The following is a 72089-nucleotide window of genomic DNA, read 5'->3' on the forward strand; positions in this document are numbered from 1 at the left end:
GATGCCAGTTCATTGGATATATTCAAGAGGGAGTTAGATATGGCCCTTATGGTTAAGGGGATCAAGGGGTATGGAGAGAAAGCAGGAAAGGGGTACTGAAGGAATGATCAGCCATGATCTTATTGAATGGTGGTGCAGGCTCAAAGGGCCGAATGGCCTACTCCTGCACCTATTTTCTATGTTTCTATGTTTCAGGTTGTTCCTGGTTTTTGGTGAACTGCATTTTGGTCTGATCCAAATGCCTTCTGCACCTTTGTCCATTCAATAGTTTGACTATAAACACTTTATTCCCCTCCTTGGCCAAGATTGTGCCAGCGACCCATTTAGGACCATGACCGTAATTAAGGACAAACACAGGGTCCTTAACATCAATGTTACATGAAACAGCCGCACGATCGTGGTATATGTTTTGCCAGTGACGCCGGGTTTCCACATGATCATTTAGATCTGGGTGGGACGAGGGAGAGCCAGGTTTTGAGTGCTTTCTTCATTAACAATTCTGCAGGGGGACCCCCAGTGAGCCAGTGGGGTCGCATCCGGCAGCTGAGCAGAACCCGAGATAAGCAGGTCTGCAAGGAACCTTCTGTCACATGTTTCAAACTCTGTTTGATAGTTTGGATTGCCCGTTTCGCTTGACCGTTGGATGCGGGCTAAAATGGGGCAGACCTGACACACTTGATGCCATTGTGGGTCATAAACTCGTTGAATTCCGAGCTGGTGAAACACGGTCCATTGTCACTGACAAGGACGTCGGACAAGCCATGGGTGGTGAACATAGCCCGGAGGCTTTCAATGGTGGCAGTGGATGTGCTGGATGACATGATTATGCATTCAATCCATTTAGAGTAAGCGTCCACTACAATTAAAAACATCTTTCCGAGAAAGGGGCCAGCAAAATCTACGTGGATCCTGGACCACGGTTTGGAGGGCTATGACCACAGACTCAATGGAGCCTCCCTTGGTGCATTGCTCTGTTGTGAACACGTGTTGCACTGGTGTACGCATGACTCTACGTCCGAGTCAATGCCGGGCCACCAAACATGCGACCTGGCTATAGCCTTCATCATGACTATGCCTGGGTGGGTATTGTGTAGGTCGCATATAAACGTTTCCCTGCCTTTTTTTGGCAAAACAACGTGATTACCCCATAAGAGACAATCCGACTGGATGGACATTTCATCTTTGCGTCGGTGAAACGGCTTAATTTCATCTTGCATTTCCCCGGGGAACGGCCGACCAGCTTCCATTGAGGACGCAACTTTTTACAAGTGATAGCACAGGATCCTGGCTGGTCCAGGTCCTGATCTGGCGAGCAGTGACGGGTGACCTCTCGCTCTCAAAAACATCCATGACCAGAAGCAAGTCTGCGGGCTGTGCCATTTCCACCCTGGTAGTGGGCAATGGTAGCCGACTGAGGGCATCAGCACAGTTCTCCGTGCCTGGCCTGTGACGGATAACATAGTCATAGGTGGACAATGTTAGTGCCCATCTTTGGATGTGGGACAAAGCATTGGTGTTTATACCTTTGCTCTCTGAAAACAGCGAAATGACCGGTTTGTGGTCAGTTTCAAACTCAAACCGAAGTCCAAATAGGTATTGGTGCATTTTCTTAACCCCATATACACATGCTAACACCTCTTTCTCGACCATACTGTCGGCTCTTTCAGCCTTAAACAGACCTCTAGACGCGTATGCAATCGGTTGAAGTTTGCCTGATACGCTGGTTTGCTGTAACACACAGCTGACCCCGTACGAAGATGCATCACAAGCTAGCACTAATCATTTACACGGGTCATACAGTACAAGTAACTTATTAGAACAAAGTAGTTTTCTGGCCTTCTCAAAGGCTGTCTCTTGAGATTTACCCCAAACCCAGTCATCACCCTTACGTAGTAACATATGCAACGGTTCCAGCAAAGTGCTTAACCCGGGTAGAAAGCTACCAAAATAGTTGAGGAGTCCCAGGAACGAATGCAGCTCTGTCATATTCTGTGGTCTGGGTGCATTCTTGATGGCCTCTGTCTTTGAGTCCATGGGTCTGATGCCGTTTGCCGCAATCTTTCTCCCCAAAAATTTGACCTCTGGCACCAGGAAAACACATTTGGAGCGTTTCAGCCTGAGTCCCACTCTGTCTAGTCAACTTAGAACCTCTTCCAGGTTGTGCAAGTGTGCGGTGGTGTCACGACCGGTGATCAGGATGTCATCTTGAAACATAACGGTGCACGGAACTGATTTCAGCAAACACTCCATGTTCCTCTGGAAGATGACAGCAGCCGAGCGAATCCCAAAAGGGCATCTATGGTATATAAACAGTGCTTTGTGCGTGTTGATGCATGTCAATCTTTTCGAAGATTCAACCAGCTCCTGTGTCATGTAGGCGGAGGTTAGGTCCAACTTGGTGAATGACTTTCCCCCCTGGCTAATGTTGCGGACAGGTCATCTTCCTTGGGTAGCGGGTACTTGGCTTGTAACAAGACTCGGCTGATCGTTACCTTGTAGTCTCCGCAGATTCTGACCGTGCCATTGCTTTTCAACACCGGAACAATCGGGCTGGCTCACTTGTTGAACTCAGCAGCCGATATGATTCCCTCTCGTTGAAGACTGCCCAGTTCGATCTCGACTTTCTCCCTCAGCATATATGGAACTGCTCGAGCCTTGTGATGAACAAGCCTTTCATCGGGGACGAGATGGATCTGCACCTTGGCGCCTGTGAAGTTGCCGATGCCTGGTTCAAATAGTGACGGAAACTTGCTCAGCACTTGGACGCACGAGGCATCATCCACTGAAGATAGTGCTTTGATGTCGTCCCAGTTCCATCAAATCTTTCCCAGCCAGCTTCTGCCGAATAGCATTGGGCCATCGCCTGGTACAATCTAGAGTGATAAATCATGCACAGCTCCATCGTACGATAACTTAACTGCCGCACTGCCAATGACTGGTATGAGCTCTTTGATGTAGGTGTGCAACTTTGTCTGAATCGGGCTCAGTTTGGGCCTTTGTGCCTTGTTGCCCCACAGTTTCTCAAAAGCCTTCTGGCTCATAATTGACTGACTCGCCCCCATGTCCAACTCCATTGATACTGGAAGACCATTCAATTTGACTTTCAGCATTATAGGAGGGCTCTTGGTGGTGAAGGTGTGTATCCCATACACTTCTTCCTCGGGTTGAGTCGCCTCTCTTGTTTGTTCTGTGTGATCTGCGCCGGATCAATCATCCTCTGCCGACTCTGCCACGTGGTGTGTCGCAGCACTCTCGCACATTCGCTGGAGGTGCCCCATTGTTTCGCAGCCTTTGCACAAGTAGTGCTTGAATCGACATTGATGGGCTCGATGATTACCCCCGTAGCGCCAACATGGTGCTAATGGATTTGCATTCACGCCCGATGGCAGACTCTGAGTCATCCTAGGTCTTGCAGCTGCAGACGTGTAGGCCCTGCCATATGCAGTTCTGTCTGCTAGCGACGTTATTTTATGCACGAAACTTGCCAGTGAGCTTCGATGCTGGGAAGATATCTGTCTGGTATTATCGCTCGTGGATATGAATGCCTGGGCTATCGTGATGGCCTTGCTCAGGTCTAGGGATTCGGAGGACAGCAGCTTGCGAAGAATGACCTCGTGGCCGATGCCAAGCACAAAAAAGTCCCGCAGCATTTCCCCCAAAAATCCAGCAAATTCGCAAATTCCCGCAAGGCGCCTCAGGTCAGCGACATAACTTGTCACGTCCTGGCCCTCGGAGTGGTGGTGCGTGTAGAAGCAATACCTGGCCATTAAGACGCTCTCCTTCGGCTTGAGGTGGTTCCGAACCAGCGTACACAACGCTGTATATGTCTTCTCTGCTGGTTCCTTCGGTGCTAGCAGATTCTTGATGAGGCCATATATTGTGGACCCACACACGGTGAGGAGACTCGCCCTGCGCTTGATCGCTTTATCATCCCCATCCAGCTCATTGGTCACGAAGTACTGGTCAAGACACTCAACAAAGGCTTTCAAATCATCACCCTCTACAAATCTCTCTAAAATACCAACGGCAGCCATGACCGCGTGAAAATTCGTGATCTGTTACTCGTCGCCAATTGTTAAGTATGGAAGAACTCCACAAGACTGAGTACTGTGAGCTAAAACTGATGTGACCTTAGTCTCTTTCATACAACTCCAGAGTGCCTAAGCAGCATGGCTGCCAATCTTTTATACTCCCTTGCACAAGGTGTGCAGGTGACTCTTGGGCCCCCAACAGTTGCACCCTCTGGTGGCAAGTCTTACACAGTTACAACCTTTATTTACATAACAATAAGAACCAGCCCATAGAAAAGAAGGAAAAACGCAAACTCGAGGAGAAGAAACGCCACCAACTTGAGAACAAGAAACAATGCAAACTCTGGAGAATTTCAAGTCCAGTTGAGGCCACTTCCGTTGAGGAGTTCCTGTGCTTCACAAAGAAATTCTTACTTTTACACTCTTGCAAGCCCCCAGTGGAACTCACCCCAGACCTCGTGTGGGTCCCCTTGAGCCCTTCCGGAAGTCCCACACCTTTAATAGAATAAGGAGGGGACCTTCTCTGTTTTGATTGGCTCTCGTGAGCACAGAAGCCTTGTGTGTCCCTGGCAAGGTGCCACAAGCTCCAACTTCGAAGAGTGGATGAGGTGGGGCTGGGACAGCAGTCTTAACATCATCATCAACATAGGCAGTCGCTCGGAATCGAGGAAGACTTGCTTCCGCTCTTAAAATGAGTACTTAAGTGGCTGAACAGTCCAATACGAGACCCACAGTCCCTGTCACAGGTGGGACAGATAGTCGTTGAAGGAAAGGGTGGGTGGGACTGGTTTACCGCACGCTCTTTCTGCTGCCTGATCTCTGCATGCTCTCGGCGACGAGACTCAAGGTGCTTAGCACTTCCTCCACTTAGGGCAGTCTTTGGCCAGGGTCTCCCAGGTGTCAATGGGGATGTTGCACTTTATCAGGGAGGCTTTGAGGGTGTCCTTGTAACGTTTCCTCTACCCACCTTTGGCTCGCTTGCTGTGAAGGAGTTCTGAGTAGAGCGCTTGCTTTGAGAGTCTCGTGTCATGGGATACCTTGTGTATCACCAGGTTGTCCTAGCTATTGCCATCATTATCATTGAAAAAAACCTGTGGGCTACGACAGGCCGATGGGCCGACACATTTTATTGACCTGGTGAGTCCGTCAGCAGCGGTAGTGGGTGGCTTTGCAGAAAAGAAAATTATCTATTTTTAATCAATCTGAAACACAAACTCATCTTGCAATCAACTCGGCTGCCATTCACCCCTTCTGCCTGATACTGAAATTGGATAATTCTCTGCCTGAATGTGTTTCAATGTATCAGGGTTTTAATGCAGCTGTATGGAGGTGTCGTCTTTCCTCAGTGTCAATCAACAAGACAAGAAACATTTCATCTTCTCCTGATTTTTATGACGAGATCGCCATTCAGATGGTTGCTGTGTTGTGATATCTGCAATGCCTCAGTCACTCGTGTCTGAACTCGTGAGTTCTTTACAATCGCTTAAAGGGACATTGCCCCCAAATAAATGAGCTTGCAAGACGACTTATCGGTCTCTTATCTGAAGGGGAGTTCAACAATGCAGTGGAGAATCATAGAAATTTACAGCACGGAAGGAGGCCACTTCGGCCCATCGTGTCCGCGCCGGCCGACAAAGAGCTATCCAGCCTCATCCCACTTTCCAGCTCTTGGTCCGTGGCCCTGTAGGTTACAGCACTTCAAGTGCATATCCAAGTACTTTGTAAATGTGGTGAGGGTTTCTGCCTCTACCACCCTTTCCGGCAGTGAGTTCCAGACCCCCACCACCCTCTCGGTAAAGAAATTTCCCTCAACTCCCCTCTAAATCTTCTACCAATCACTTTAAATTTATGCTCCCTGGTTGTTGACCCCTTTGCTAAGGTAAATAGGTCCTTCCTATCCACTCTATCCAGGCCTCTCTTAATTTTATACACCTCAATTAAGTCTCCCCTCAGCCTCCTCTATTCCAAAGAAAACAAACCCAGCCTATCCAAACTTTCCTCATAGCCCAAATTCTCCAGTCCAGGCAAAATCCTCGAAAATCTCCTCTGTACCCTCTCCAGTGCAATCACATCTTTCCTGTATTATGGTGACCAGAACTGCACGCAGTACTCTAGCTGTGGGCTAAGCAGTATTTTATACAGTTCAAGCATAACATCCCTGCTCTTGTATTCTATTCTTCAGCAAATAAGGGCAAGTATTCCATATGCCTTCTTAACCACCTAATCTACCTGGCCTGCTACCTTCAGGGATCTGTGGACACACACTCCAAGGTCCTTTTCTTCCTCTACACTCCTCAGTATCCTACCAGTTATTGTCTTTTCCCTTGTCTTCTTAGCTCTCCCCAAATACATTACCTCAGACTTCTCAGGATTAAATTGCATTTGCCACTGTTCTGCCCACCTGATCAGATGATTGATATCTTCCTGCATTCTACAGCTTTCTTCTTCATTATCAACTGCACAGCCACTTTTTGTATCACTGTAATATATATAGCTCCAACCAGTATTTGTCAGCATATACATATGATACTGAATAAAGACGATCAGCTGATCACAGTAATGCTGATGCTATGTCTCGGTTGCCTTCCCCATCACAAGTTACACCCGATAGGGAAGAAGTGTTCTATTTTTCATACATTAATGAGCTGCCAGTCACAGCTGAAAGAGATTGGTAGAGCAACCAAATGTGACCCAGTTATGTCAAAGGTGTATGATTACATCACACATGGTTGGCCAAACCAGGTATCAGAGAAAGATTTTAATCCATTCTTCATTCGAAGGAATGAATTGTCCATGGATAAAGATTGTATCATGTGGGGTGCGAGTTGTTATACCAAATAAATTCAGGTCCAAATTATTAGATCTTCATGACCAGCAACTGGGAATGTGCTTGACCAAGAGTTTTGCATGAAGTTACTTATAGTGGCCAGATCTAGCTAAAAATATAGAGTACATTGTTAGACAGTGTACAACATGTCAATCGGTAAGCAACCAACCACCATCAGTACCATTACAGCCATAGAAATGGCCTCCCAGGGTAAGGCAAAGGTTACATATAGATTTTGCTGAGCTAGAAGGGCAGCAATTGTTCATTGTGATTGATAGCCATTTGAAGTTGGTAGAGGTGTTTCCAATGCGGAAAATAACAATAAGTAAAGCATTAGACATTTTGCGAAGATTATTTTCTTCATATGGGCTCCCAGAAGAAATTGTGTCTGATAATGGATCACAATTTTGTTCAGAAGAATTTGCACAGTTCACGAGCAAAAATGGTGTGAAACATATCAAGGTTCCAACGTACCACCCTGCTTCAAATGGTGCAGCAGAGCACACAGTACAAATTGAAAACGTGTCCTCATCAAACAGATATTGGATCCAAATCCAAAGAAATGACAGTTGTCATTGGACCACAAATTGGCTTATTTTCTAATTACGTATCATACTACTCCTCACACAACTACTGGTAGAACACCAGCAGAGTTGTTTCTCAAATGACAGCCATGAACCAGATTCTCGTTGTTAAAACCAAACTTGGCACAGTCCGTAAAAGAGAAACAATTAAGACAGAAAGAGAATCATGATAGAGGTAGACTAAAAGAGAGAAATGTGAAATTAAATCAGAAGATGAGAGTGAAGAACCATCACCATAAATGGTTAAAGTGGTTACCAGGAAGAGTGGTGAAGGTATGTAGTCCTCGCACATATTTGGTCAAGATGTTTGATTATGGAGAGGTTAGGTTTGTTCACATTGACCATATTTTACCTACAAATGTGGAAGGAGTTGAAAGTTGGAATGATTTGGTTATTCCTGACTCATCAGATAGTCTTATTATAAGTACAGTACCAGTAGCAAATCCTACATCAAATGTACTAGAAACAAGTCCAAGAGAAAGTCAGAATTTAAGTCTGAGTCCGAGTCAGGCAGACAAACAGTCTGAAGTTGCAGAGAGTTCAAATGTAAATCAAGGGCATCCCTTGGAGAAAACTTTCCTCAGGATCAGCCTAGAATGAGTCTAAGTTCAACACCATGTTTGGTAGGTTCTGTTCGAGAGTGAAGATATCTTCTTTGAAACAGAAAACAAGTGGTTAAGCTTGATTTGTAAATATGGCAAAATACGTCCATATCCTTTGTTATGTATAGCCATGCAAGTTATGTATGATGATTGTTTGTTATAATTACTTCTTCATTAAGGAGGGAGAAGTGTAATATATATAGCTCCACCCAGTGGACTATTGTGGTAATGCAGCCATTGCTGTTTACAACAATATAGAGGGAACAGGTCATCTGACTGGTTTCTGAAGTTATCAGCCATCTTAGAGCCTGTGTGTTTGTGAAGTCCTACTGAAAATACCACAATCACAAAGCCAATGTTTGTATCTGGTGATGCCATTGCAAAACTAAAAGCAACTGCGGCTAAAATTTGAAATAAAAACAGAAAATGCTGGTAACACTCAGCAGGTCAGGCGGCATCCGTCGAGAGAGAAACAGGGTTAACGTTTCAGGTCTGCGACCCTTTGTCAGAACTGGAAAAACGTTAGAGATGTAGCATATTTTAAGCAAGTGTAGGGGCAGGAAAAGGGAGTAGGGGAGAAAAGAACAAAAGGGAAAGACTGTGATCGGGTGGAAGGCAGAAGAGATTTAATGACAAAAGGGGATGGTTGTACAAAACAAAACGAGATGGTAATGGGAAAAGTAAAGAAAGAAAAGATAAGTCTAGAGGAGGTGTAAATAGGAATGGCTGAATCATCTACAGCTACCATGTGAAAATATGGGGCCAGAGGTTATGGTCTGAAATTGTTGAACTCGATGTTGAGTCCAGAAGGCTCTAAAGTGTCTAAACAAAAGATGAGGTGCTGTTCTTCGAGCTTGCGTTGAGCTTCATTGGAACAGTGCAGGAGGCCAAAGACAGAGAGGTCAGAGTGGGAGTGGAGTGGAGAATTAAAGTGACAGGCGACCGGAAGCTCGGGGTCATAGAATCATAGAATCACAGAAATTTACAGCACGGAAGAAGGCCATTTCAGCCCATTGTTTCAACACCGGCCGACCAAGAGTTATCCAGCCTAATCCCACTTTCCAGCTCTTGGTCCGTATGTTACGGCACTTTAAATGCACATCCAAGTACTTTTTAAATGTGGTGAGGGTTTCTGCCTCTACCACCCTTTCAGGCAGTGAGTTCTAGACCCCCATCATCCTCTGATTGAAGAAATATCCCCTCATATCTCCTCTAAACCTCCCAATTTCTTTAAATCTATGCCCCCTGGTTGTTGACCCCTCTGCCACAGGAAACAGGTCTTTCCTATCCACTCTATCCAGGCCCCTCATAATTTTATACATCTCAATCAAGTCTCCCCTCAGTCTCATCTGTTCTAAAGACAACAGACCCAGCATCTCCAATCTTTCCTCATAGCCAAAATTCTCCAGTGCAGGCAACATTGTTGTAAATCAACTCTGCACCTTTTCCAGTGCACACATCTTTCCTATAATGTGGTGACCAGAACTGCACACAGTACTCCAGCTGCGGCCTAGCCAGTATTTTATACAGTTCAAGCATAGCCTCCTTGCTCTTCTATTCCATGCCTCAAGTAATAAAGGCAAGTATTCAATATGCCTTCTTAACCACCTTATCTACCTGACCTGCTACCTACAGGGATCTGTGGACCTGGACTCCAAGGTTCCTTTGTTCCTCTAAACTTTTCAATGTTGTACCATTTAATGTGTAATCCCTTGCCTTGTTAGACCTCCCCAAATGCATTACCTCACACTTATCCATATTGAATTCCATTTGCCACTGTTCTGCCCACCTGACCAGTACATTGATATCTTCCTGCAGTCCGCAGCTTTCTTCTTCATTATCAACCACGCAGCCTATTTTTGTATCATCTGCAAACTTATTAATCATACCCCCAACATTTAAGTCCAAGTCATTGATATATACCACAAAAAGCAAGGGACCCAGCACTGAGCCCTGCGGAACCCCACTAGATACAATCTTCCAGTCATAAAAACACCCATCAGCCATTACCCTTTGCTTCCTGTCTCTGAACCACTTTGCCTGGAACCCATTGGCTTTTACTTTCATGACCAGTCTGCTATGTGGGACCTTATCAAAAGCTTTGCTAAAATCCATATACACTACATCATATGCACTGCCCTTATCAACCCTCCTGTTGCCTCCTTGAAAAATTCAATCAAGTTAATTAGACACGACCTTCCCTTAATAAATCCATGCTGACTGTCCTTGAATAATCCATGTCTTTCCAAATGAAGATTTATCCTGTCCCTCAGGATTTTTTCAAATAATTTTCCCACCACTGAGGTTAGGCTGACAGGCTTGTAATTACTTGGTCTATCCCTTTCTCCCTTTTAAAACAAATGTACAACATTAGCAGTCCTCTAGTCCTCTGGCACCACAACTGTAGCCAGAGAGGACTGGAAAATGATGGTCAGAGCCTATGCTAGTTCCGCATTTACTTCTCTAAGCCTGGGATACATTTCACCTGGGCCTGGGGATTTATCCACTTTCAAAGCTGTTAAACCACTTAATACTTTCTTTCTCACTATGTTTATCTCATCTAATATTTCACACTCCTCCTCCCTCATTGCAAAGTCTGCATTGCCCTTCTTTTGTGAAAACAGATGCAAAGTATTCATTAAGAATGATAGCCACATCTTCTGCCTCCACACACAGATTTCCTTTATGGTCTCTAATAGACCCTATTCTTTCCCTCGTTAACCTCTTGCTCTTAATGTATTTATAAAAATCTTTGGGTTTTCCCTGATTTTACTTGCCAACATTCTTTCATGCTCTCTCTTTGCTTTCCAGATATCTTTTTTAATTGCTCACCTGCACTTTTTATACACCTCTAGAGTTTCTGCAGTATTGAGTTCTTGGTGTCTGTCATAAGCTTCCCTTTTTTTCTTTAACCTACCCTGTATGTCCCTTAACTTCCAGGGGGCTCTAGATTTGTTAGCCCCACCCTTTCTTTTTAAGGGATCATACTTGCTCTGTACCCTCAGGATCTCCTCCTTGAATGCTCTGACACTGCTCTGACACTGATTTACCATCAAGTCGCTGTTTCCAGTCCACTTTGGCCAAATCCCATCTCAGCTCAGCAAAATTGGCTTTACCCCAATTGAGAACTTTTATTTCTGGTCCACTTTTGTCCTTTTTCATAACTATCCTCAATCTTACTGAATTATGATCACTCTGATGGACTGAACGAAGGTGTTCTGCAAAGCGATCATCCGATCTGTGTTTGGTCTCCCCAATATAGAGGAGACCACATCGTGAGCAGCGAATACAGAATAATAAATTGCAAGAAGCACAAGTGAATCTGATTCATCGCGTAGGAATATTTGGGGCTCTGGATGGTAGGAAGGGAGGGGGTAAAAGGGCAAGTGTTGCATCTCCTGCGCTTGCACGGGAAGGTGCTGTGAGAAGGGGAGGGGGTGCTGGGGGTGACTGCGGAATGTACCAGGCTGTAGCGGAGGGAGCAGTCCCTTCAGAATGCTGAGCGGGGTGGGAAGGGGAAGATGTGATTGGTGGTGGGATCACGCTGGAGGTGATGGAAATGACGGAGGAGGATCTGTTGAACGTGGAGGCTGGTGGGGTGAAAGGTGGGGACAAGGGGAACCTTGTCGTGGTTCTGAGAGGGAGGGGATTGGGTTAGAGCAGAAGTGCGGGAAATGGAACAAGGACCATGTCAACCACGGCAGAGGGGAATCCTCGGTTAAAGAAAAAGCATGACATATCGGGAGCACTAGTATCGAAGGTGGCATCATCAGAGCAGATGCAATGGAAACAGAGAAACTGGGAAATGGAAGAGAGTCCTTACTGGAATCGGGGTGAGCGGAAGTGTATTCCAGGTAGCTGTGGGAGTCAATGGGTTGTAGTGAATGTTTGTCGATAACCTATCCCCAGAAATAGAGAGCGAGAAATCGAGGAAGGGAAGGGAATATTCAGAGATGGACCAGGTGAAGGTGAGGGAAGGGTGCAAATTAGAAGTATAGTGAATGAAATTTTCAAGTTCAGGGCAAGAGCAGAAAAGGCACTGATACAGTCATCAATGTACCAGAAAAAGAGCTGAGGGAGGGGACCCGAGTAGGACCTGTTACATCTCTAACTTTTTCCAGCTGTAATGAAAGGTCATCGACCTGAAATGTTAACTCTGTTTCTCTCTTCGCAGATGCTGCCTGACCCGCTGAGCATTTCCAGCATTTTCTGTTTTTATTTCAGATTACCAGCATCCACAGTGTTTTGCATTTGTGCTGCTAAACTTTTTTCGAATTATGAAAAAGAAATCTGTGATAAAGAAGCCTATCGAGAGATGATTCCAGTGTAAGAGATTGAGGAGGACCAAGGGACATGAGTTTACACCATGTTAGAGGAGGAACAGACTGGATGCTGGGTGGTTCCTCTTTTCCCAGAGAGTTTTGAGGCTCGGGTATACATTGCCCACTGGTGCAGTGTACACTGACTCTCTGCACCGGCTCAACGTGGACCACTTCCCCTATCTCGGGAGCCTCCTATCAACAAGAGCAGGCATTGATAATGAGATCCAACACCGCCTCCAGTGCACCAGTGCAGCCTTCGGCCGCCTGAGGAAAAGAGTGTTTGAAGATCAGTCCCTCAAAACTGTCACCAAGCTCATGGTCTACAGGGCCGTAGTAATACCTGCCCTCCTGTATGGCTCAGAGATGTGGACCATGTACAGTAAATACCTCAAGTCGCTGGAGAAAAGAAATACCACCAGCAATGTCTCCACAAGATCCTGCAAATCCTCTGGGAGGACAGACGCACAAACATTAATGTCGTCGTCTAGGCCAACATCCCCAGCATTGAAGCACTGACCACACTTGATCAGCTTCGCTGGGCAGGCTACATAGTTCGCATGCCAGACACGAGACTCCCAAAGCAAGCGCTCTGCTCAGAACTAGTCCACGGCAAACGAGCCAAAGGCGGGCAGAGGAAACATTACAAGGACACCCTCAAAGCCTCCCTGATAAAGTACAACATCCCCACTGACATCTGGGAGTCCTTGGCCATAGACCACCCTAAGTGGAGGAAGTGCATTCGGGAGGACGCTGAGCTCATCGAGTATCGTCGCTGAGAGCATGCAGAAATCAAGCGCAGGCAGCGGAAGGAGCGTGCGGCAAACCAGGCTCCCTGCCCACCCTTTCCCTCAACGACTATCTGTCCCACCTGTGACAAAAACTGTGCTTCTCGTATTGGATTGTTCAGCCAGCTAAGAACTCATGCTAAGAGTGGAAGCAAGTCTTCCTCGATTCCGAGGGACTGCCTATGATGATGATGATGCACCAGTTCTTCACTGGGGCAGAGATTGCATCATATAGATTGTCAGTGTACTACAGATAATACTTGGTTCGTGTGATCTCCTTCCATCATCTGAGTGGGTCGGGGAGGAATTTTCCGGAGTCATTTTTCCATTATTTTTCTCTAATTCTGCCCTCTTGAGCATCCCTGATTATAATCACTCAACCATTGGTGGTCGTGCTTTCTGTTGCCCAGGCCCCAAGCTCTGGAACTCCCTGCCTAAACCTCTCCGCCTCTCTACCTCTCTTTCCTCCTTCAAGACACTCCTTAAAACAACTTTTTGAGCATTTGATCACCAGCACTAATTTCTACTTCTGTGGTTCGGTGTCAAATCTTAATCTCATAATACTCCTGTGAAGCGTCTTACAAGTTGTTGTTATTGACCCTGTTTATTTTTCTCTCCTAGGAGATTACATGGGTGGTGGGAGTGGGGCGGCGGGGGGGGCGGGGGGTAGGTGTTGGTGGGGGGGGGTTCGGAAAGGTGTGGGGCATGCTTGCTGGACCAGTTGGTCTCTTGCTGCCCGTCAGTTTTGTATGTTCAGAATGTTTCACAAAGACGTGTTTCTGCTGTTGCATGTGGGAGCTGGTTGACCCCATTGAGGTCCACCACGACCACATCTGCAGCAAGTGTCTGCAGCTCAAGGAACTTCGGCTCCGTGTTGATGAGCTGGAGTCCGAGCTACAGACACTGCGGCACATCAGGGAGGGGGAGAGTTACCTGCACGCTGTGTTTAAGGAGGCAGTCACACCAATTAAAGTAATTAATTCAAATTCAATCCGTGGTCGGGGACTACGAGTGAGGCAGGTATGAGGACTCAGGAGGTAGTGATGGAGGAGCCTCAGCCCTTGCTCTTGTCTGACAGGTTCGAGGCTCTTACTCCCTGTGTGGAAGAGAGCAGGGACTGCAAGGAGGATGAGCAAACTGACCACAGCACCGTGGTACAGGGGGCCATTCAAGCGGGGGAAGTAAAAAGAAACATTGTAGTAGTAGGGGACAGTATCATTAGGGGGATAGATACTGTTCTCTGCAGCTGAGAGCGTGAGTCCCGAAGGCTGTGTTGCCTGCCCGGTGCCAGGGTTAAGGACATCGCCTCTGGGCTGGAGAGGAGCTTGGAGTGGGAGAGGGAAGATCCAGTTGCCGTGGTCCATATGTAGTACCAACGATATAGATAGGACAATGATATAGCCACGAGCAAATTTGCATCGGGTAAATAAGATCAGAGACTGGAGATGGAGAAATGGGTTTTGGTTCATGGGACATTGGCACCAGTACTGGGGTAAGAGGGAGCTGTTCCGATCGGATGGGCTCCACTTAGACCATGCGAGGAGTAGTTTCCTGGCAAATCAAATAATTAGGGCTGCCTTTAATCAGGGGGCACTTGATCATTAGTTCACAACAAAATATTTGTAGAGAGGGCTTTAAACTAATTCATGGGGGAGAGGATTCAGCTGAGCGAAAATTTAAAAAGTCAAAGAGCAAGGAGAAGGCAATAGAGCAAGGTATCACTGGGGGAAATGAAAACCAGAGCGTGACAGGAAGGGACAGAATGAATCAGAAAGTGGGGTCAAAGCACGGAAAAATGTTTACAAAACAAATTCAAAAGCTCTTTATCTGAATGCACAGAGCATTCACAAGAACACAAGAGAACACAAGAAATAGGAGCAGAAGGAGGCCATTTCTCCCCTCGAGCCTGCTCCGCCATTTAATAAGATCATGGCTGATCCGATCATGGACTCAGCTCACTTCCCCGCCCGCTTCCCATAACCCCTTATTCCCTTATTGTTTAAGAAACTGTCTATTTCTGTCTTAAATTTATTCAATGTCCCAGCTTCCACAGCTCTCTGAGGCAGCGAATTCCACAGATTCACAACCCTCTGAGAGAAGAAATTTCTCCTCACCTCTGTTTTAAATGGGCGGCCCCTTATTCTAAGATAATGCCCTCTAGTTCTAGTCTCCCCTATCAGTGGAAGCATCCTCTCTGCATCCACCTTGTCAAGCCCTCTCATTATTTTATCTGTTTTGATAAGATCACCTCTCATTCTTCTGAACTCCAATGAGTAGAGGCCCAACCTACTCAACCTGTCTTCAATGCCCTCATCTCCGGAATCAATCTAGTGAACCTTCTCTGAACTGCCTCCAATGCAAGTATATCCTTCCTTAAATACAGATATGAAAACTGTACGCAGTACTCCAGGTGTGGCCTCACCAATACCCTGTACAGTTGTGGTAGGACTTCGCTGCTTTTATACTCTATCCCCCTTACAATAAAGGCCAAGATTCCATTTGCCTTCCTGAATACTTGCTGTACCTGCATACTAACGTATTGTGTTCCTAATAGCCCCAGGGCCCAGCAAACGTGCCCTTTTTAAGTACATATGCAATTCCATTTTGAAAGTTTCTTTTGAATCTGCTTCTTTCACCCTTTCAGGCAGTGCATTCCAGATCACGACAACTCACTGAGTAACAAAATGTCTGCCCATCTCTCCAGGTACAATGTCTCAAATCCGCCACCCTCGAGACCACGACCGTGCCGGTTTTTGGATCTTTCTAGATTTCGGACAAGAGCGTCGGAAGAGCGTACGTATGCTCCTGAGACAGACAAAGTACTAATGACGGGCCGGGTCAGGTCGAGGGTCATTCGGCAAAGCTCAGCACGGTCCGGACTGATCGCACGCCATTTAAAACATAGCAGCAAAGCCAATAACTAGTCCGGACCGCCTGACAATAATTCCGGATTTTATTTTACTGAATATCAAATGGGATTTTCTCAAAAATGTCCGGTTTTCGGACAATTCTGATTTCTGGACAGCCGGATTTCAGACATTGTACCTGTATCTTATCAACAAGCCTCTTATCCACAAGAGCAGACATTGACGATGAGATTCAACACCGCTTCCAGTGCGCCAGTGCAGCCTTCGGCCGCCCGAGGAAAAGGGTGTTTGAAGACCAGGCCCTCAACGGTGCCACCAAGCTCATGGTCTACAGGACTGTAGTAATACCCACCCTCCTGTATGGCTCAGAGACATGGACCATGTACAGTAGACACCTCAAGTCATTGGAGAAATACCACCAACGATGCCTCCGCAAGATCCTACAAATCCCCTGGGAGGATAGACACACCAATGTTAGTGTCCTCAACCAGGCCAACATCACCAGCATTTAAGCACTGACCACATTTGAACAGCTCCGCTGGGCAGGCCACATTGTCCGCATGACAGACATAAGACTCCCAAAGCAAGCGCTCTACTCAGAACTCCTTCACGGCAAACGAGCCAAAGGTGGGCAGAGGAAACGTAACAAGGACACCCTCAAAGCCTCCCTGATAAAGTGCAACATCCCCACTGACACCTGGGAGTCTTTGGCCAAAGACCGCCCTAAGTGGAGGAAGTGCATCCGGGAGGGCATTGAGCACCTCGAGTCTCGTCGCCGAGAGCATGCAGAAATCAAGCTCAGGCAGCGGAAAGAGCGTGCGGCAAACCAGTCCCACCCACCCTTTCCCTCAACGACTATCTGTCCCATCTATGACAGGGACAGGTCTCGTATTGGACTGTTCAGCCACCTAAGGACTCATTTTAAGAGTGGAAACAAGTCTTCCTCGATTCCGAAGGATAGCCTATGATGATGATGATGATGATGATGATGATGATCTTAAACATGTGTCCTCTGATTACTCCCGATCAAAGCCCCTCATAATTTTGAACACCTCTATTAAATCTTCCAATAACCTCTTTGTTCTATTGGGCATAATCCCAGTTTCTCCACATAACTGAGATGTTAATTATGTGTCATTATTAATAAATCTGTTCCATAGTTTGTGGCATAAGCCATGGTTATAAAATGATTATTCTACCACTCAATAGTCCAGGACATCATAGGGGGAAATTTGACATATCCAGTAAGATAAATAAAGTAACAAGGGTTTCTGTTTGAACCCTGGGCGCACTACATAGACCGATATTGGGCTTATGAAGCTATTCTCCAACTTGTTGGGACAGACAGGTTGTTGGGATTGAGAGGCAATTCTGCTCTCCAGCTCATCCACAATTTACATCACTCCACTATTGGTGGCTGTGCCTTCAGCTACCTAGGCCCTAAGCTCTGCAATTCTCTCCCGAAACCTCTCCAATTCTCTACCTATTGCTCCTCCTTTAAGAAGCTCCTCAAACCCTACCTCTTTGACCATCTTTTGTCCGAGTATCTTCTTATGTGGCTCAGTGTTAAATTTTGCATGATACTCCTCCTGTGAAGGAAGGAAGGGAAGGGAAGGGAAGGGAAGGGAGGAAGGAAGGGAGGAAGGAAGGAAAGGAAGGAAGGAAAGAAAGGAAAGAAGGGAAGGAAGGGAAGGAAGGGAAGGAAGGGAGGAAGGGAGGAAGGGAAGGAAGGGAAGGAAGGGAAGAAAGGGAAGGAAGGGAGGAAGGGAAGGAAGGGAAGGAAGGAAGGAAGGAAGGGAAGGAAGGGAAGGAAGGGAAGGAAGGAAGGGAAGGAAGGGAAGGAAGGGAGGAAGGAAGGAAGGAAGGAAGGAAGGGAGGAAGGAAGGAAGGAAGGAAGGAAGGGAGGAAGGAAGGGAAGGAAGGGAGGAAGGGAAGGAAGGGAGGAAGGGAGGAAGGGAAGGAAGGGAAGGAAGGGAAGGAAGGGAAGGAAGGGAGGAAGGAAGGGTAGAGAAGGGAAGGAAGGGAGGAAGGAAGGGAAGAGAAGGGAATGAAGGGAGGAAGGGAAGGAAGGGAAGGAAGGGAGGAAGGAAGGGAAGAGAAGGGAAGGAAGGGAGGAAGGAAGGGAAGAGAAGGGAATGAAGGGATAGAAGGAAGGAAGGGATGGAAAGGGAAGGGAAGGGAAGGAAGGAAGGAAGGAAGAAGGGGAAGGGAAGGGAAGGGGGAAGGAGGAAGGAAGGAATGAAGGAAGGAATGCATTTATATAGCGCCTTTCATGACTTCAGAATGTTGAACGTTTTTTACTTTTAAACGCGCTATATACATACAAGTTGTTGTTGCATAGGAAGATACACATTCAGCCACTGTTTTGAGGCTGGGTTACTAACGTGGAGGAGATCGTCCCCAAGCTAGGTGATGCTAAGTACTTCAAAAGGTAACACTCACAGAGCAACTGTTACGGTGTTGAGAGAGACCCAAACCCCTTGAGCCAGCAGAGATTGGACAACTTCCATTGGCCGGGTTGTCAAAGTGAGAAGTGCTGGGTAAATTCACAATTCCAGTGCAGGCCTTAAGGCAATAGAAAACTGTGTGGATACCAAATTAGGCACACTGGTTTCAGCAATCTAATTCATTCATATCATTCAAAACTGTGCCATGTACAATAAATCATACAAGTTGAAGCTTATAACTTAAGTAACTTTAGAAATTGGAGCCAGGAAATAGCAGATAATCAAGAATCCACAGAAATTGAGCCAATTAACATTAGCATCATCATCATCATCATCATAGGCAGTCCCTCGAAGCGAGGTCGACTTGCTTTCATGCCAAAAAGGGATGAGTTCACAGGTGTTTCAATGAAGGACCTAATATTCCAGATCCAGAACTACATGTTGAAGGGTGGAAGATGCCTGTGGGTGGATTTTTTTAACATGTGGTGGCCGTTGCACATCAGCCACCACACGGGCTTGACAGAGCTAGGTCTAGGTCCAGTGGCAAGGATTACCCAAGACTAACTGGAGACCAGCTCAGCTGCACAGACTGAGCGCGCACACATATCGCAGTGTGTATATTAGCAACTTACATCTGTATAGTGCCTTTAATATAGGTACATAGGAACAGGAGTCACCCAGAATTTGTAACTGGAATACAGTGGGACTGATTTCTGTGACTATGATTACATTTAATTTCGATATATTTGTAATTAATGACATTTGGATGAATTACTCACTTTACTATTAAATTGGTCTTTTCTTCCCTTTGCCCTGTTTACAGGGACCAGACTCACTCACAGTATCAGCTGACAACTCCAGCTCCTCACACAGTAACTCCCACTGACGGTGTGTAACCAGGGGCATAAACCAATTTCCAGGTGACATCACCAAGGAGCCAGCAGCCAATCACTATGTCACAAGGCAGCCCAAGCCCTGCCCACTCGAGGTGTTACAGGCTCGCTCCCTGGGGTGCAATCTCACTGGGCACGAGCACAGGTTGTACACTCAGTCCTGTCCCTGACCCTACTCCCATGTACTGAGACTCCAGCCAGGGAGCACAGCCTCCCAAACATACCCCTTACAAATTCTCCCTCCCATCCACTAAATGTGAGGTCTCACTATTCAATGTCCCAAGACCACCCCTTGCTTTATACACCCTAAAGTCCCCATCCTCTTTAAATCAGGCAGTGTGACTCTTGCCTGCTTTGAAAGTGAGAAGCAGTTTGAAGGAATGATGTTACATAGAAACATAGAAAATAGGTGCAGGAGTAGGCCATTCAGCCCTTCGAGCCTGCACCGCCATTCAATAAGATCATTCCCTCAGTACCCCTTTCCAGCTTTTTCTCCATACCCCTTGATCCCCTTAGCTTTAAGGGCCATATCTAACTCCCTCTTGAATATATCCAATGAACTGGCATCAACAACTCTCTGTGGCAGGGAATTCCACGGTTAACAACTCTCTGAGTGAAGAAGTGATAGAGAATTCAAGCAGGCTGCAAAGTTGGGAGAACACACAGATAGCAGTTAGATTGTGCTACGTGTGAGCTAGCACATTGCATTAGGCCATCAATCAACTTGACATCTCAGGACTTTGGGCTGAGAGCCAACCATGGGTTAACAACACATACTGTTGAACCGATTGAGGCAATAAGGTCAAAGGGGGTGAGCTTACTATTGTAAATTGATCCAGGTTTAAGTACAGCCATTTTTTGCCATGTGCTCCGGTCCAATTAGCCAGAAGTTTGTTTGCTGCTGCTGGAATAAAGTTACTATAACCTACAACCAGATTTCGCATCTCACTGAGAATTAAGAGACCTGACAATTTTGGCGTCATGAACAGGATCGCTGAGGGAAGAAACTGAATTTTGGGCATCGGACCGACATACTGAGGTAAGGACGCTTCTTTATAAAAGTCCTCGGTCAATTGTCTAAATTCACCCTCCCTCTACTCGATTCCGAAAGCCTCCGGTTTGTGAACCCTCTGGTTGGTCGTCAGCTCGAGGTCCCATATAGACGTCTAAATTCGGCGGTGTGTTAGTTAATTAATTACCGACCCACTGACCCGGCTGGAAAGCCTCGAGACCCTGGTAAAGAAATCAGTATTATGGCAGCAGAAAATAAGAGCAAAGAATTGCCTACAACTGTTAAAGGCGGGTGGGCCCCACCTGAGGTTTCGATAGACGAAATTGTCTAACAGTTGAAAGAATACACAGAGTAACAATTTGACTTATCTAAAACCTGTATTAAGATTGAACAAAAGTACGGAACCTCCAAAGGACAATGATCAAAAGGGTCTGGGGAAAAACGACCCGTATGAAAAATAAAGAATGAACCAGATGGTCCCTAGCTGTTATGAGACAGATCCGAAAGCGGAATGAGATTATGATGCTATCTCAACATGATAGGGACAGGACCAGTACAAAGGACCAATTGCAAGCGGTTTGTGAACAACTGAGACAGAAAAGACTTGAACTTGAAAAGTCGGAAGCGGAAGTTAAAGATCTTAAAGGTGAAATTAAAGAATGGAAAAAATCATTAGGTCAAGAGACAGTAATAGGAAAAGGAAAATGTATCGGTCAATTCCCAGGGTACCCATGTTTGGATAAATTAAAAGCGCAAACCCGAAGACACGACCGAGGAATAGATACGGATTCTGAATCCTCCGACGATACAGGGTCGGAGGATGAAGAATTAGGGGTGCGATTTGCCCCGTTTAAAAAAAGACGAGTTGTAGTCAAATCAGAAGAGACTGCGGTTGAGGGCAGAACCAAAAAAACAAAGAAAAAGATGTATGAAAAATACTTAGTTCATGATCCGGCAGACCCAGAGAAAATTAATAAATGGTCCAAGGAGTTGCCCAATCCCAAGAAAGGGGGAGTGAAAATGTGGGACCAATTGGACCGCTCAAGAAATATATATCAACTTCATCCCTGGGACGGAGTGCAAATTTTGATCAAAATGGTACCAAAAACACAAGGAAGAAAATTGTAGACAAGGTAGAAGAAGCTTTGGGGCAGGATGAGCAAGAATTAAACGCAGGATGGGAGGCGATTAAACACTGGCTGCGAGCCTTCAGTCCAGCTAAGACAGACTGGGGAAAAATTGCAGCCTGCCAACAGAAAGGAACAGAGGAGGTCCTAGAGTATGACGAGCGGTTTAGATGCGCGTGGCTAGAACATTCGGGTATGAGTCATACGGATGAGGAAATGGATCAACAAGTGTTTGGACCCTTGAAAGCAACTTTCGTGGCAGGTCTAAAGCCAGAACTGTCCAAAATGCTTAAGGTAGTGTTACCGGACTGGGAAGGTAGAGGAACTACCTTTGCAGAGTTGGTGGATCGATGTAACCAATTAGACAGGGATATGGGAGCTAAAGTCCGAAACCTGCAAGCTATGGGATGGAAATCCCAGGATTCCGATAAACAGTCATTCGGAAAATTACCCGGAAAATGTCATTATTGTGGGAATGAAGGTGACTGGGCCAAGACGTGCAGGGCAAAACAGCAAGGCCATGGCCAGGGAAGAGGACGCGGCCAGGGATACAATTCAGCCAACAAACCAGGCTTGCATTTAAGCGACTGACAATACAACAACAGAAAGAGTTACTCGGGATAGCAAAAAACGATTAGAGCCCGCCCTGGCCACTCTCCTCGCACTAATACAACAAAGGGGAGATGGGCTATATATAACTGAGGGTGGGCGATAAGGATGTGGACTGTCTTTTAGACACAAGGGCGGAATTAACATGCTTACCCCTACAAAATGGAGACTTTTTGCCGTTGGATGGTAGGGCAGTACAGCCTATGGAGTTGGGGGCCATAAAATGGAAATTAAAAAGACAACACCGTATAGGGCTGGTTCCACATGAACTAACTACGCCAGTCTGGATAGGTCCAGTAGATCAACCCCTTTTGGGAATGGACGTTCTAATCCAAGTAGATTCATCATTGCATTTCAAGGATGGTCGGGTGACATGGTCAATTAGAACTTTGAAGAAAGAAGAATTGAAGGAACACCCGATATGGGCTAAAGACAAGAACGATTGTGGCCTACTCCAGATGGAGCCTGCGTCATTTACCGGGACCAAGCCTCCATGCACTAAACAGTATCCCATCAGTCCAACTGCCATCGTGGGAATCTTACCAGTTATACACAAATTGGAGAAACAAGGGGTGCTTATTAAAACGCATAGCTCCTCCAATAGCCCCGTGTGGCCGGTACAGATATCTAGTGAGACTTGGCGTTTGACCGCCGATTATAGGAAAGCTAACCAGTGTATTGATCAAAAAGCTCTTTTGGTCGCAGATCCTTCCACCATTTTTAATGCCCTCAAACCAGAACATAAATATTTCTCGGTTATAGATATGGCCAACGGATTTTGGTCGGTGCCTCTGGCACCGGAGGTTCGACAGTGGTTTGCTTTCACTGTCGAAGGACAACAGTATACTTGGACCCGGTTACCGCAGGGTTTCCACAACAGCCCGACAGTATTCCACATGGCTTTACAAAGCCATTTGCGAGAATTACCTCCCCTGTCATCCACAGTCATCCAATATGTAGACGATATCCTGCTAGCTTCAAACACGGAAGAACAGCATGAACAAGATTTACGAGCTTTGCTGGACCAACTTCGGCTGAAAGGACATAAAGCCAGCATTGACAAAGCACAAATATCCCAAGAAGAGGTTGTATACCTGGAACAAAAGATTTCACAAGGAAAGAGAGAACTTACCCAGGATAGAACTGCAGCCATTCGGGCTGCTAAAAAACCCACCACTATTCAGGAACTAAGGTATTTTTTGGGATTGTGTAACTTTAACAGAAATTGGATTGACTCCTTCACACAGCTTGCTCAGCCATTGAATGATATCTTAAGGGGGAAATGCGCCTCTAAAGAAGCCATCACCCTCACTAAGGAACAGCAAGAGGCCTTCCTGAGTTTGAAAAAAGCTTTGTGTTCGGCAGTGGCTCTGGGAATCCCCGACAGTGGTAAGCCATTTACCCTGTTTGTCCATAAGAAAGAAGGATACATGACAGCTATACTGACACAAGAACATGGGGATCGGCAAAGACCTATTGGCTATTATTTGGCAAAACTGGATGCGGTAGCCCTCGGATGGGGAAGTTGCCAAAGGGCCATGGAAGCTACATGTCGAGCGGTAATGACCACTGGGGTCTAGTCCTCGACCAAAAGCTGATTGTCAAGTGTCCCCACAACGTACACGCTTTGCTGTCTATGAATAGAATGTCTCAGGTGACGGCAGCTAGATGGACCCGCTGGACAGCAGTTTTGGAAGCTCCTAATCTCCATATCGTCCGGACCAGCCCGGTTAATCCCGCAACTATGCTCCCGATGTCAGAATCGAGGGAGCAAGGGGGGGAGAATGTGAGAGCATGACTGCATGGAGATTTTAAAAGAAACACAAGAAGCAGCCTTAGCAGCAGAGGAGCCTCTGCACAACCCAGACCTCATCCTGTTTACAGATGGTTCCTCCTTTGTTGACGATGGTACCAGAAAAGCAGGATGGGCAGTTACAACCTTATATGAGATAGTGGCAAAAGGATGTTTACCCTCAGGAACGTCAGCACAACAGGCCGAGTTACGGGACCTGTCAGAAGCATGTCGAATAGCAGAAGGGCAGACAGCTAATGTCTACACAGATTCGCGTTATACTTTTGGAGTCGCTCACGACTTTGGTCTGTTATGGCGGAAAAGAGGATTCCTCACTGCTGCTGGTACACCTATCCGAAATGGAAAAGAAGTCCGAGACTTACTAGAGGCCATACAATTACCTCAGGAAGTGTCCATCCTGACGTGTAAGGCCCATACCAAGGAAAATACCACAGAAGCTCAGGGAAATGCCCCAGCCGACCAGGCAGCTAAAGATGCCACCTCACTCCCCCAGAAGAACCAACACAGATGTGCAGATTGAAAGCACTCAGGACTCTGACACGAGACCTTCAAACAATGCAAGGCGAGTGTTCCCGAGAGGAAAAATGGACATGGATTGAGACAGGAATTAAGCTATGCGAAGGTGGTGTCTGGAGACAAAGAGTTACTGACAAGCCAGTCGCACCACAAGCGCTTATGTCTTTTTTAGCTCAACAGATCCACTCGTGGGGACACTTGGCCTCACAACAGATGACGGCATGGTTCCAGAAAAGCTGGTGGGGTCGGGGATTTAAAAAACATGCCCAGCTGGTAGTCTGCCAGAAAAATAATTCTGGACCCATCACGGTAATGCCCCAACTGAGGCCCCCTGCTCCTGTTGGACCATTCCAGCATCTGCAGGTTGATTATATATCTCTCACTCCATGCCATGGATACACTAACATTCTTGTCATGGTCGACAGATTCTCTAGATGGGTAGAAGCTGTTCCAACTAAAAGAGCCACAGCCAATCACACTGCAAAGGTCTTGTGTAAGGATTACATTCCCCGATGGGGAGTCCCAAGTAGCATTGACTCAGATCAGGGAACACACTTCACAGATGCTGTCTGCCAAGAAGTCTGTAGGTTACTGAACATTACGTGGGATTTACACTGTCCTTATCACCCACAATCATCAGGACAAGTAGAGCGAATGAATCGAACTCTAAAACAACGGCTTGCCAAATATCACCAAGAAGGGACACCATGGCCCCAGGCACTATCAATAGTGCTATGTAGTATTAGGGCAACCCCGAACAAAATTACAGGTCTAAGCCCATTTAAAATTATAACAGGAAGACCCATGTCGCTGCCAGGAGCTATCGATTTATGGAAAGCTGATGTTCACTTAATGAGTGACACTTTGTTATCATACTGTCAGGACCTAACCAATGCTATTAGTTCTGTTTCCCGACAGGTATCGGCAGCTTGGGGTAATCCACCCAAAGGAGGACACAACATCATCCCGGGAGTCTGAGTTTATGTGAAAAAGTTGCATAAAGAACCTTTGGGTGCCAAGTGGGAGGGACCTTACCAAGTGTTATTGACCATCCAGGCAGCTGTTAAAGTCCAAGGAAAGAAAACCTGGATCCACGCCTCACGCGTTAAATGAACACCTGTAACTGAAGCTGAAATCTGATAAGGATAATTACTTCTTGCCAAAATGTATAAATTTACTGTACTACTGACTGTAGGCATTCTAGGCATTTGCCTACTTCTTACTAGCCGACTCTCTGCACCAAAGGAAATAGTAGAGTACCCAGGGAATTACATGTAAATACCTTTTTATATATGTCATACATTTATGCCAAACAAGGTAACATTTCCAGTTGTTGGGTGTGTGCGCATATTCCTATTCACTCAAAGGGAGGGATTCCCTTGAGGCCAGTTCCCTTGAATATCTCAGAAATGGCTGAGTGGATAATTACTCAAAACAAAACAGGCAATGCATTTCAGGATACGGAAGACTGGGCACGTAAATGGAAGTCAGCAGCTGACTACCTTTGAAGAGGGGTACCAACTGTGCTACAATAATTGCAAACGCCCCCCATTTTTTGTTATCACTAATACAACAGGGGTAGGAAGACCGGGGGAATCGGTCTGTCTGATTAGAAACATGAAGGGAGGCCAAAATATGGGGTATAGTAACTGCTCCTGGAATTATAATGTAATCAAGCCACGGAACCATCCAAACTGGGCCAATGTGGGAGTTCTTAACATAACGGGGATTCTGAATAAAACAGATGGAAAAGCCTGGACAGGCCCCGGAGTGTTGCTGACAAAGAAACAGCTAACATTCATTGCCTATAATGGCACCTACTGGGTGTGTGGCCACAAGGCCTACCTTTGGCCGCCCCAGAATTGGACGGGATCCTGCTATTTAGCCTACATTGTGCCATATATGTATCATATAAAGTCCCTGTCGGAACATCTACACCATCCTAAAAGAGCTATCACAGAAACAGAGATGTTCTTTGCCATTCTGATCCCCGGGTATGCGACTGCCAAACTGGCAATGGAATCAATTAACATGATATCCATTGTGGAACGGGTAGCCAATGATACTTCAGAGGCCCTAGTTAAAATCAATGCAGAAATGGTAGCAATCTGCACAGTAGCCCTACAGAATAGACTGGCCCTTGACTACATCCTGGCGTCCTACTCGGAACTGAGTGTTGCACATATATCCCAGATAGCTCCGAAGAAATTATCCACTTAGCGGAGCATATCCAAAAGGAGGTAGAAAAACTTAAGCAACCCCCATCATTCACTTTGTGGAGCGGGGCCACTGGATGGCTAGGTTCAATAGGAACTTCATTGGTGGAAGGTTTAATTCTATTCATTGTAATTATTTTACTTTTATATTGTTTGTTTATGTTGATTAAATGTCGTTGCAACCGGGTGGCTGTAGTTGTTGTCCCGCAGGTGAGATGCCTTGCAGTTCCCAGCAGACCGTCTGTACATGGCACAGAGGTATGTTATGTTTAAGTGAAGGTTGTTTACTGGTTGAATTAAGATATTGATTTGGATTAAATTGGAATGAGGTTAATTAACCTACTAAAACCAGAATTCCATTGTGGCCATGGTGTAAATTTGTGTGGAAGCTACTAGTCCGGACATGTGGCGAAAATTAACAAATTTTAGAAGGAAACTCTATTAACATGTATGAAATTATTTTGTAAAATGTTTAACCAGTGATACCTGATGTTTTATGATTCAGTTTGTGAAAGAATCAAAGGGGGGATTGATAAAGAATTCAAACAGGCTGCAAAGTTGGGAGAACACCCAGCAGTTGGATTGTGCTACGTGTGAGCTAGCACATTGCATTAGGCCATCAATCAACTTGATATCTCAGGACTTTGGGCTGAGAGCCAACCATGGGTTAACAACACATACTATTGAACCGATTGAGCCAATAAGGTCAAAGGGGGCAAGCTTGCTATTGTAAATTGATCCAGGTATAAGTCCAGCCATTTTTTGCCATGTGCTCCGGTTAAACAAAGACCTGGCAATCAGCCAGAAGCTTGTTTGCTGCTGCTGGAATAAAGTTACTTTAAACCTACAACCGGATTTCTCATCTCATTGAGAATTAAGAGATCTAACAGAAGTTTCTCCTCATCTCAGTCCTAAATGGCCTACCCCTTATCCTAAGCCTATGTCCCCTGGTTCTGGACTTCCCCAACATCAGGAACATTCTTCCCACATCTAACCTGTTCAGTCCCGTCAGAATCTTATACGTTTCTACGAGATCCCCTCTCAACCTTCTAAACTCCAGTGAATAAAAGCCCAGTTGATCCAGTCTCTCCTCATATGACAGTCCAGCCATCCCTGGAATTAGTCTGGTGAACCTTCGCAAGCACTCCCTCATTAGCAAGAATGTCGTTCCTCAGATTATGAGACCAAAACTGAACACAATATTCCAGGTTGGGATGAGGCAAGTACATTATACGCTTTTCTGTATTCTGAAACCATCTATTCCCTGTAACAGGAAGTGGTATCAGAAGCAATAGATGGACAGATCATTAGGGCTTTCAAACATTGGGACCGTCAGAGCAATAAATCGAGGGGGCATCATGGGCAATAATGGGTAAAGCAGCATCCCATCAAACACTCTTAGTTCATATACAGCACGGGTTAGGTACAGAGTAATGCTCACTCTACACTGTCCCATCAAACACTTCCAGGGCAGGTACAGCACGGGTTAGGTACAGAGTAATGCTCCCTCTACACTGTCCCATCAAACACTCCCAGGGCAGGTACAGCATGGGTTAGGTACAGAATAACGCTCACTCTACACTGTTCCATCAAACACCCCAGGGCAGGTACAGCACGGGTTAGATACAGAGTAATGCTCACTGTACTCGGGAAAATGCTAGAATCCATTGTTAAGGAAGTGGTAACAGGGCACTTAGAAAATCATATTGGCCCTGAAATTCCGATGTCCCAGGCCCGTACGATGTTTCTACGGACCCGGGAAGGCATCGGAAAAGCCAGTTTTTAGCGCGCAATGCGCATGCGCTGAAAATCGCCTTTTCCGATCTGTCAAGTTTCTGGCTTGACAGATCTCGCGCATATCGGGAGCGAGGACACTTGCAGGGCAAGATTTCCGTTATTTACGAATATCTTGCCCTGCAAATGTCCTTTAAAATCTTGCGCCTGAAAAATACACAGAAACATTTTTTTTTAAGTTATAAAAACACATTTTATTTTTTTAAATCCTCTCCACTACGGTAAGTTTATATTAAGGCTTAATTAAAAAAACGTCGCGAAAATATTTTTTTTATAAGAACTTTAATTTAAATGAATGTTAAATATGTGGTGTATTTTCTATTTTTTATTGTGTTTTGGTTGTTTGGGTGCGGGGTGGGGGGAGGGTTTTCATTCATAGTAATAGGAATTCTGGACTTACGGAACTCCATTACCATGAATGAGAATCTAAACGTCACCTGATTGGCTGCTGTCTCAGATCCCGGCCTGCGCACGTCCCCACGTGCACGCGCTGCGACACGCAGTCACGGGAGGCCTCAGGCTCGGAAGTTCCAGCGGGCGCAGCAGCAACAGGTAAGTGCGCATTTTTTTCTCTTTTTCTCTGTTTGCCCGTGGGAAGAGCTCAAACGAAATTTCAGGGCCAATATGATTAGGCAGTGTCAACATGGTTTTATGAAAGGAAAATCATGTTTAACAGATTTATTAGAGTTTTTGAGGATGTAACTAGCAGAGTAGATAAAGGGGATGTAGTATATTTGGATTTCCAAAAGGCATTCGATAAGGTGCCACATAAAAGCTCAATGCAAGATAAGGGCTCCTGGGGTTGGGGGTAATTAATTAGCATGGATAGAGGAGTGGTTATCAGACAGAAAACAGAGAGTAGGGATAAACGTGTCATTTTCAGGTTGGTGGACTGTAACTAGTGAGGTGCCGCAAGGATCAGTGCTGGGGCCTCAGCTATTTACAATCTATATCAATGACTTAAATGAAGGGACCATGTCCAATGTATCAAAGCTTACTAATGATACAAAGCTAAGTGGGAAAGTAAGCTGTGAGGAGGACACAAAGAGCTTGAAAAGGGATAGAGACAGGTTAAGGGAGTGGGCAGTAAGGTAGCAGATGGACTATAATGTGGTGAAATGTGAGGTTATTCACTTTGGTAGGAAGAATAGAAAAACAGAGTATTTGTTAAATGATGAGAAACTATAAATTGTTGATGTTCAGAAAGATTTAGGTGTCCTTGTATGGAAAACATAGAGAGGTAGCATGCAGGTACAGCAAGCAATTAGGAAGGCAAATGGCATGTTGGCCTTTATTGCAAGGGGGATAGAGTATAAGAGCAAGGAAGTCTTGCGACAATTGTACAGGGTGTTGGTGAGACCATCCCTGGAGTATTGTGCACAGTTTTGGTCTCCTTATCTGAGGAAAGACATACTTACCTTGGAGGTGGTGCAACGGAGGTTCACTAGATTGATTCCTGGGATGAGAGGGTTGTCCTATGAGGTGAGATTGTGTAGATTGGGTCTATACTCTCTGGAGTTTAGAAAAATGAGAGGTGATCTCAGTGAAACATATAAGATACTGAGAGGGCTTGACAGGGTAGATGCTGTGAGGTTGTTTCCCCTGTCTAGAACTAGGGGGCATAGTCTTAGGATAAGGAGTCAGCCATTAAGACTGAGATGAGGAGGAATTTCTTCACTCAGAGGGTTGTGAATCTTCAGTATTCTCAGCCCCAGAGAGCTGTGGATGCTGAGTCATTGAGTATATTCAAGGCTGAGACCGATACATTTTTGGACTCTCGGGGAATCAAGGGAAATGGGGATCGGGCAGGAAAGTGGTGTTGAGGTAGAAGACCAGCCATGATCTTATTGAATGGCTGTATAGCCTACTCCTGCTCCTAAATCTGACAAAAGATCATTGACCTGAAACATTAACTCTGTCTCTCTCTCCACAGAAGCTGCCTGACCTGTTGAGTATTTTCAGCATTTTCTGTTTTTATTTCAGATTTCAGCATCTGCAATATTTTGCTTTTGTCCTAATTCTTATGTTCATCAAACACTCGCAGGGCAGGTACAGCAGGGGTTAGATACCGTGTAAAGCTCCCTCTACACTGTCCCATCAAACACTCTCAGAGCAGGTACAGCACGGGTTAGATACCATGTAAAGCTCATTCTGCACTATCCTATCAAGCACTCTCAGGTCAGGTAGAGCCTGAGCTTCCATTGCAGCACGTTGCTGTTCCATGGAAGCTGCAATGGGTGCAGTGGAAGCTGTGACCTCAGTCATCAGACACTGCATGATGTTGGACCCCACAGGTGGCTGGATGGAATTGGCCAGCCTCTCCACGCTGGACAGGATGGGTTCCAGGCTCTGGACCAAGCTGGAGGTGGACTCCTCCATCCCCCGAGCCACGACCCATGCTATGAGGCAGGCTGCCCATTGCACCAAGCATTGGGTGTGCCTGACCCATCAGCCTTCTTCTGAAGCTTGGCCCTGGGAGGTCCTCATCTGACCCCTCTACACCAGAACTAGTCTGTGACCTTTCCCCTCGGCAAGGTGGCACCTGTGGTGTCCCTTCCACCCGGCGTGGCAGCTGCCCACTGGTGCCCAGTGCGTAGGACCGTGTCCTACCCCAGCCTCTAAGTGACACGTGGTGCCGTCTCTGAGCTGGTGCCTGTGACAGTGGCCACCATTGACGCAGTGCCACCTTCCTCACTCTCCTCCTCCTCCTCCTCCAGAGATCCGAGGTGGCTCTTCTTGAGTATATTTGCAGATGTGGTTGTGTGTGTCTGATCCCTTGTGTCAAGCTTGTTGGGGCTTTTCACTAGAAAAATTAACATATTTCACAGGGCGGACAACATGTAAGATGATAACATTCAGCCCTGTCTCATCAGCATCTTTCTCGAGCACTCCACTGCCTCTGTTGTCAGACATCCAGTCCTGGATAAGCAGAATTTCCTCCAGTTAAACATTGAGTAGACCAAAGTTATTGTCTTTGGCCCCTGCCGCAAACTTCATTAACGGACAGAAAACAGAGTAGGAATAAATGCCTCTTTTTCAGGTTGGCAACTAGCGGGGTACCACAAGGATCAGTGCTTGAGCCTCAGCTTTTCACAATCCATATCAATAATTTGGATGAGCGGACCAAGTGTAATGTATCCAAGTTTGCTGATGATACCAAGTTTGGTGGGAAAGTAAATGGTGAGGAGAACACAAAGAGCCTGAAGAGAGATATAGACAGTCTGACTGAGTGGGCAAGGACATGGCAAATGGAATAAAATGTGGGTAAGTGTGAATTATCCACTTTGGTAGGACAAACAAAAAAGTAAAATTTTTTTCAATGGTGAGAGATTGGAAAATCTTTGCATTTTGAGGCACCTGGGTGTCCTTGTACACAAATCACTGTAGGTTAACATGCAGGTACAGCAACCTATTAAGAAAGCAAATGGTGTGTTGACTTTTATTACAAGAGCATTTGAGTAAAAGAGTAAAGACATCTTACTGCAATTATATAGGGCCCTGGTGAGACAGTACCTGGAGTATTCTATACAGATTTGGGGCGAGACTTTCCACTTTCAGGCTAAGGACGAAAAAAATGGGCCTTGTTCCAGCGATGCAGGCCCTATCGCCCGTGCTGATTGCCGGCTCAAGGCCCATTTTTTTTTTTGCCATTTTCCACTCGGCCTTACCCCAGCGATGTCAAATGGGCGATGTGATTTCTCGCCAATCTCACGAGCGCCCAAAGAAAACAGAAGTGAATGAAAAAAAAAGCTTCCCGAGCAATGCATTACTGCGCATGTGCAGGTTGATTTTTTTTTAGGTTGATGTTCTTTCCCGCGTTTGGGGAGGTCAGGGGTCATCACACATGCTCAGAAGCTCTGTGAGGGTCGGGTAGAGAGAGAGAGAGAGGAGAAGGTATTTTGTGGTCAGAATAAAGTCATATTAATCAACATGGAGGCATCACTTGACAGGCGTAGGGCCAAGTCTTTCAGCGAGTAGGCCAATGAGGTCCTGGTGAATGTAGTGAGCACCAGGTGGGAGGATCTGACATGGGGTGGGCATGGGAAACCTCCACCCCGTGCACATCGCAGGATTTGGGCAGAGATTGCCGACGTAGTTACGTCGGCATCCAATGAAGCCAGGACACCGGACCAGTGCTGCAAGCGTTGGAACAGCCTATTAGCAGCCGCTAGAGTAAGTTGAAATTTATATTTATGTATTGTTTAATGATGTAAATAGTAACTAGAATCTGCAATTTTATTTGGCTACATGTAAACATAACTAAATTATGAATAAATTTATGCAACCCAGCATAAAGTTAAATGTTGTAGTATGAAATATGCAACGTAATGCTAATTTGTTTTAGAATATTTAAATCTGTCAGTCTTAAATGTCTCAATGTCTTAAATTGCCTGCTCCATTTGCTTATGCCGTGCAATGTTATCGTATCATTTACAGAAGAAGATCTCGATCAATAAGCGGGAGCAGCGCAGGACGGGCGAGGGCTCTGCAATGTTGCAGCCTCTGAATCCCTACGAGGAGCTTGCGGTGGCCTTGGTGGGGCCAGAAAGCCGTTCGGTCACATCCTGTGATGTGGCAGATCCCACCCTTGAGACATGTGAGTAATGAGAAATGTGCATTGTGCAATGTGTGAATCATTAGTAGATACTGAAAATATCGCAGTTACGCATGTAATGTTATGCAATTAAAATGTAATTTGATGTTATGCAATGTTATGCAATTACAATCTAATGTTATGCAATTACAATCTAATGTTATGCAATTATAATATAATCTGATATGTAATGGTGATGTACTATAGATGTTCGAATGAGGTCATGTTAGGTCATGTTAAAGCTTGTGATCACTTGTGCATATGGGGTAAATGAAAGCATTGCAATGTTTTGACTTAGAGAAAAATTGTAATGCAATGAATTGAATAGTTAATCGTTGTTTATCAAATTAAAGGTCAAGTGGTCGTCGAGTCGTTGGAGTCCACTGCCACTGAACCGTCTCCTACATCGCAGGAGGCTGAAGAAGAGGAGGAGCCACTGCAAACTCCTGCTGCTGTATATCACCAGCAGGAGGAGGAGGAGGAGGAGGAGGCGATGGAAGACGAAGAGTTTTTTTTGTGGGGGGGGGGGAACAACCTGCGGCCATCTCGGTTGAGATGGAAGAAGCACCGGGACCAAGCGGTGTGCAGGTGGCGACGCCAAGGCGCGTCATATTGCAAACGCCGACCCCATGGAGGTCCGGTCAGCGTGGTGAGCAATCGCCTGCCTTGGAGGGCCAGACAGAGAGCTTGATTTCCCTGTGAAGTGAGACGGTCGCGATTGGTTGTGACCTTATCCAGGGGTTCGAGGGATTCTCTGCGAACTGGAGCCAGTTTCCAGCATCCTGGAGCGAGTTCTCCCAGAATTTCTCCAACTGGTCTTCTGAGCAGTCACAGACTGCAAGGGAGACCTTGGAGGCTATTCGGCAGCAGACAGCCGCAACCAATGCCCTATGGCATGCGTTACTGGCTGGACATGGCACTGCACCCCAAGGTGTTGTGTCTGCTCGCAGTGACACCCCGAACACGCAAGCGAGTACGGAGGGCACAGTTCCTCCGGACTCGGAAGTAGAGCCTCAGGCTTCCGCTTCCGTTCCGTCACCTCCACCACGGCAGGAAGTCTTGACATCCCACTCTGCACGACGTCTTGGTGTCAGTCTGCGTAGACCAAAACGGGCGGGTGGGGTGCGAACACGGGGTGGGACTGGATCTGGAGGGAAACGTGGCCACAGGTTGGGAGGGGGGAGTGCTTTCAATAGTTCACTTGTTTTAAAATGTTTACTTGCTGTTATCAATTTATTATACTCTTGTTATTATTATTGTTATTGTTATTGCCACTAAATTGGCCACTTGTATTCAATAGTTAAATGTTCACTTGTTCACTTGTTATCATTACTTAACTGTTCACTTTCCATTCTTTCTTAAATGGTCACTTGTTATCATCACTGAAATGCTCACTTGTTATCCTTATTTAAATGGCCACTTGTTCCTTAAAATGTATTTCTTCTTTTAACGTTTTGGGGATTTTGAGGAAGTGTGGGTTGGTGCGGGGGTGAGGTGTTGGAGGGAGGGTGTTGTTCATTAGTTGTTTTTAAAAAATTTTGTTTGTTAATAAAAAAAATATTTTTCTACAACTTTTGTACCTTCTCTCTTAGTTACATAAATTTTACAATGTACAGTTTTTCATGCATAATTGTTTGTTTATTCAGTTTAACCACGCAAATGAAACTTTTGATTAACCGTAACTGTAATTGAACGTTTGAATATCAACAATAATAGTTCATGCGAAGCGTTCATTAATGAGCTGCTGACGCAAAAGCTTAGCGGCCGTGTAACTGCCACTGGCTACTGGTCCTCGGGAAAGGTGAGGTGGTACCAGTGCTAGATCGCCATGCTGATTAAACTCCCCTATGTCCTCGCCCTTGTCCTCTCCCACCTGTTCCTCCTCTTCATCTTCGCTGGCTGCCTCATCTGTCTCATCTCCTTCTGGAGGTGGACCTGCAGCATGATCTGGCATTATTTGTCCTCTCTTTATAGCTAGGTTATGCAGCATGCAACACACAACAATAAACTCTGCTACCTGATCAGGGTGGTACTGGAGGCTGCCTCCCGAATGATCCAGGCATCTGAAGCGCTGCTTTAGGACTCCAATTATCTTTTCAACGATGTTGCGAGTCACTATGTGACTCTCATTATACCGTCTCTGTGCTTCAGTGACAGGATTACGCAGAGGGGTCATGAGCCAACTGGCAAGGCCATATCCTTTATCCCCCAGCATCCAACCGTGACCTTCTGGCTGATTGGCAAACAGGTCAGGGATTGCACTTTCACGTAAGATGTGTGCATCATGGATGCTGCCAGGAAATGTAGCATTTACTGTCATAATTGTTTGATTGTGGTCGACAACAAGCTGCACATTTAGTGAGTGGAACCTCTTTCTGTTACGAAACACCTCTGCGTTCTTTAAGGGTGCTTTCAGGGCAATGTGCGTGCAGTCTATTGCTCCCTGCACCTTGGGGAAGGCTGCTATTCTTGAGAAACCCAAAGCCCTCTCGGTCTGTGCCTCCCTGGTCATTGGGAAGTTTATGAAGTCCATCCTGCGAGTGTAAAGGGCTTCAGTCACCTGTCGAATGCAGCAGTGTGTGGCGTGCTGAGAGATATGACAGATGTCGCCAGCTGAAGCCTGAAAAGATCCCGATGCGTAAAAGGCTAGGGCAGCAGTAACCTTCACCTCAACGGACAGTGCGGTTCTGATGGTGCTGAAAGGCTGCAGATCATCCTTGACGAGTTGACATATCTCATCGATGACCTCCTTCCGGAATCGCAGCCTCCTAAGACAAGCATTTTCAGACAAGTTCAGGTAGGATAGCTTCTCTAAGTACCTTCGTTGGCTATACGGTCTCCTCCTCTGTCTTCATCTCCGTCTATGCGTTACTGTGCCACCTCTTCGACTGATCCTTTCAGTAACCAGTGTGTGAGCAGTTGCAATTAAAGGCAGGGAAAGCATAGGCCCCATCACTATCAATAATTACTTACACTAATTTTAATAATCTCTCTACTCTATACTCTCTAATCACTGTGCTCTGCCCTCTCTGTACCAGTCAGTTTGATAGGCCCCAACAATATCATTAAATAACTTCACTATATAAAAGCTATTTACTAAATTATTCCAATATATGAGATCTATTTAAATATCTATAAAAATGAGATCTATAAATAAGTTGATAATACCTATTTATATTCCCTGTCCAAAATTTCTGAGTACAATTGTTGTCAATTTTACTCTCTGAATAACTCAGAACTAATTCTCCACCCTTCCTCCGAAGTTAAAAATGGCGTCCGTAGTGCCCATTTCCCTCTGTAAGGCCCTGAAAAAGCAACTATTTTTGAGCACTCTTTTGGGCCTTGCATCGGCCCAGCGAAGTGCACGCTAGGTGCCGAAACTTGGGATGGGCCTTGTGTGGGCGATCATTTGGGCGATCATCTCAGCGATCAAAGTGGAAACTTAGGGGCCTGTTTTTCCGGCGATATTTTGGGTCTAGTTTTGGGCGATAGAGGTCTGTTTTGGGCCATAGATGGGCTTTAGATGTGTGATGTGAAGTGGAAAGTCTAGCCCTTGGTCTCCTTACCTAAGGAAGGATATACTTGCCATTGAGGGAGTGCAACGAAGGTTCACCAGTGTAGCAAGTGGTGTGTGGGGTCAGGTTCACCTCTGACCTTCTGAGCGGTTTGAATCGCTCCCACTCCCTGGGTTCTAGATTTTGGATTTATTTTGGGGATGTGATAAAGTGCAAAAGGCAACTGGTTTGGTGCAAAGAACTTCAATTTTATTAAAGACAAAAAAATACAATGTCAAACTTATAATCACTCAAATAAAGAACACTATATCACACATTCAAAGGGGTTACAGTGAATAATTCACCTCCCATCTCTCAATGCCTAACTCTGACTAGGTTAAAACTCCAGGGTAAACAGGGACTCTGCTCACCAACCCTTTACTGTTAGTTGGTGGTGGTTCACGATTTCGGAGTTCGCTGGACTCTTACTGCGCAATCTTCAGTTGGGTGGTGTCCGCTGATGCGGTAGGGTGCGTATTGGACTTATGGGGTGAGTACCCACTTTCTTTCATTAGAAATAGGTTTCAAAGTCTCTTTAGGTAATGTTTTCACCTGTTGGTAGTCAGGACTAGATTGTAGAGTGGAAACTTCCGAATCTTCGGTTTCGTCTTTGAGGAGTTTTGTTTCGAAGTTGGTCGATCACAGTGTTTTCGATGGTACCACACTGGCTGTGGTCAGTTACTGCCGCGATGGTGATGTTCTTCCTTCCTTTCTGACAGCAGGGCAATGTGGCCCCCAGGGTGTCGTTGAGGCTCGAGAGGTTTGTTAAAACTGCTGCGGTGGTCTCTCTCCCTTCTCCCATCTTGATGCGCTATGATGCTGACGATGCTACTACTGTCTTCTGAAGCATACCTTTGTTAAAACAGGGCCCCAGTTATACTTTTGGAGCTGTTCTAATTTTCGTGCCAAATCAGCCCTGATTCTTTGTCATATTTTGACGGGCCCATTAAATGTTAACCTGTCTCGGATGTGTCGATCTTTTAAATCTGTTTCTTGATAGAAAAAAATTAGCTTTGGTATTGGCAATGTCTGTCTAGGCCTGGTTTTTCCATGCGGGCTTGATGTGCCATTGTCATTATGTATATGCGCTGAAATGGGTTTCCTGCTCAGGATGATGGCCCGCTATTTCTGGGTTGATTGTTGCTATGTTAATGTCTCCTGGGGAGAAGGGTTTTCGAGTTTACACAATTCCCCAGACAATTTGTTTTCGCTTCAATACCCCAGACAGCTTCAATACTCAAAACTGGTTTCTTTGAAGGATAGTTCTTTAGTTCTCAGCCCTTTTTCCACGCGGACCCAATATGCCTTGTAAAATCCCAAATTCGATTAAAACTCGTAGTTTCTTCCATGTGCACTTTAGGATTTCAAACTTTCTGGTTGATAGTTCCAAATTAAATTTCCTTTCCAATGAGTCCAAACATTGGGCGGGGGGTTTCCCATGAATTTTGCAACCTTACACCAGACTGATTCCTGGGATGGAAGGATTGTTCTATGAGGAGAGATTGAGTAGACCAGACCTATATTCTCTAGAGTTTAGAAGAATGAGAGGTGATCTCATTGAAACATACAAAATTCTGACAGGGCTTGACAAGGTAGATGCAGGGAGGATACTTCCTCTGGCTGGGAGTCTAGAACCAGGGGTCACAGTCTCAGAATAAGGGGTCGGCCATTTAGCTCTGAGATGAGGAGAAATTTCTTCATTTAGAGGATGGTGAATTTTTGAAGTTCTCTACCACAGAGGGCTGTGGATGCTGAGTATTGAATATATTCAGGACCGAGATCGATAGATTTTTGGATATTAAGGGAATCAAGGGATATGGGGATAGGGCAGGAAAGTGAAGTTGAGGTCAAAGATCAACCATGATCTTATTCAATGGTGAAGCAGGCTGGAGGGGCCGAATGGCCTGCTCCTGCTCGTAATTCTTATGTTCTTATTTTATTTTAGCCAATGACTCCATCCCTCTATCTGGCCACTATCTGAGGTTGACCCGTGACTGTTCACAACCTCGGCACCCTATTTGACCCTGAGCTGAGCTTCCGACCCCATATCCTCTCCATCACCAAGACCCCCTACTTCCACTTCGGTAATATCACCCATCTCTGCCCCTGCCTCAGTTCATCTGCTGCTGAAACCCTCATCCATGACTTTGTTACCTCTAGACTTGACTATTCCAACGCACTCCTGGCAGGCCTCCCATCTTCCACCCTACATAAATTTGAGCTCATCCAAAACTCTGCTGCCCGTATCCTAACTCGCATCAAGTCCCACTCACCCATCACCCCTTGTGCTCACTGACCTACTTTGGCACCCACTCCACCAACACCTCAAATTAAAAAATTCTCATTCCCTTGTCCAAATCTCTACTTGGCCTCGTTCCTCCCTGTCTCTGTAACCTCCTCCAGCCCTGCAACCTTCTGAGATCTCTGCGCTCCTCCAGTTCTGATCTCTTGGACATCCCTCCACAACCTTATCCCCACCATTGGCCGCCGTGCCTTCAGCTACCTGGGCCCTTAGGGAATCCCCTCCCTAAACCACGCTGTCTCTCTCTCCTCCATTAAGACCATCCTTAAAAACTCATCTCTTTGACCAAGCCTTTAGTCACCTGTCCTAGAATATCCTTATTTTGCTCAGTGCCAGTTTCTGTCGTGTTACGCTCCTGTGAAGCGTCTTGGGATGCTTTACTACATGAAAGGCACTATGCAAATGCAAGTTTTTGTTCTCGGATTAGAGGTTGTCAGTATTAACCAATCAGTTGAGAGGTGGCACTGGAACCTTTGAGAACCAATTAGATTAGTTAGAGGGTGGGACCAAAGAGTTGATTGAGTGAATGGGAAGTGTGGGAGGGCAGCACTGGAGGCTGTGAGGACCACATATCACCTTCTCTCACTGTTAATAGAAAATAGGTGCAGGAGTAGGCCATTCGGCCCTTCGAGCCTGAACTTGCATAAGAACTGGGGATAGAAAGGCTTGTAAGATGACCTGAAAACTGATAGTTTATGAGCATCATAGTTAAAGGTTGGGAATCCCCTTTGGAGCTTCTCCCCCAGTCCACTGGCGTAACTTCACGGGCAGTGCGATGGAAACCCCATTTGATAAAATTAAGCTAAGGGAGTGGGAGAGGTCCCAAGGGATGTCAGGCCAATAGCGCTTTTCCCAAAGAATGTGGGGTCTAAATACCAGAGCCCTCAAAAACCGGTGTGGGGATCACGATGCACAATTAACCCACACCCATTGCTTCTGATACAGACGGCACATAGTATTTATGCTACTAATTTAAATGATTATCACCTTGAGGAAGCGCTAAATGCGCTGTTGAGTAGCTGAGTACCTCAGCAGGGGGCCACAAGTCTGAGAGAGGCTAGCACCACTTAAAGCCAGCCTGCACCTCTTAAAGTGGAGTGCATCCTGGCAGGAGCAGGTGCTGGAAGTGGCTGGGGAAGTTAGTCTGACCTGCAAGAACACTTATTAATGGAGCTACAGGGGAGAGATGTGCTTCAAGGTTCTAAGATGCTGCTCGGAAGGCCTTGTTGGAGAAGGAGAACAGGTGGTGAGAGGTCCAGATGGCCCGCCAGATAAATTCAGTTAAGGCAGTGGGACTAGGTAACCATGGCAGTCAATGTCAGAAGTCAAGCCCCGAGGACCTGGAAGTAATGTCACAAAATGTTAACTGATCTCTCACGAGTGGTCAAGGTCAGTGGATTGATCTTCAAATGCCATATCCCACCATCTGCACAACTAGCCTCACACACTGCTCAATGCACCACACCCCCATCACTCACCGAGCAACAATCTCTGTCAAACACCACTCATAACTCACATCCATAGCTTCACCTCAGCCTGACACCCTTACCGCTGCTGCAAGACTCACACTCACATCTCACAGCTTGCACACACTACCAGCTATTCAACCATGGCAGGCACTTCAACCAAACACACTGCACCACACTCACTGACACACTTCACCCAAACACACTGCACCACACTCACTGACACACTTCACCCAAACATACTGCACCACACTCACTGACACACTTAACCCAAACACACTGCACCACACTCACTGACACACTTCACCCAAACATACTGCACCACACTCACTGACACACTTCACCCAAACACACTGCACCACACTCACTGACACACTTCACCCAAACACACTGCACCACACTCACTGACACATCACCCAAACACACTGCATCACACTCACTGACACACTTCACCCAAACACACTGCACCACACTCACTGACACACTTCACCCAAACACACTGCACCACACTCACTGACACACTTCACCCAAACACACTGCACCACATTCACTGACACACTTCACCCAAACACACTGCACCACACTCACTGACACACTTCACCCAAACACACTGCACCACACTCACTGACACACTTCACCCAAACACACTGCACCACACTCACTGACACACTTCACCCAAACACACTGCACCACACTCACTGACACACTTCACCCAAACACACTGCACCACACTCACTGACACACTTCACCCAAACACACTGCACCACACTCACTGACACACTTCACCCAAACACACTGCACCACACTCACTGACACACATCACCCAAACACACTGCACCACACTCACTGACACACTTCACCCAAACACACTGCACCACACTCACTGACACACTTCACCCAAACACACTGCACCACACTCACTGACACACTTCACCCAAACACACTGCACCACACTCACTGACACATCACCCAAACACACTGCATCACACTAACTGACACACTTCACCCAAACACACTGCACCACATTCACTGACACACTGCACCACACTCACTGACACACGTCACCCAAACACACTGCACCACACTCACTGACACACTTCACCCAAACACACTGCACCACACTCACTGACACATCACCCAAACACACTGCACCACACTCACTGACACACTTCACCCAAACACACTGCACCACACTCACTGACACACTTCACCCAAACACACTGCACCACACTCACTGACACACATCACCCAAACACACTGCACCACACTCACTGACACACTCCACCCAAACACACTGCACCACACTCACTGACACACTTCACCCAAACACACTGCACCGCACTCACTGACACACTTCACCCAAACACACTGCACCACACTCACTGACACACATCACCCAAACACACTGCACCACACTCACTGACACACTTCACCCAAACACACTGCACCACACTCACTGACACACTCCACCCAAACACACTGCACCACACTCACTGACACACTTCACCCAAACACACTGCATCACACTCACTGACACACTTCACCCAAACACACTGCACCACACTCACTGACACACTTCACCCAAACACACTGCACCACACTCACTGACACATTTCACCCAAACACACTGCACGACACTCACTGACACACTTCACCCAAACACACTGCATCACACTCACTGACACATTTCACCCAAACACACTGCACCACACTCACTGACACATTTCACCCAAACACACTGCACCACACTCACTGACACAATTCACCCAAACACACTGCACCACACTCACTGACACATTTCACCCTAACACACTGCACCACACTCACTGACACACTTCACCCAAACACACTGCACCACACTAACTGACACACTTCACCCAAACACACTGCATCACACTCACTGACACACATCACCCAAACACACTGCACCACACTTACTGACAAACATCACCCAAACACACTGCACCACACTAACTGACACACATCACCCAAACACACTGCACCACACTCACTGACACACTTCACCGAAACACACTGCATCACACTCACTGACACACTTCACCCAAACACACTGCACCACACTCACTGACACACTTCACCCAAACACACTGCACCACACTCACTGACACACTTCACCCAAACACACTGCACCACACTCACTGACACACTTCAACCAAACACAATGCACCACACTCACTGACACACATCACCCAAACACACTGCACCACACTCACTGACACACTTCACCCAAACACACTGCACCACACTCACTGACACACTTTACCCAAACACACTGCACCACACTCACTGACACACTTCACCCAAACACACTGCACCACACTCACTGACACACATCACCCAAACACACTGCACCACACTCACTGACACACTTCACCCAAACACACTGCACCACATTCACTGACACACTTCACCCAAACACACTGCACCACACTCACTGACACACTTCACCCAAACACACTGCACCACACTCACTGACACACTTCACCCAAACACACTGCACCACACTCACTGACACACTTCACTCAAACACAGTGCACCACACTCACTGACACACTTCACCCAAACACACTGCACCACACTCACTGACACACTTCACTCAAACACAGTGCACCACACTCACTGACACACTTCACCCAAACACACTGCACCACACTCACTGACACACTTCACCCAAAAACACTGCACCACACTCACTGACACACTTCACCCAAACACACTGCACCACACTCACTGACACACTTCACCCAAACACACTGCACCACACTCACTGACACACATCACCCAAACACACTGCACCACACTCACTGACACACTTCACCCAAACACACTGCATCACACTCACTGACACACTTCACCCAAACACACTGCACCACACTCACTGACACACTTCACCCAAACACACTGCACCACACTCACTGACACACATCACCCAAACACACTGCACCACACTAACTGACACACATCACCCAAACACACTGCACCACACTCACTGACACACTTCACCCAAACACACTGCATCACACTCACTGACACACTTCACCCAAACACACTGCACCACACTCACTGACACACTTCACCCAAACACACTGCACCACACTCACTGACACACTTCACCCAAACACACTGCACCGCACTCACTGACACACTTCACCCAAACACACTGCATCGCACTCACTGACACGCATCACCCAAACACACTGCACCACACTCACTGACACACTTCACCCAAACACACTGCACCACACTCACTGACACACTTCACCCAAACACACTGCACCACACTCACTGACACACTTCACCCAAACACACTGCACCACACTCACTGATACACTTTACCCAAACACACTGCACCACACTCACTGACACACTTCACCCAAACACACTGCACCACACTCACTGACACACATCACCCAAACACACTGCACCACACTCACTGACACACTTATCCCAAACACACTGCACCACACTCACTGACACACTTCACCCAAACACACTGCACCACACTCACTGACACACTTCACCCAAACACACTGCACCACACTCACTGACACACATCACCCAAACACACTGCACCACACTCACTGACACACTTCACCCAAACACACTGCACCACACTCACTGACACACATCACCCAAACACACTGCACCACACTCACTGACACACTTCACCCAAACACACTGCACCACACTCACTGACACACTTCACCCAAACACACTGCATAACACTCACTGACACACTTCACCCAAACACACTGCACCACACTCACTGACACACTTCACCCAAACACAGTGCACCACACTCACTGACACACTTCACCCAAACACACTGCATCACACTCACTGACACGCATCACCCAAACACACTGCACCACACTCACTGACACACTTCACCCAAACACACTGCACCACACTCACTGACACACTTCACCCAAACACACTGCACCACACTCACTGCCACACTTCACCCAAACACACTGCACCACACTCACTGACACACTTCACCCAAACACACTGCACCACACTCACTGACACACTTCACCCAAACACACTGCACCACACTCACTGACACACATCACCCAAACACACTGCACCACACTCACTGACACACTTATCCCAAACACACTGCACCACACTCACTGACACACTTCACCCAAACACACCGCATCACACTCACTGACACACTTCACCCAAACACACCGCACTACACTCACTGACACACTTCACCCAAACACACCGCACCACACTCACTGACACACTTCACCCAAACACACCGCACCACACTCACTGGCACACTTCACCCAAACACACCGCACCACACTCACTGACACACTTCACCCAAACACACCGCACCACACTCACTGACACACTTCACCCAAACACACCGCACCACACTCACTGACACACTTCACCCAAACACACTGCACCACACTCACTGACACACTTCACCCAAACACACTGCACCACACTCAGTGACACACTTCGCCCAAACACACTGCATCACACTCACTGACACACTTCACCCAAACACACTGCACCACACTCAGTGACACACTTCGCCCAAACACACTGCATCACACTCACTGACACACTTCACCCAAACACACTGCACCACACTCACTGACACACTTCACCCAAACACACTGCACCACACTCACTGACACACTTCACCCAAACACACTGCATCACACTCACTGACACACTTCACCCAAACACACTGCACCACACTCACTGACACACTTCACCCAAACACACTGCACCACACTCACTGACACACTTCACCCAAACACACTGCACCGCACTCACTGACACACTTCACCCAAACACACTGCATCGCACTCACTGACACGCATCACCCAAACACACTGCACCACACTCACTGACACACTTCACCCAAACACACTGCACCACACTCACTGACACACTTTACCCAAACACACTGCACCACACTCACTGACACACTTCACCCAAACACACTGCACCACACTCACTGACACACATCACCCAAACACACTGCACCACACTCACTGACACACTTCACCCAAACACACTGCACCACACTCACTGACACACTTCACCCAAACACACTGTACCACACTCACTGACACACTTCACCCAAACACACTGCACCACACTCACTGACACACATCACCCAAACACACTGCACCACACTCACTGACACACTTCACCCAAACACACTGCACCACACTCACTGACACACATCACCCAAACACACTGCACCACACTCACTGACACACTTCACCCAAACACACTGCACCACACTCACTGACACACTTCACCCAAACACACTGCATCACACTCACTGACACACTTCACCCAAACACACTGCTCCACACTCACTGACACACTTCACCCAAACACAGTGCACCACACTCACTGACACACTTCACCCAAACACACTGCATCACACTCACTGACACGCATCACCCAAACACACTGCACCACACTCACTGACACACTTCACCCAAACACACTGCACCACACTCACTGACACACTTCACCCAAACACACTGCACCACACTCACTGACATACTTTACCCAAACACACTGCACCACACTCACTGACACACTTCACCCAAACACACTGCACCACACTCACTGACACACATCACCCAAACACACTGCACCACACTCACTGACACACTTATCCCAAACACACTGCACCACACTCACTGACACACTTCACCCAAACACACTGCACTACACTCACTGACACACTTCACCCAAACACACTGCACCACACTCACTGACACACTTCACCCAAACACACTGCACCACACTCACTGACACACTTCACCCAAACACACTGCACCCCACACACTGACATACTTTACCCAAACACACTGCACCACACTCACTGACACACTTCACCCAAACACACTGCACCACACTCACTGACACACATCACCCAAACACACTGCACCACACTCACTGACACACTTATCCCAAACACACTGCACCACACTCACTGACACACTTCACCCAAACACACTGCACTACACTCACTGACACACTTCACCCAAACACACTGCACCACACTCACTGACACACTTCACCCAAACACACCGCACCACACTCACTGGCACACTTCACCCAAACACACCGCACCACACTCACTGACACACTTCACCCAAACACACCGCACCACACTCACTGACACACTTCACCCAAACACACCGCACCACACTCACTGACACACTTCACCCAAACACACTGCACCACACTCACTGACACACTTCACCCAAACACACTGCACCACACTCAGTGACACACTTCGCCCAAACACACTGCATCACACTCACTGACACACTTCACCCAAACACACTGCACCACACTCACTGACACACTTCACCCAACCACACTGCACCACACTCACTGACACACTTCACCCAAACACACTGCACCACACTCACTGACACACTTCACCCAAACACACTGCACCACACTCACTGACACACTTCACCCAAACACACTTCACCACACTCACTGACACACATCACCCAAACACACTGCACCACACTCACAGACACACTCCACCCAAACACACTGCATCACACTCACTGACACACTTCACCCAAACACACTGCACCACACTCACTGACACACTTCACCCAAACACACTGCACCACACTCACTGACACACTTCACCCAAACACACTGCATCACACTCACTGACACACTTCACCCAAACACACTGCACTACACTCACTGACACACTTCACCCAAACACACTGCACCACATTTACTGACACACTTCACCCAAACACACTGCACCACACTCACTGACACACTTCACCCAAACACACTGCATCACACTCACTGACACACTTCACCCAAACACACTGCACCACACTCACTGACACACTTCACCCAAACACACTGCACCACACTCAATGACACACTTCACCCAAACACACTGCACCACACTCACTGACACACTTCACCCAAACACACTGCACCACACTCACTGACACACTTCACCCAAACACACTGCACCACACTCACTGACACACTTCACCCAAACACACTGCACCACACTCACTGACACACTTCACCCAAACACACTGCACCACACTCACTCACTGACACACTTCCTTGTCTCTTGCAGGACAAATTGGTGCATAAAGAATGGCAGCAGGAGCTAACTGATGGGAGACTGGCACGGCTGCATAATTTTACACTGATGGATGAGACAATGGTGACCATCAGCGGAGCAGCGATCATTGAGTCCATGGCCAGTGGCGGGTCTGAAACAAGAGACTGGTATGCTCAGACCTAATCCTCCTTCTCTCATCCCACTTCCCCCTCATCCCACAATCTCTTCTGATTTACAAGCTGCACATGGTGTAAGTGTGCACCTCTTGCTTTCTCCCCCTACCCTCACCACAACCTGACCCTTGAGCCTTTCTTCCTTCAGCTACCCAAGAACTGCCACCTGGCCAGGCAGTGATGGAGGAGCATGAACTGGAAGAGGAGGACGGCAGTGATGTTGAATCACACACGTGTTCTGCTGCAGAGTAGTCAGATGAGCACTTTGATGGGCCAGCTACAGAAGAAGGCTGATAGGTGCACGCAATGAAATGCTTGGAGCATTGGCAGGCCTGTCAGAAAGCCTTGTGCAACGTCAAGCAGCATGGAGGGGTCCGACACCAACCTGCACAGGGCTTTGGGCAGAGCTTGGAGCCCATCCTTTCCAGCGTGTTAGTGATGGGCAGCTCCATTAACGCCCTTGTGGACCCAACCATGGTGCAGCTTCTGATGGTCGACGTCCACGATTCCATTCCAGCACAAGCAGATGCTTCCCAACGTCAGTCCTGCAGTGGAAGCTCAGACTGCTGCCATTGTGGCTGGGTTTACCAGTTTTGAAAAGAGCTTGCAAGGCTTGCTCACAGCAGTCCGGCAATCTGTCCTCCATCAGATGACTAGGATTACTGAGGTGCTGCCCCCGGGGCGGGAGTGGTGTCAGTGGCTGCGTGGAGCATGAACCTGCTGTCCTCTCTCAGGATGACAGCATTTGTTCTTCCACCATTGCCACTCCCCCAGTGCCCTTGCTGCTGCCTGTCAGACAGCCAGTCCAGACTGCTACCGCCCAGGCTGAGGTGGTGCAGTCTACAGCCGGGCCTTCTCGGGCCCAGAGCTGCTTGAGGTCGTTCTGCAAGGCCATCTGCAGTGTCCCCCACTGAGAGTCAGCAGCCTTCCCCCAGCCATGCTACAGACACTGGGGGAACACTGCGTAGGAGCACTAAGGGCAGGCAAAGGCAGACGGAAGGCAGACACTAAGGGAATGCACAAGGGTGACTAGTTTCTGTTTGTGTGCAATATGGCATGATTTAGTTCATAAATTTGGTTTGGAGTGTTTAATTTGTGTTGGCTTTTATTTCAGCATTGTGGCTAAGAGGACATTGTGATGGTGAGTGACAGAGGGAAGGTAAGGTGTGGGACTAATGTTGAAAGTGGAATTGGGGTTGTGGTCACTGGTATCACAGTCGGATGAGTCGCTCATGCACAACCCGGTCAGAATGGGGCTATCTGGGTTGCCTTCTCTCTTCCTCTTCCTGTTCCTCCTCCATATGGCTGGAGCCAAGGGCTGTCCCCTCATGATGGTGAGGTTGTGCAGCATGCAGCAGAGCACCACGAATCTCAACGCCTGCTCTGCCCAGTACTGCAGGGCTCTTCCAGAGCCATCCAGGCAGCGGAAGCATTGCTTCAGCACCCCGATGGTCCACTCGATGATACTTTGTGTGGCAGCATGGTTTTCATTGTGTGAATGCTGCCCACGTGTGCGTGGGTTGGGAACAGGAGTCATGGGCCATGCTGTTAATGGATAGCCCTTGTCGCCCAGATGGCACAGTGGGCTGCCGCAGAATGAAGGCATCATGACTGCTGCCAGGATATCGAGCATTGACCTGAATGATTCGCTGAGTATGGTCACACACCAGCTGGACGCTGAGGGAGTGGAATCCCTTGCGGTTGCGGTACATCTCAGAGATAAGATGCGGCGCCCGCAAAGCGACATGCATGCAGTCAATGGCAGCCTGCACCATGGAGAAGCCTACACTCCGAGCAAGGTCACATGCTCACTCCACCTGCTGCTCTCTGGCCAGAGCGAAAGAAATGGATTCAACTCTCTGGGAATACAGAGCCTCAGTTACCTCCCTTATGCAACAAAGCACGGCAAACTGGGAGATGTTGCAAATATCTCCTGCTCCAGCCTGGAAGGAGCCCAACGCATAAATGTTCATGGCCACCGTGACCCTCACAGCCGCTGGCAATGCCGCCTTCACCCTGCTCCAAGGTTCAAGTCGGAGTACTGCTCCCTAAACACCCTGGGCGGATATAGCCTCCTGCTGACAGCACCTCCTCCCCCTCCTCCCTCTTCCAGCAGCTTGTCCTGCTCTGTGCCACCTCTGCTCATTCTCCCTGTCACACTGTAGGCCAAGTGGAATGCCTACTGCTGAACCCCATGTCTGGGAACAACTGATCTGTGCAGAATCCTTGAAGTGAGGACAAAGTCCTTCAGCACCTGCCTCCTCACTCCCTTGTAAACTTTAGCAACTTGAAAGAACTCTAGAATGCACCAAACACCTCTGCAGTCTAACCAGGGCCCCTTGACATTCAACAGCATTACCATCGGCGAATCCCCCACCATCAACATCCTGGGGGTCACCATTGACCAGAAACTTAATTGGACCAGCCACATAAATATGGTTAAGTGCACATCCAAGTATTCTTTAAATGTGGTGAGGGTTTCTGCCTCTACCACCCTTTCAGGCAGTGAGTTCCAGACCCCCACCACCCTCTGGGTGAAATTTATTTTCCTCATCTCCCCTCTAATCCTTCTACCAACTACTTTAAATCTATGCCCACTCATTATTGACCCCTTTGCTAAGGGAAACAGGTCCTTCCTATCGATTCTATCCAGGCCCCTCATAATTTTATACACCTCAATAAGGTCTCCCCTCAGCCTCCTCTGTTCCAAAGAAAACAACCCCAGCCTATCCAATCTTTCCTCACAGCTAAAAATAAAAATTACGCAGTGAATTGTTGTGATCTGGAACGCACTCCCTGAAAGGGCAATGGAGGCAGATTCAATAAGATTTTCAAAAGGGAATTAGATAAACACTTGGAAAGGAACATTTTGCAGGGCTATGGGGGAAAGAACCAGGGAGTGGGAGTCATTGGACAGCTCTTTCAAAGAGCAGGCACAGACTCGATGGGCCCAATGACCTCTTTCTGTGCTGCATCCTTCTGTGATTCTAACGGGCTAGTTACAAGCCTCTCTTTTTGCGATGTCCAGGCTGGCAGAATGGAGGACAGAAAGGCACCTTCACCATTAAACACAACTGCTCCACTCCAACTCAGTGACAGACCCGAAACAGAAATAATCTACAGCCTCAGCAAACATTATCTAGACAAACAAGGCTTGACTTAATCACATTTGGATCTAAGACAGCTGTTTCTGTATTCCTCCCTTATGATTCAGAAATTAATTACTGCTCGTTAAAAATGCTTTGCAATGACATAGCTCCACCCCTGGGGGTGATCCTGACTTTGTGCAACGATGTAAGGAGGGTAGAATGGGCAGCCTGTCTTACATCTCTCCCGATCTCCATTTCCATCAGAGATATTGATCAGGCTACACAAATTATCCCCCCACTGCCTAGGGCTGATGAAAAGTTCACGTAGAAATGCTGCAATATTGAATGACGTGATGCTTGTCTGCAGTGAGATGAATTTTGAGACAATCAGCTATTTGGAGGGAAGGGAGGATGTTTGAAACCATATTTAGAGGGTTCAAACTCGCAAGATTTTGATTGGCAACTTGCAGGACAGCCGTGGAAAATTGTGTTTTAAAAATGGAAAATGGTGCTTTTTAACTTCTGATTTGCAGCCTAGAGGCATAAAAGAAAGAACTTGCATTTCTATAGCACCTTTCACGGCCTCAGGACATCACAAAGCATTTTACAGCCAGTGAAGTACTTTTCGAAGTGTAGTCACTGTTGCAATGTGGGAAACGCGGCAGCCAATTTGTTCACAGCAAGCTCCCACAAACAGCAATGTGATAATAATCTGTTTAGTGATGTTGATTGAGGGATAAATATTGGCCCCAGGACACCGGCAATAACTCCCCTGCTCTTCTTCAAAATAGTGCCATGGAATCTTATATGTCCACCCGAGAGAGCAGACGGGGCCTCGATTTAATGTCTCATCTGAAAGACGGCATCTCCGACAATGCAGCACTCCCTCACACTGCACTGGAATGTCAGCCTAGATTTAAGTACTCAAGTCAGAGGATCGGTGCTGGGACCACTGTTGTTCACCACTTACATAAACGATTTGGACGCAGAACTCGGGAATTAGAAGCACAATTTCAAAATTTGCGGTTGACAGCAAACGGGGGAGGGGGTGTAATTTATGTACAGGAAGACATTAATAAACTTGCAGAATGGACGTGTAATTGGCAAATAAACTTCAATATAGAAACGTGTGAGGTGGTGGGTTTTGGTAGGCAGGAGGTCTCAAACTGCTTGAAAAATAAGTGTGCAAATGGAGTACGGGAGCAGAGGGATCTGTGGGTACAGAAGCACAAATCACTAAAAGTAACGATGCGGGTTAATAAAGTAATTAAAAAGCAAACAAAGCAATGGAAATCATTTCTTGAGGGATAGAATTGAAAAGCAGCATAGTTATGTTAAACTTGTATAGAACCTTGGTTCTGGAATCCATATTATAAAAAGTCGCGCTGGAGAAGGTGCCAAAACATTTTTACAAGAGTGATATGAGACTCCTAGAATCATAGAAATTTACAGCACGGAAGGAAGCCATTTCGGCCCATCATGTCCGCGGCGGCTGACCAAGAGCTATCCAGCCTAATCCCACTTTCCAGCACTAGGTCCGTAGCCCTGTAGGTTACGGCACTTCAAGTGCACATCCAAGTACTTTTTAAATGTGGTGAGGTATCTGCCTCTACCACCCTTTGAGAACTGAGAGGTTCCACCTATCAGGAAAGATTACTCTAGAAAAAAGAAGATTGAGGGATGACCTGATAGAGGTCTTTACGATCGTGAAAGGGTTTGATTGGGTAGATGTTTCCACTTGTGAGTGAGACCAGAACTGGGGGCCATAAGTATAAGATAGTCACTAATAAATCCAGTAGGGACTCCAGGAGAAACCTCTTTACTCAGAGAGTGATGAGAACGTAGAACTCGCTACCACAAATAGTGGTTGAGGTAAATAGCATAGATGCATTTAAGGGGAGGCTGGATATGAGGGTGAAGGGAATAGAAGATTTTGCTGATGGGGTGAGAGAAGGCTTGAGTGGAGCATAAACACCGGTAAGGACCTGTTGGACTGAATGGCCTGTTTCTGTGCTGTAAACACTTTGTCATACTTTGTAAGTCTCTGGAGTGGGGTTTGAACCTACAGCTCTCTGACTCTGAGGCGAGAGTGGTACCACTGAGCCAAGGCTGTTTTAATTCGCTCTCACTCAGTCTCTTGTTTTTCTCGCTCATATTCTCTTTTATTTTAACCTAAAATCGATGTTTTGAGATACAATTCAATGGTGTGTAGCTCCGTAACAAGTCGGATGGCTGCCAATCAGTTTCATGTTAGCAAACTTGAAGGAAAAGTATTTCTTGAGATGGGTTTGCCTCACTGATCTGTATGTGGAGGGGTGTTGACTGAACGAGTCCTATTTACAGGCATGGACATGTCCAATTGCAGCATGGCAGTGGCAGGCTATACTGGTAGACCACTTACTTTCTGCACTATGTTTTATCCAACTGCCAGCAGCACTCTGCCCCAATCTGCTTTTGAAAAAGTAGTCAGAATTTAGCCAGTGAAATTTGGGCTATTTTTACATCAGCTGTGGACTAGTTTATGCTGCTGTCTGTGGTTCAGTTTTGTGACTGGAAAGCCTGATATACAGCGAACCCTTTTACTTAAATAGATCTCCCTGTGGCTTGGATATTATTGTGTTCCTAACGCAGATGAGACTGCACACAGGGAGTTTAAAGTAACAGTGACCTCAGTCTTTAAACGACACTCCAGAGTGAGGAACAGGCCTTAGGGGCCGGCTTATATACAATGCCCCCAAGGGATGCTGGGATCCCTTGGGACTTCAGGGGATGAGCTCCCTGGTGGCGGAACATGGGAGTGCATGCTTTACAGATAAACAACATCACACCCCCGCCAAAGTCAAAGTGAAAGCTATTTACAAGGTAAGGCGGTCGGGAGCCTTTCTTTTCCTGGTGGACCGCCTCGGTACAAATGTCTGTTCTGGTGTGTTGGCTATGCCCTCCCTGGGCCGGTGTGTTGTTGGCCCTGCAGGGCTGCTAGGTGAGCCTGCCCTTGCTGGGCTGTTGGGCGTGATGGGTTCGATTTCCTGTTCCGGGATTAAGTGTCCTTTTCATGAGTAGCTCAGTTGGGGCACTCCTGTGAGAAAGTGGGGTCTCGTGCGATAGCTGAGCAGTACTCGGGACAGGCGGGTTTGGAGTGAACATTCTGTGACTCGTTTAAGGCTCTGTTTGATGGTTTGTACTGCCCGCTCTGCCTACCCTTGGAGGCTGGTTTAAACGGGGCTGAGGTGACATGTTTGATCCCATTGCAGGTCATGAATTGTTTAAATTAGGCACTGGTGAAACATGGCCCGTTGTCACTGATCAGTATGTCAGGCAGGCCGTGGGTGGCAAACATGGCCCTCAGGCTTTCAATGGTGGCGGTGGCGGTGCTTCCCGACATTATTTCACATTCAATCCATTTTGAAAAAGCATCCGCCATCACCAGGAACATTTTACCGAGAAACGGGCCTACATTGTCGACATGGATCCTCGACCATGGTCTGGAGGGCCAGGACCACAAACTTAGTGGTGCCTCTCTGGGTGCGTTGCTCAACTGAGCACACACGCTGCATTGTCATACACAGGACTCCAAGTCAGAGTCAATATCGGGCCACCACACGTGGGATCTGGCTATCGCTTTCATCATTACTATACCCGGGTGTGTGCTGTGGAGATCCGAGATGAACGTCTCCCTGCCCTTTTTTGGTAGCGCTATGCGGTTACCCCACAACAGGCAGTCTGCCTGAATGGACAGCTCGTCCTTTCGCCACTGGAACGGCTTGATTGGCTCTTGCATTTCAACAGGGATGCTGGCCCAGCTCCCATGCAGTACATAGTTTTTTACTCGGGATAGCAGAGGATCTTGGCTGGTCCAAGTCCTAATCTGGCGGGCCGTGACAGGTGATTTATCATTTTCAAACGCTTCCATGACCATCAACAAGTCTGCGGGCTGCGCCACCATCAACAAGTTTGCAGGCTGCGCCATTTCCACCCCCGTGGTGGGCAATGGTAGCCGACTGAGAGCATCCGCACAGTTCTCGGTGCCTGGCCTGTGGCGGATGGTATAGTTATACGCTGATAGCGCGAGTGCCCATCTTTGTATGCGGGCTGAGGCATTAGTATTTATCCCCTTGTTTTCAGTGAACAGGGATATGAGGGGCTTGTGATCGGTTTCCAGCTCAAATTTGAGGCCAAACAAGTACTGATGCATTTTCTTTACCCCAAACACACACACTAATGCCTCTTTCTCAATCATGCTGTAAGCCCTCTCAGCCTTAGACAAGCTCCTGGAAGCAAAGGCGACAGGTTGCAACTTCCCCGCAATGTTAGCTTGTTGTAATACACACCCGACTCTTTTAAACAGGTTATACAATACAAGCAGCTTGTTGGAGCCTAAAATGTTTCTGGCTCTCTCAAAAGAGTCCCAGGAACGACCGTGACATTCTGTGGCCTGGGCGCGTTCCTGATAGCCTCTGTCTTGGCGTCTGTGGGCCGATGCCATCCGCCGCGATCTTTCTCCCCAAAAACTCCACTTCTGGTGCCATGAAGATGCATTTCGACCTCTTCAGCCGCAGCCCTACGCGATCCAGTCGCTGGAGGATCTCCTCCAGGTTTTGTAGGTGCTCGGCAGTGTCCCGACCTGTGACCAATATGTTGTCCTGAAAGACCACCGTGTGTGGTACGGACTTGAGTAGGCTCTCCATGTTTCTCTGGAAGATCGCTGCAGACGACCGAATTCCAAACGGGCATCTGTTGTAGATGAACAGTCCCTTGTGCATGTTGATGCAGGTGAGGCTCTTCGAAGACTCCTCCAGCTCCTGCGTCATGTAGGCCGAAGTCAGGTCGAGCTTGGTGAATGTCTTGCCTCCTGCCAGCGTCGCAAATAGGTCATCTGCCTTAGGTAGCGGGTATTGGTCCTGTAGCGAGAAACAATTAATAGTTACTTTTTAATCGCAGCAAATCCTGACCATGCCATCACTTTTGAGTACTGGAACAATCGGGCTGGCCCTCTCGCTGAATTCCACTGGGGAGATGATGCCCTCGCATTGCAGCCCGTCCAGCTCGATTTCCACTCTCTCCCTCATCATGTGAGGTACCGCTCGCGCCTTATGGTGAATGGGTCATGCCTCTGGGACCAAGTGGATCCGCACCTTCGCCCCGGCAAAGTTTCCAATGCCTGGCTCAAAAAGCGCAGGAAATTTGTTAAGAACCTGGGTACATGAGGCCTCATCGACATGAGATAGTGCTCGGATGTCATCCCAGTTCCAGCGTATTTTGCTCACCCAGCTCCTTCCAAGCAGTGTGGGCCATCGCCCAGGACAATCCAGAGTGGCAGTTCGTGCACCATGCCCTCGGAGGTGACCTTGATCATGGCGCTGCCCAGGACAGTGATAAGCTCTTTGGTGTACATTCTCAGTTTCGTGTGGATGGGGCTCAGGGCTGGTCTGAATGCTTTGTTGCACCACAGTCTCTCAAACATCTTTTTACTCATGATGAATTGGCTAGCGCCAATGTCCAGTTCCATGGCTACGGGTAAGCCATTCAATTTTACGTTTAGCATTATAGGTGGATATTTTGTCGAAAATGTGTGCACCCCATGTACTTCAGCATCTGCTTCCTCTCTCTGAGGCTCGAAATTGCTTTGATCCACCATGGACCGATCTTCCTCTGCCACGTGGTAGTTGCAGGTTTTGCAGAGCTTGCAGCTCGTTTGCAAGCTCATTGGAGGTGCCCCATTGTTCCACAGCTCTTGCAAACATGCCCTTTGAAGAGGCATGAATAGGCTGAATGGAAGCCTCCACGATGCCAACAAGGTGTGAATTGCCTTGCATTCATCCTTTGTTGGGGACTCTGAGTCACCTGGGTCACCTGAGGCCTGCTGGCAGTTGTAGACTCGTGGGTTCTGCCCTGTACATTTCTGCTCGCAAACACAGTTCCAGTTAATTTATGAACATTGCTAGCACTTGTGTGCTGAGAGGTTTGTTTAATGTTATCACTGGTGGACATAAACGTTATCACAATAGCCTTACTGAGGGTCGGTGTCTCTACAGTCAAAAGTTTTCTTAGGATGGTCTCGTGGCCAATGCCCAGTACAAAAAGGTCTCTGAGCATTTGCTCCAGGTAGCCAGCAAACTCGCTGTCCTGCAAGTCGACTTAGCTCAGTGATGTAGCTCGCCACTTCCTGACCTTCAGATCACCGGCACATGTTGAACTGATACCTCGCCATCAGCACTCTCTCCCTCGGGTTAAGATGCTCCTGAACTAGTGTACACAGCTCCTCATACGACTTATCTGTGGGTTTCATTAGAGCCAGAAGATTCTTCATGAGGCTGTAGGTCGGTGCCCCGCAGACTGTGAGGAGGACCGCTCTCCTTTTTGCAACGCTTCCTTCTCCATCCAGCTCGTTGGCTACGAAGTACTGGTCTAGCCGTTCGACATAGGCTTCCCAGTCCTCACCCTCCGAGAACTTCTCCAGAATGCTGCATCTTTGTGTTGGATTCGTATCTCATCGCTAGTTATTGTGTTCCTAACACAGATGAGGCTGCACACAGGGAGGTTAAAGTAACAGTGACCTCTGTCTTTAATATAACAATCCAGAATGAAGAACAGGCCTTAGGGGCGGCTTACATACAGTGCTCCAAAGGGATGCTGGGATCCCTTGGGACTTCAGGGGATGAGCTCCCTGGTGGTGGAACATGGAAGTGCATGCTTTACAAATACACAACAGATATATGTTCCAGCTCTTGAAAAATCTTATTTGTCTCCCTTAAGTACACTTAAGCCTCGCATTATCTGTGCCATTTTTCTTTCCGATGCTCCCCTGAGGAGTATTTCCTCTCTCCACTGTTTATGGTGAGACCCTAATCTTGTTCCTTATATTTGCGCTTAAAATTTAGTTACATAATGATGGACAGAGGACATCTTTCTCTCTCTCTCTCCCTCTTCATCCCCCCTCATGACTTAGAACCATAGGCCTTTACGCAAAAGAAGGCCACTCAGTCCACAAAGAACCCATGCTGGCTCTTTGCTCAATCAATCCAAAACTAATCCCACTGCCCTGCTCTCTCCCCATTGCCGTGTGCCTTCCTCAGCTTCAAGTAGTTCAACCGATTTACCCTTGAAAGATGCAATGGTTTCTCAACAACCTCTCCCTGTGACAAAGTATTCCAGGCTCCCAACAATGTTCTATGTAAAGATATTTATCCTGGCTTTTCTCCTCACTCTGTTCAAATAATGACTCCTGTCGTTGACTCCGCAAACAAGGGAAATCATTTTGCCATATTGACTCTATCAAAATACTTCTGGCCCAAAATTGATGAAGGTCTCCGCCCGTTCAAGTGCCGCCCAAAAGACCACCACTGGCCGCCGAGGTCCCTGGCGGTTCTTTGGGTGGGATATTCATGAAGAAGGTCCGAAGAAGGTCGGCGGGCGGCCGGCGGGAGCTCCCAGTCTTGCCGCCCAAGTGCCACCGAGTATGGAGTCGGGCCCACAGAGGGTCGAAGACCTGCAAAGAAAAAGCATAAAAAAAAAATATCTGATGGCCTTCAGGGGACCCCATCCAGGTAAGTCCCTGTAAAGAAATAAATTACAAAAAGTTCACTAATCTTTTATTCAGCATCTTCCTACTAACCGTCGGGGACAGACCAGCCTCCAGCCAGTGGTCCACCCCTGTTCTGCCGCCGACTCCCGCCCGCAGGGATCTGGGAGCTCGGGGGGCGGGAGCTCAGTTGCGCGACTCGGCCGTCCGCTGACGTCGGCAGGTTATTCCCAGCGGCTCTCCCCTCCGGCCCGCTCCAGGCCACGTCGAAAGTGGCGCTGGGCAGTTCGAGCAGAGGAATGTGGGTGGCAGTGGGCGGTAAGGCCATCAATTTCAGCCCCTTCATAACTTAAAAAAAAACACATCTGTTAAATCTCCTCTTAACCTTCTTTGCTTCACTGGAAGTAGTTCCAGTGCCTCAAGTCTCTCCCCATTCCTATAGACTCCCATCCCTGCCGTCATCCTGGTGAATCCACACTGTACGCTCTCTGTGGATTTAATGTCCTTGCTATAATGGGGCACCCAAAAGCGTGCACAGACGCACTGTGGCATAACCAATGATCTGCACAAACTTATCTTCCCTCTTGTACTCTATTCCTCTAGTTGTAAGGCCCAAAATGATGTTGCTGTTTTTATAGCTTTATGTATTGCACTTTCAGGGAATTATGTGTTTGAGCCCCAGCTTCCCCTGTATAACCACACCCTTCAGGGCCTGTTCACAGCTGAGTTCCTTTGTATCTCTTACATTCCTGGGGATAGTTTTAAACACTAAAGGTGCTATATAAATGCAAGTAGTTGTTGTTCCAATAGAACTTAATGCTGCTCATCTATTGCAACGATTATTTGTGTACACAACAGACAATCCAGTATCATAACATTGTTTGATGCTGCTGCTTTATGTATAGGGGAGAGGTATGTAATGAAACTTCTGACAGATCACACCTCGAGTTAAACATGCCCACTGTAATGTATGCTCACAGATTTGGTTTGAGTCTCCCGCTTAGGGAGGGCGGTCAGGCGTTGGTGTGTGTCAGCACCCAGCTAGCGACTTTCCGTCTTCAGACCCTGCAGAGATACCTTTGCGTCGAGCCCCCTCCTAGTTGGCGTGCGCTGGCGACGTATTTCTTCCACCAGCACTGCAGCCTCAATTATGACATGCAGCTCCTGTTTGTGAGCCTGGGAGGCATCAGGACCGCCGTCCAGGGGCTGCCTGTCTTTTACCAGGACCTCATCAGGGTCTGGAACAAAGTCACCACCAAGCGCAGCTCTCCACCGGCTGGAGTGGCGGCTGTCCTGCAGGAGCCTCTGCTCAGGAATCCGAACCTCCACGACCGAGGTTTTAGGTGGCAGTCGGACGAGAGGGCTGTGGCTGGCGAGGTGACCAGGGTCAGGGACCTGCTTGATGGCGGAGGAGCGGGCTGGATGGCGCCAGAGAAGCTGGCACGGCGCCTAAACTGGGCCGACGTCTGCCGCGCGGCCGATGCCATCGAGTCGCTAAAAACAGCGCTGGGTCCTGACTCCATTAGGTGTGTCAAGGAGGCTCAAGTACGTGGGGAGATCCCGTCCGAACTGACCCCCATCTGAATGGCATTCCTCATCGGCGCCAAGCCCCGAAACCTCCCTCGGGAGCCGGCGCCTCACAACTTGAGCCTCCTCAGGGAAATCCCCTCCGTGCCTTTCAGTTCTGCGTGGAGGGGTTTCCTGTACGGGCTGCTCCTGTACACTCTCAATCTTGCCATCCTCGTCTGCCATCCGGACACGCCATGGCGTACCATCTTGCCATCTGGAGGAGGTGGGGGCCCCCAATAGAGTGCACTCTACGCGGGAGTCCTCCCTCTATTTATTGGGGACTTGGCCTGGAGGGTGGTGCATGGAGCAGTCCTGTGCAATAAGTTTTTAAGTCGGTTCAGGCCGCCTGCAATTTCTGCGGTCTGGAAGAGTCCGTGTTCCATGTTTTTATTGAATGTGTGAGGTTGCAGCCCCTCTTTCAATATTTGAAGGGGCTGCTCCTCAATTTCTGGTTGCACTTCAGCCCCACACTCCTGATCTTTGGGCACCCTGTGCGGAGGGGAGCGGGCAGGTCGGAAGGCCTCCTTGCAGGACTGCTCCTGGGCATGGGCAAGGGGGCCATCAGCCGGTCCAGGCAGCGGGCACTTGATTATTGTTCTCCCAAAAATAGTTGGAGAGTTGGGCGTGGCTTAGACAGTCATGTGATGTTCATAAGATTCAATAAAACCCCAGCCAGTTGGGTTTGGGGGATCCACGACAGGACAGGTGGTTGTGAGCCTGGTTGAAGTGGGACATTGTGTCCTTCAGGAATTAAGGGGTTATCAAAGCAACCTGTAAACTAGCTGCAATGGCTGAGATGGCATGTACATATAAACCACAGACAGGCTTAAGCTAAAACGAATCCCCTAAATTAACAACCGAAGCGCAAGCACGGGACGTGGTTGGTAAACGGCTAGTCTAAGGAACAGTAACAGCTTCAAATGTACAAACCACAAACTTCAGGCAAGCTTTGAATGTTACGCGAGTTAGGCATAAAAATAGGTAACCACTCAGCCACTGTGCACGTGGGCTTTGAACGAATCAAATGGTGCCACAGAATCGTGAGGGTGAGCATGTACCTTTAAGTGTAGAAAAAGCTGTTGAAACTTATGTATCATTGGACAGTGACCTGGTAAGACCCTGAGCAGGTCACCTCCCCACCGATACAAAATAAAGACTACTTGAATCTTCGAACACAGATCTGGTGTTGAGTGTTTATTTTAAATATTCCACTTCACTGGTGGATGAACTGTAATGTGTAGTGTGATTGTTCATCATCATAGACAGACCCTCGGAATCGAGGAAGACTTGCTTCCACTCTTAAAATGAGTCCTTAGGTGGCTGAACAGTCCAATATGAGAGCCACAGACTCTGTCACAGGTGGGACAGACAGTGGTTGGAGGAAAGGGTGGGTGGGACTGGTTTGCCGCACGCTCCTGCCGCTGTCTGCATTTGTTTTCTGCATGCTCTCGGCGACGAGACTCGAGGTGCTCAGCGCCCTCCCGGATGCACTTCCTCCACTTAGGGCGGTCTTTGGCCAGGGATTCCCAGGTGTCGGTGGGGACATTGCACTTCATCAAGGAGGCTTTGAGGCTGTCCTTGAAATGTTTCCTCTGCCCACCTGGGGCTCGCTTGCCGTGTCGAAGCTCCGTGTAGAGCACTTGCTTTCGGAGTCTCATGTCAGGCATGCGGACAATGTGGCCTGCCCAGCGGAGCTGGTCGAGCGTGGACAGTGCTTCGATGCTGGGGATGTTGGCCTGAGCAAGAACACTGACGTTGGTGCACCTATCCTCCCAGTGGATTTGCAGGATCTTGCGGAGGCATCGTTGGTGGTATTTCTCCAGCAATTTGAGGTGTCCCTGTACATGGTCCATGTCTCTGAGCCACACAGGAGGGTGGGTATCACTACAGCCCTGTAGACCATAAGCTTGGTGCCAGATTTGAGGGCCTGATCTTCAAACACTCTCTTCCTCAGGCGGCCGAAGGCTGCGCTGGCGCACTGGAGGCGATGTTGGACCTCGTCGTCAATGTTTGCTCTTGCTGGCAGTAGGCTCCTGAGATGTGGAAAATGGTCCACGTTATCCAAGGCCTCGTCGTGGATTTTGTTCATTGGGGGGCAGTGCTGTGTGGTGAGGTCAGGTTGGTAGCAGCCCATGCACTCGTACGCCTCGGTGAAGGTGTTGACAATGGCTTGGAGTTTGGCCTCCGAGTGTACACAGAGGCAAGCATATACTGCGTACTGTAGTTCAATGACAGACGATGGGACGACCTTAAATCTAGCCGGGAGGCAGCTGAGGTTGAACAGATTCCTATCTGTTCTATAATTTAGCTCCACTCCAGCGGGGAGCTTGCCGAGGGTGAGATGTAGCATTGCAGCAAGGAAGATCGAGAAGAGGGTTGGTGCGATGACACAGCCCAACTTGACCCCAGTCCGGATGTGGATTGGGTCTGTGGTGGATCCATTGTCAGGATCATGGCTTGCATGTTATAGTGGAGCAGACCGAGGATGGTGACAAACTTTTGAGGGCAGCCGAAACGGAGGAGGACGCTCCATAATCCCTCATGGTTGACAGTGCAGTGATAGTGTTAACGCTTTGCTAATAAACCAACTAGTTCTTAATAGCAATGTGTTGCTATGAATTCTTAAGCAAAGAGCCCATGAAGCAAATGCATTACATCCACCACATCTGAATGTTAATATTTATTGGAGCACAGACCCTGTGATTGCTGTCCCTGGCTCCTGTTTCCATTGGTGAAAAATCATGGCTAATTCACACGTGCACAGAAAGAGATTTTGCAGTATGCACAAATAATAGTCACAGCCAATTCTGTCAATATGCAAAGACATTCCACATGGTCGACTTGGAATCTAATTAATGCATTTATTCGATGGGGTGAATAATGTGTCAGCCAATGAGCTGGAGGTGAGGCGTGATTTTAATTTACTCATGAACTCCAGCAAAAAGACGGGGCTAAATTCAATAGCCCCCGAAAACGGGCGCAGAGATCACGTGCACGGTTAACCCGCACCTGTTGCTTCCGATGCAGTGCTGCGTGCTAATTTAAATGATTGCAGCATTGAGGTCGCACTAAACATGCTGCTGAGTGGCTGAGCGCCTAAGTTTGCTGAGATTAGCACCACTTAAAGTCAGCCTGCACTACTTACAGCCTGCCTGCACCTCTTAAAGTCAGCCTACACTACTTACAGCCAGCGTGCACCTCTTAAAGTCAGCCTGCACTACTTAAAGCCAGCCTGCACCTCTTAAAGTCAGCCTACACTACTTACAGCCAGCGTGCACCTCTTAAAGTCAGCCTGCACTACTTACAGCCAGCCTGCACCACTTACAATCAGTCTGCACTACTTACAGCCAACCTGAGCCTCTTAAAGTCAGCCTGCACCTCTTAAAGGCATGATGCATTCTGGCTGGAGCAGGTGCTGAATGTGGCTGGGGAAGAGAGTCTACAAGACCATTGACTAATGGCGCAACAGAGGAGAGAGCATGTCGCCAGGTTCTCAGATGTTGCACTGGAGGCCTTGGTGGAGGTGATGGACAGGAGGAGAGAGGTCCTCTCTTCACGGGGGCCAGGAGGCCCTCCAGACAAACTCTGCGAAGGCAATGGGACGAGATAGCCATAGCGATCAATGCCAGAAGTCAAGTCCCGAGGACCTGGAAATAGTGGTGCAAAAAGTTCAATGGCCACACACCAGTGGGCAAGGTTAGTGAATGCATCTTCAAATGCCATATCCCATCATCTGCACCACTAGCCTCACACACTGCTCAATGCATCACACCCCTACCAACAATCTCTACCAAACATGACTCACGCATCACATTCATAGCTTCACCTCTGCTGCAAGCCTCACACCCACATCTCACAGTCTGCACAAACTCAGATATTCAAGCAAGACCGGCACATCACCCAAAAACATTGCACCACACTCACTGACACACTTCCCTCTCTCTTTCAGTACAAGTGGCCGCAGAACTGGAGGCAGAACCCATCATCCACAGCAGGCAGCAAGAGCTAACCAGTGGGGGATAGACGCGCCTGCATCACTTTATCCCGATGGAGGAGATGGTGGTCGTCATCATTGGTGCAGCCATCGCTGAGCCCATGGCCTGCCAGAAAGCTTGAAGGTAATGTCATGGAGCATAGAGGAGTTCAGCTCCAACTTTGCACAGGGCTTTGGGCAGATCTAGCAGCCCAGCCTTTCCAGTATGGAAGTGGTGCGCAGATCCATTAACACACTTGTGAACCCAATCATCCTGCAGGCTAAGTGAGTGGACAAGAATTTGGCAGAAGGAGTATAATATTGGAAATGTGAGGTCATGCACTTTGGCAGAAAAAAATCAAAGAGCATGTTATTATTTAAATGGAGAAAAATTGCAAAGTGCTGCAGTACAGCAGGACTTGTACATGAAACACAAAAGGTTAGTGTTATGTATGGAGAAAGAGTCAGACTGAACACTGTGAGCTCAAAGTAAAGTGTGACCTTAGTCTTTTATTACAGGTCTCCAGAGTGCCTCTCCAACCTGTGAAGCCTCCTTAAGTACCTGTGCTCCCAAGGGATTATGGGATCCCTTGGGACTCCAGGGGATGAGCCCTCTGGTAGCTGTACAGAGTAAATACAAGTTTACATATATAAAAACACTCGTCCCCCCCCCCAAAGTCAATAGTGTAACTATTTACAATGTGAGTCGATCTGGGGCCCTTCTTGCCCTGGTGAATCGCCTCGGTGTGAAAGCTGGTATTATTGAATCATTTGGTGGGCCCTCACTGGGCTGCTGTGCAGTTGGCTTTGCTGGGCTGTCTGGTGTATTGGGTCCTGCTGGGCTGCTGTGGATGATGGGTTCTGCTTCGTGGTCAACCGTGGTGCCAGTTGCCACTGGTGTGTATGTTGGGGGATCAAAAAAGGTAGGGTCCAAGGTGGGTTGCTCAGGATGGTCCGTGAACCTGAGTTTGATTTGGTCCAAGTGTTTCCGGTGAATGAGTCCATTTGAAAGTTTGACCCGAAACATCTTTGGTCACGACAGTGCCGGGAAGTCACTTGGGAACTTGTCCATAATTCAATACAAATACAGGATCATTGACTTCAATCTCGTGTGACACATTTACGATATCATGGTATGTATTTTGTTGAAGCCTCCTGCTCGCTACCTGTTCATGTAGATCAGGGTGGACTAACGAGAGCCTTGTCTTAAGTGCTCTTTTCATGAGCAGTTCAGCAGGTGGGATTCCAGTGAGCGAGTGGGGTCTCGTGCGGTAGCTAAGCAGGACTCGGGATAGGCGAGTCTGCAGTGAGCCTTCAGTTACCCTCTTTAAGCCTTGCTTGATGGTTTGCACTCACCATTGGACGCTGGTTTAAATGGGGTAGATGTGGCATGTTTGATCCCGTTACGGTTCATGAATTCTTTGAGCTCAGCTCTGGTAAAACATGGCCCGTTGTCACTCACCAGGACATCAGGTAGGCCGTGTGTGGCAAACATGGCCCGCAGGCTTTCAGTAGTGGCAGCGGACGTGCTAGCCAACATTATCTCACATTCAATCCACTTGGAGTGTGCATCTACCACAAGGAACATTTTACCCTCGACCACAGTTTGGAGGGCCAAGACCATAAACTTAGCGGCGCCTCCCTGTGTACATTGCTTAACTGTGAGCATGTATTACATCTGTGAACGCAGCACTCTAAGTCCTCATCGATATTGAGCCACCACACGTGGGATCTGGCTATCGCTTTCATCATTACGATGCCTGGCTGGGTACTGTGGAAGTCATTGATGAAAATATCTCTGCCCTTCCTGGGGCCATTACTCGATTGCCCCACAGAAGGCAGTCTGCCTGTATAGACATTTCATCTTTCTGCTGCTGGAACGGCTTTATCTCTTCCTGCATTTCCACTGGGACACTGGGCCAGCTCCCGTGAAGCACACAGCTTTTGACTAGAGATAATAAGGGGTCCTGGCTTGTCCAGTTTTTGATCTGCCGGGCAGTGACGGGTGATTGCTCACTCTCAAATGCTTCCATAACCATGGCCAGATCTGCGGGCTGCGCCATTTCCACCCCCGTGGTGGGCAATGGCAGCCCACTGAGAGCATCGGCGCAGTTTTCAGTACCTGGCCTGTGGCGGATGGCGTAGTTGTATGCGGACAACGTGAGCACCCATCTCTGGATGTGGGTTGATGCGTTGGTATTTATCCCTTTACTCTCAGAAAACAGGGATATGAGTGGCTTATGGTCGTTACCAATTCGAATTTTAGCCCAAACAGGTATTGATGCATTTTCTTTACCCCATAGACACACGCTACCGCTTCTTTCTCAATCATGCTGTAGGCTCTCTCAGCCTTAGACAGACTCTTGGATGCATAAGCAACCGGTTGCAGTTTCCCGAAATCATTAGCTTGTTGCAATACACACTCGATGCCATATGACGACGCATCACATGCTAGGACCAAACGCTTACATGGATCATACAACACAAGCAATTTGTTTGAGCATAACAATTTTCTCGCTTTTACAAAGGCGTTTTCTTGACTTTTGCCCCAAATCCATTCACCCCCTTTTCATAGTAAGACATGTAGTGGTTCTAACAGTGTGCTGAGACCCGGTAAGAAGTTACCAAAGTAGTTCAGGAGTCCGTCACGTTCTGTGGCCTCGGTGCGTTCTCGATTACCTCCATCTTTGCGTTGGTGGGCCTGATGCCATCCGCCGCGATCCTCCTCCCAAGAATTCCACTTCAGGCACCAAGAAAATACACTGCGAGCATTTTAACCTGAGCCCCATGCGGTTGAGTTGACTCAGAACCTCCTCTAGGTTTTGCAGATGCTCAACTGTGTCCCGACCTGTGACCAAGATGTTGTCCTGGAAAACCACGGTGTGCGGGACCGACTTCAGTAAGCTTTCCATGTTTCTCTGGAATATCGCCACCGCTGATCGAATTCCAAACGGGCACTGTTATAAATGAAAAGACCTTTGTGCATGTTGATGCAGGTGAGGCCCTTCAATGATTCCTCCTGTTCCTGCGTCATGTAGGCTGAAGTCAAATCCAGCTTCCTGAACGTCTTTTCTCCCGCCAGTGTTGCAAAGAGGTCGTCGGCCTTTGTTGTGGGTACTGGTCCTGCAGGGAGAAGCGATTGATAGTTATTTTGTAATCGCCACAGATTCTGATGGTGCCGTCTCCCTTGAGGACAGGAACGATCGGGCTGGCCCACTCGTTGAACTCAATCAGTGAAATGATGCCCTCTCGTTGCAGCCGGTCTAGCTCGATCTCTACCCTTGCTCTCATTATGTACGGTACTGTTCTTGCCCTGTGATGGATGGGTCGCGCTCCCGGAATTAGATGGATGTTCACTTTTGCTCCTTGGAATTTCCCGATGCCTGATTCGAACAACAAAGGGAACTTGTTGAAGACCTGGGCACACGAAGTGTCGTCAGCGGGCGATAGCACTCGGATGTCGTCCCAGTTCCAGTGTATCTTTCCCAGTCAGCTCCTGCTGAGCAGTGTGGGACCATCGCCCGGTACCACCCAGAGTGGTAGCTTGTGCACCGCTACATCATGGGAAACCTTTACGGTAGCACTGCCGATTACGGGAATCAGTTCTTTTGTGAAAGTTCTTAGTTTCATACGAATTGGAGTTAAGACTGGCCTTGAGGCCTTGTTGCACCACAATCTTTTGAGAGTCTTTTTGCCCATGACGGACTGGCTCACGCCCGTGTCCAGCTCCATTGACACCGGGAGTCCATTTAGTTCAACATTCAGCATTATCGGGGGATAATTCGTGGTGAATGTGTGCACCCCATGTACCTCTGCCTCCTCGGTCTGAGGCTCTGGTTCGTCATGATCCTCCGTGGATCTGTTCTCCTCTGCAACATGGTGGTTTACAGGTTTAATAGGATTTGCAGCTCGTCTGCACATACGTTGGAGGTGTCCCATTGTTCCACAGCCCTTGCAAATGTACCCTTTCAATCGGCATGAATGGAAACAATGATCACCCCCGCAGCACCAACAAGGTATTAATGGCCTTGCATTCATCACCCTGGATGGTGAACTCTGAGACATCTGCAGATGTGCAGCTGCAGGCATGTGTGACCTGCACTATACATTGTGATTCGAAAACAACATCATTTTGTTCACAGTACGTGTAGCAGCACTTGTGTGCTGAGAGATTTGCTTAGTATTGTCACTGGTGGCAATGAACACCTGGGCTATTGGTATGGCCTTACTCAAGGTTGGGGTCTCTACAGTCAAAAGTTTGCAAAGTATGGTTTTGTGGTCAATGCCAAGTACAAAAATGTCTCTGAGCATGTGCTCCAAATGTCCGTCAAATTCGCAATGGCCAGCAAGGTGTCTTAACTCGCCACATAACTCGCCACTTCCTGGCCTTCAGACCTTTTGTAGGTGTAGAACCAGTACCTTGCCATCAGAACGCTTTCCTTCGGGACCAGTGTGCACAAATCATCGTATGGTTTATCTGTGGGTTGCGCTGGAGTGAGCATATTCTTCATGAGGTCATACGTTGGTGCCGCACAGACGGTGAGGAGGATTGCCCTTCATTTGGCAGCATTCTCTTCCCGATCTAGCTCGTTGGCCACGAAGTATTGGTTGAGTCGCTCCACAAAAGTTTCCTAATCATCTCCCTCCGAGAATTTCTCCAGGTTGCCCACTGTTCTCTACATCTTTGGGTTCGCTATCTGTATGTTGTCGCCAGTTGTTAATATGGAGAAAGAGTCAGACTGAACACTGTGAGCTCAAAGTAAAGTGTGACCTTAGTCTTTTATTGCAGGTCTCCAGAGTGGCTCTCCAACCTGTGAGGCCTCCTTAAATATATGTGCTTCCAAGGGATTATAGGATTCCTTGCGACACGAGGGGATGAGCCCTCTGGTGGCTGTACAGAGTAAATACAAGTTTACATATATAACAGTTAGTATGCAGGTATAGCAGGTGATCAGGAAGACCAATGGTATCTTGGCCTTTATTGCAAAAGGGATGAAGTATAAAAGCAGAGAAGTCTCGCTACAGCTGTACAGGGTATTGGTGAGGCCACACCTGGAATACTGTGTGCAGTTTTGGTTTCCATATTTACGAAAGGATATACTTGCTTTGGAGGCAGTTCAGAGAAGGTTCACTCGGTTGATCCCGGGGATGAGTGGGTTGACTTATGAGGAAAGGTTGAGGAGGTTGGACCTCTACTGATTGGAATTCAAAGAATGAGAGGTGATCTTATCGAAACGTATAAGATTATGAGGCGGCTTGACAAGGTGGATGCAGAGAGGATGTTTCCACTGGTGGGGGAGACTAGAACTTAGAATAAGGGGCTGCCCATTTAAAACAGAGATGAGGAGAAATGTCTTCTCTCAGAGGGTTGTAAATCTGTGGAATTCGCTGTCTCAGAGAGCTGTGGAAGCTGGGTCATTGAATAAATTTAAGACAGAAATAGACAGTTTCTTAAACGACAGGGGAATAAGCAGTTAGGGGGAACAGGCAGGGAAGTGGACCTGAGTCCATGATCGGATCAGCCATGATCATATTGAATGGCGGAGCAGGCTTGAGGAGCAATTGGTTGTCCCTGTTACAGAAGGACAAACCCAAGACCCTTGCTCGAAGTATCTCCATGACCTTCAGTTGCAAGTTTGTGGTCAAAGTACCTGAGCACCGGAGAATCTGTCATGCGTTGTTTGATAGCTTCAAATGCTTGTCTTGTTCTTCAGTCCATTTCCAGACCATGGGCTAGAACCTCCACTTTTGAGCTTATCGCCCAAAAATGGGCATTATTTCCGATGTGGGCAGTAAAAAAGGGTTTTCAGATCGCCGGCTTCTCGCCCATTCTCAAAACACTTAGTTTATATTTTTGAATATGGGTGTTACTGCGAGTGATATCAAATGGGCGGCAGCGTTAAGTTTTTTTGACCTTCAGCCTTAAAGTGTGGCCGTCCTTAGCAACGACATGGCAACGCTCGATTCCCGCGATTCAGAAGGTCAAGGGTCATCATGACATGAGCAGAAGAGGAGACAGAGAGAGAGGGAGCTCAGAGGCATCGAAAACGTGTGTGGCTGTGGTGTGTGCTTGTCTGGCTGCTGTGGGAGGCACGAGGAAGATTCACCAGCAGCAAAAAGCCCACTCAACACCAAGAACATAGTTGGCACCGAGTTTTTGTTCAACAAATAACATATAAAATGGAAGAGATGGAGGAGGCCCTGGAGCTGGTAGCCAGGAACACTGGTGGCAGAGGGCTCCCAGTGGTCCCGGAGCGTCACACTGCACCCCAAGGTGATGCACCCCCATTGCCAACCACACATGAGAGCCAGCAGCGACATCTTGCTTCTGACTTGGAGCACACTCCCACCTCGGGACCGTCCTCTCCCGTATCCGTCCAAGCAGCGCTTCAGCCATCACCCCCTCACCCCCCTCAAATGAAGCATCGCCTGAGGAGCTCCTCGGCCAGGCGGCTTGGAGTCAAGAGGGGAAGGGGAAGGGGTAGAGGTGGGGAGGAGAAGCCGGGGGGGAGGGTGGGTGGGAGGGGGGAAGGGTTAGTTTGTACAGAAATACTGATGATTTCAGACTAATGTTCGGTTTAAATGTTTTTTATTTAACAAAACTTTGCAGCACATTGTCTCAGATAGCTGCACCATTACGCGCTGGTGATTCCTTAACATCAAAGGGTGTAATCACACTTAACTTCAATCAATGTAAACTTTATCTGTCACCAAGGCAATGCCCACCATTGATGTATGACCTGCACACCCAGCAGTGTGTCAGCCTTGTAAATAACACCAACGTTCTTTCAGGCAAAGCGATCATTGATGAGCTCCTGACATAATGCTCTTGCAACTATCATGCCCCATGTGCCCTTTCATGCGGTCGACAGTGGGGTGGGGGCATGACTTCAGCGTCAGCCTGATCGTCTGGCCTGATGTCAGTGTCCGTCTCCTCATCCTCCTCTTCCTCTCTCTGGTGAGGTGGACTGTCAGACTCATCAGGCAATTCTTGTCCCCTCCTGATAGTCAAGTTGTGTAGCATGGAGCAGACCACCACGAATTACCTGCTCAGGGTGGTATTGGAGCTCGCCTCCTGAGTGGTCCAGACATCTGAAGTGCTGCTTCAGCACTCCAATGGTTTTCTCCACGATATTATGAGTTGCTCTGTGGCTCTTGTTGCATCGCCTCTCGGCCTCGGTTTGGGTGTCACGCAGGGGGTCATCAGCAAGGTGGCGAGGCCATATCCTTTGTCCCCCAACATCCAGCATTGACCTTGTGGCTGACTGTTAAATAAGTCAGATACAGTGCTCTCACGCAGGATGTGAGTATCATGGATGCTGCCCAGAAATTTAGCATTCAGTGCCAGAATAATTTGCTGGTGGTCAACAATCAGCTGGACATTCAGGGATTGGAATCCCTTGGGTTCCTGAAAACCTCAGCATCCTGAAAAAGTGCTCGCATCACGATGTGCTGACAGTCTATTTCTCCCTGCACCTTGGGGAAGTTTGCAATTCTGAAGAACCCTCTCAGTCTGAGCCTCCCTGGTATAGGGAAGCTGATCAAGTCCCTCCTGTGTGTATACAGGGCTTCAGTGACCTGTCTAATGCAGCGATGTGTGGCATGCTGAGAAAGTCCGCAAATGTCGGCAGCTGTGGCCTGAAAAGAACCCGAGGCATAGAACGACAATGCCACAGTGACTTTGACCTCGACGGACAGTGCAGTTCTGATGGTGCTGGTAGGCTGCAGATCTGCCCTTATCAGCTAGCATACCTCAGTGATAATCTCTTTGTGGAAGCGCAGTCTCCGAAATCAGGTGGTGTCGGGCAAGTCGAGGTAAGAATGCTTCTCCTTGTAATTGCGGGGGGTGTAATGTCTGGTCCTCCTCATCAGTCTGTCACTTTGTACATTGGGCACATAATGCAGTGCAGCGTTCCTTCGGCGATGTCGAGTCTGCTGCATGTATTTAGTCACCAAGAGAGGGTGAGAAAGGACAGGCCCCATTGCAGTAGCTCTCTGTCTGCCACCGATTGCACACAAACAAGGAATGTCCCGACGAAGACACCTCTTCAATTCCAATCGGTCACAGTGTGGTCAAGATGGTTTTAGAGATGTTCACATCAACTCCAACGACCTGCAGAGTACATCCGAACTCCGCCGAGGTTCAAGCACTTCAGTCTTTTAAAGGACACGACATGTGATCTGCAACACGGCGTCCATAACGCTGTGATTCGCCCTCATTAGTTCCACTTTATTGTGGACGGTTTTTTGAGCGAGCGATATTGTGGGCG

This window comes from Pristiophorus japonicus, chromosome 9 (genome assembly GCF_044704955.1).
Source record: "Pristiophorus japonicus isolate sPriJap1 chromosome 9, sPriJap1.hap1, whole genome shotgun sequence".
Classification (NCBI taxonomy): domain Eukaryota; kingdom Metazoa; phylum Chordata; class Chondrichthyes; family Pristiophoridae; genus Pristiophorus; species Pristiophorus japonicus.